Source organism: Salvia splendens, chromosome 5 (assembly GCF_004379255.2).
Source record: "Salvia splendens isolate huo1 chromosome 5, SspV2, whole genome shotgun sequence".
Classification (NCBI taxonomy): domain Eukaryota; kingdom Viridiplantae; phylum Streptophyta; class Magnoliopsida; order Lamiales; family Lamiaceae; genus Salvia; species Salvia splendens.
The window spans coordinates 18,186,358-18,258,446 of NC_056036.1; the positions used below are offsets into that span (position 1 = coordinate 18,186,358).

Sequence of the window (72,089 nt, forward strand, 5' to 3'; positions counted from 1 at the left end):
TGATGCATGTATAAACAAGCAAAGAAACAAGACCTACAAAGAAGCTGCTTTCACACACATAAGATGAGTGTCATTATGTACCTCATGTTTCTGTATTCTGCAGCCAAGTACATTCATACTCTTCTAGAGCCAATGAGTCATGAAGTGCAATTATCTAGGCAGTACTGCACTTACAGGAGCAAGGCTGTTGCAATAGGAAACAAAATATACATCAAGTCTCACAATTAAGTTCGGTTCTAATATGAAGCAAAAAAATTTTATATCCTTAAATAATAAAGCACATAGAAATCTAATAAAATGATTCCAAAAAGTGCAGTCACTGTAAGTACTAAACTTTAGCAATTCTACAAAATAAATACAAGCATCTTTTGCTGATTTATGGCCTTGGATTTTATACCCTGTTCTATTTTTGATAAGATTCCTTGTGAGCATTACAAAATTTCTAGCATCTAACATAAAATGAAGAGGCATAATTGTTAATTGTTAGACTAAACTCAACATTTAAGGTTGAATTGCTAAAGGTGTCCTCAAATTTGTTATGTAGAAACATCTCCTTCGCCGACTAAGAGTATATATATACTTATAAATTTATTGTTCAAAACTTCAAGTCTTTTTTGTAATTTGTAATTAGCTTCGTTGTAGACTAGTAGTCTCATTGTATTTAAAATTTTTGTTTAAGACTTCAAGACTTCAAGTTTTTTGTGATTTGTAGTTGTTGTAACTTGTAATCTCAATAAAATTGCAATTTTCATCGTGATTTTTTGAATTTTATATATGCACATTTCATAGATAAATAAATAAAAAAATGCAAAAAAAATTTACGAACCGCCGAACAGGCTTGGAACCGGCGGTTTTGAACCGCCGCCTGAACCGCCGGTTTTTTGAACCGGAACCGGAACCAGAACCGCCGGGGACCTTGGCAGGCCGGTTCAGAACCAGAACCGACGGTTTTCGAACCGTGTGCATGCCTAAGAGGCCCTTACCTTAAACTCATATACTGATAGAGTATTGGGTATCATCGCATTAGCTTCATCAAGAGTATCACCAACCTCAACTTTATACACACAACTGTGTATAGCATACACTTGGGAAGATTGAAGAATTGAAGATGTATATGTCCAACTAGAACTAGTTATGACCATAACATTGGCTACAAGCCTACACCAGAAAACAAATAATCCTTTACTGATCTCATAAAGACCAATGACAAGACAAAAGTATATTTTAGAATATTATATTTTACTCCAACTAGATATGAATCCATAGCTAACTCATTGCCAGTTATAAACAACACAACATTGTAACAATTGAGTAGAAGAGCACTGGCTAAATACAATTTTGCTAGCATTCTAAGTCTTGCACTCACTCTTTGCTTTGTATCTTGTTTAATTTGACTCCATTAATCATCAGAGAGTGTTTTCTCAAGAAGCTCAATCTCCATATTCTCCATTCTCGCAACATATTGCATCTTTCAAGCAACCTTCTAACTTTAAGGTTCTGTGGCACATATTACACCAAAGTTCAGCACAAGAACTCTGGCTATTAAGAGAAAGCTCATTATTAGAAACATGTAACTCAGATGATTAGACCTACCAAAAAATCATAAAACAGAATCAGGGAAATCGAGTAATTTGCGGTCAACGAACAAAGACGCCCAATCTTAAAGCAAATGCAAGCATGATTGTTATCAATTTTACACACCAATTTGCAATTCAACACAAAATAATTATAGAAAATACGATAAATCAGAAGAAATACCTACATAACATCCCTATTTCTCTCCAGTACCTCACTGCCAATTAGGAAATCCATGGAATAAGAAATGAGATATTTCCTTAATTACGTAAAAATCAAACCTCGAACTCCCGGGTAGCCGCGATCACTGAGAATCCATTCTCTAGAATGCTAAAGATGTTCTTTGCAACAAAATTCTGATATGAGAAGGAAATTTATATTCCGGTGGGATTGGGCAGGGCAAATTGAGGGAATGAAAAAACTATGATAGGAGAGGGACGTCAATGTTTGGGGGAAAAGTGAAATAGTTGTGGATTGTGGGAAAGCTAGCGGTTCTATGTTTAGTGCAACTGGTTTTTATATTTAATAAAATTATAATGAGGATTTTGATTTACAAATTTTAAGCCACATTGTATAAAAGTGTCAGTAAATGTGTGTCATTATGCCATTTATATATAATCGTGGTATTAGTATTTAACAAAAACGTAGTGAAAGGTTGATGTAGTGACTGATAATGTATAATGGGAGCTTTATAAAAGTGCCATAAGTAAGATGTAGTAATAGGCCATTTTTCTAGTACTGCATATTTTTATGGAACGAAAAGAGTATTATAAAGTCAAAGGAATGAGCGTAGACATACAATTTTTTTGGTCTAATCTGAAATTTCTTACATATTTACAAAGTCGGTGTTTGGTGAGTGTGTAGAATTTATTTTAAAATGGAAATACATTTTTTTCCATTTTACGACTAAATAAATAGTCTTTTCCTCTATAGAAGAAAAATAAGCTCCCATAGTACATTGTCAAATAGTAATATAAATATCAAGGCAATTTGCTTCCATTCCACATTTTCTACCTCTTTTATAATTTAACCAGAATAAACTAATGCATGTGATTATCCTATTCAAATATTAAAGGAATACTCCCTCCTGCCCACAATGTTTGTCTCATTTTACCATTTACGTTAGTCCCTCAAAATTTGTCCCACTTGGAATCTACTAAAAAATAAACTTTGTGGAACCGAGGGGGAGGGAGTATAATGAAATGCATGTCTATTTTAGTGGAAACCGATTTAAATATATGACTTATTACTAGTTACTACAACAACCATATCTGGTTTTGTTACTCGAAATTGTAAGGAAAAAAAGGGATGCTCAATATATTTAACCATATCTCGTTTTGTGAATCGAAATTGAAAGAAAAAAGGGGATGCTCAATATATTTTATCATTAAAAGAAAAATTAAATAATGAAATCACTATAAGAAAACATTGGTTGCTCCACCGTCAACATTTGGAAGGCTTTACGCCATCCCCGCGTTTTCTACCTCTGTCACGCATATTCTAACTTTATTTTCAAAAGTAATTTTAAAATTAGGATCTTTTTTCCTTTCTTCACCTTTAATTAAGGATATGGGGCCACTTTAATTTAATTATGTATGCCAAGTTTCCAACATAGAATCAGATTTGACTATTGATTTTTACTTTGAAATCGTTTAGAGTCGATATTGTCATATTCACTCATCCTTATGAAAGCTATATTTAATAAGACGCTTCTTATTATAAATGTAAAGGAAAATAAGATAATATAGATGCAATAAGGTATATAGAATAACATTAGAAGGTCTTTGTTCACACACATAATTCTTTTACTAATGCTCATGTCTATTATTGAATATTTTTGTAATATAGACTGGGGCATGATTAGTTGTTTAATTAATACTGGTATGAGAATATATCATTTTTAAAATTCTTATGACGATATTTATACACTTAGGTGCCGCTCAGTTGCTATGATTAATTGTCATATGATAATCCATATAAAATTAAATTATGAGATTATTTTAGTTTGAGGAAGATGATTATGACTAATTATCACATGATTATACATCTAAGATTAAGTTATGTTATTCAATCTTCTGAACTAAACATAATGAGTACATATTTAATCATAAGATATAATCTTGTAAATCGAACAATCCTTAGAATTTTGCATATATTTTAATTTCTTTTTTATTTCTTTAAATATTTGAATTATTTCTAAAAAAACATGCTCTTCAATCTTGAAAGGTTGGTTTTGCAACTTACCTTCAATATATATTCATTGACTTTAAAAAAAGAAAGGTTGATTTACATTTTTCCTTCTCCATATTTACATTTATTAGCTTCTTGAGCGTAGTTTAACAATTTTTGAAGTAATATCTGTAAGTATTCACAACATATATACTCCATATTCTAAAAAAAAAAGAGAAAACATTACTAGTATATAAGGGGTCCTGTTAGGTTAGGATTTTTTAGCTTAATTGAGAATTGAGATGCATTTTCAGCCACTTATCCACAACATTTTCGAAATATCAACTGCAAGTAGATTATGTCAACTCAGGGATATTATCGTCAATAGCCTGGACATCAAATGTCAATAGCCTGCACATCAAATGTCAACAACTTATAATTGACATTATATGTGTATACTTGACATGAATTGTATATGTAGTTGACATTATATGTGTAGTTAACATGAATTATATATGCAGATGACATGGATTGTACACATAGTTGACATTATATGTGTGTAGTTGACATAAATTGTATATGTAGTTGACAGTATATGTGTGCAGTTGAAAAAAAATTTAAATTTTTTTTAACAAAAATCAAAATTAAAAAAAGTATTTATTGAATAAAATGTACCATGAAATTACCATTATGCCCTTTCATAATTAATTAATCTAAAAATATTTTTCATGTGGCAAATTCTGGACAACTCATTTAATAAAAATGAGTGACTGATAATGCATCTCAATTCTCAATTAGACTAAAAAATTTCAATTGATCACAACCACCCTATATAAGGGTGTGTTATATTGCTAATTTTTTAAGTTGCTAACTCATTATAACGCAGTGTATTAAAAATATCATCACGATGGCATTAAAATATCAATACATAAATGTCAACAAAGTATACTGAAATGTCAATAAAATTATGTGAAATGATAAGTATGCTGCATATTGCGCATCTTATATTAGCATCATCCAATTTAATGCTTTGTTTGGCTTTATATATTTTGATTATAATATATTAACAATCTAACTTTGATTTGTTATCTTATTAGTTTATTTATGATTATAGAAAATTTGAGCTTTGTTTTTATGAATAAATTTTTAAATGTCAATAATATTTTTACTGTATTTGAATCAAACTATATGTATAAGACAAAACAAATAAGGCTACATATGCATCAAAGGTGAGTGACGCTCACATAAAATATAATTTTATATGGAATACCTATTACTCCCTCTGTCCCTTTGTAGCTGAGTCGTATTCTTTTTTTGGTTGTTTCACTGTAACTGAGTCATTTCCTATTTTTGGTCAAAAGCACCAACTTTTCTTCTCTCTTACTATATTCTCTCTTACTTTATTCTCTCTACCTTTTTCTTTTCCTACTTTATTCTCCATTACTTAACTCACTTTTAACACAATTTCTTAAATGCTGTGCCGAAAAGAAACGTCTCTACTACAGAGGGACAGAGGGAGTACAATTTTATAGATATTATTTTTATAATAAAATATAAATAAAATATGTTACTAGAATATATGACTTTCATTTTACTAAAAACTAGTACAATAGAACAAGCAAACCCAAGTTTCTTATGATTTTGTTCATTAATTGCATGATAAGAGGATCGACAGTCGGCAAATTTGAAAGAGCATTTCCAATTATGACAAAGTCAAAATCAATTTGCATTAGAGAAAAGCCAATATATAAGGCGACTAACACGAATTTCAAAAAATAATCCGTACATTGTCTTCTCACGTAAGAACAAAAAAGAGGTTTTAAGAGTCTCATGCGGCACGAGTTTTAAGAAATATGAAGAAAAGTGAGTGGAAAAAAATTAATGGAATATGGGTCTCACTTGTATATATTATTTATAAATAAAATGTGAATGGATTGAGTTAGTGGATTGAGTTCGCGGATGGACTAAAATGGAAAAACGAGACTCCTATTCATGGATGGAGGGAGTTAGAACAAAAAAGGCCGGTGATTCATTTTGTACACTAATTTAGTTGAAAACAAAATTATCTATTTGCTACACGGTTAGTGAATTTGCTTATTTTAATTTATATATGCTACAAATAATAGAATGCCTTATCTTATCTGCCTAATTTCAAATTTCAACGCAATAATATCTATATGATTAAGCATAAATGAAGTCTAACGTTGATTGATTCGACGTCGTAGCATCAAAATTTCCACAACGATGCTACTTGTAGGGTAATGTTTCCAAGGAATAAATATAATACTCCCTCATTTCCAGTCATTTTTTCATTTCTGAAAGTTCATTATAGTTAAGTCATTCTATATATAGTAACTTTTTTCTGTACTTACTTTTCTATCTTACTTTATTTTCTCTACTTAATTCACTTTATACTTTATTCTCTCTACCTTTTCATCTCTCTTGCTTTTTTATCTATTTATTTAACACACTCAACATTCCTTTTTAAAACTCTGTGCCGAAAAGTTTCGCCTCAACTATGAAGAAACAGAGGGAGTAGTAGATTAAATACGAGATCTCGTATTTTTTGTTATGAAATTGAGAGAAAAACACCGAAAAATAAATTGGTTATTTACTCAATTCGTTGTAGTGATATAAAATTCCATAACTAAACAACATATATAAAATTGACAGCTTACATATTTTAAAAAGACACGCTGGTATCCTTTTTTGTTGAAATCATCTAAATATCTTATTTACTAAATATATTCATAATTAGACTTTAAATTTATTTATGAGGACATTATTTAAACACCGCACCAAATTTCCTAAAAATTGACATGTACTATATGGATTTATAGCATATCACATATAGTACTATTTATATAAGTTAGGGTAACTTAATAAAAAGGTAATTGTCGTGTCATGATTTAATCCATGATGTCAGAAGTATTTGCCCGACGTAGTAGGATATACACCAGCAACAAAATCTCATTTTCAGCCACACTCTCATTACTTCTTTTGCACTTCCTGAAATCTTCATTTTTAATTATAACATCCAATAAATCTAGTCTCATTATATTCAAAGTTTAATTTCATTAATTTTATTATACTTAATTAGTATAGTTTTATTTGAACTAAAGAATTCAAAAACTAATAAAATTTCAACCTACGATGAAGATTTTGACATTTCAGAATATAAAACTATGTAAATGTTACTATAATATAATAATAATAATAATAAATAAATAAATAATACTAATAGATATGATTACTATTATACAAGTAGTTATTTATTATTAGCGATATTCATCTCTAAAATTGTAAACTTTGCATTTGTTTCGATATTTATTATGAGTTTAAATGTGGTACTAGTAATAGAATCCGAGAATCGGTTAAGAACTGACTAAATATGCCCCTTGATTAGTAGAGCAGCAGCTTAGCCTTCGTCAATAAAATTGCCATTTGTCCTTCGATCTTTAAGAGCATCCACAAGACCACAACCGTGCTCTTGTCAGCGGCACGGTTGTGGGCCCGGGCGGTACTATTCATGCCTGCTCTCTGGCAAGAGCACAACACCCACAACTGTGCTCTTCCGCAAGGACGATCACAATTAATTTAATATTCAATTAAACATAAACATTTCCATAATACTAAAATTCATTAAAAAATCACAATAAATATTACAAAATACAAATAAAATAAAAAGGACATAATTAAAATCCTAAAAATTAAAAATTATATAATTAAAATACTAAAAATTAAAAATTACATAATTATTGGCTAATATTACCCGAGGAAGACTACTCATCCGGCGGCAACAACCCCAATTGTTTTTGGAGACCCACTATCATGCCCTCGTGCGTTTGAAGTTGCGTGGGGGTCATAGTTGACCTATCGGCCATATTGAGTTGGGCCAAAAGGGCCCACAACGAGTTGTTCGGGGGTGGAGGTGAAACATAGGGTGCAGGTTCGGGGGCGGGAGCCGATGGAGTCGCGGAGCGCCGGCGCTCGGCCGCCACCTTCTTCCTTCCTTGCGATCGGCGTTGGGAACCGCTTGGTCCGGCGTCGGGGCTACCCAAGTTAGCTCCGGCGAGTTGGCTAGCCACTTCTTCGGAGCCGGAGTCGGATAGGGATACCGACCTTGACCGTTTGGAGGAGCCGCTAGAGGAGGATGTTACGCCTCCCAGATACCTCGGGTGGAACCGCGTTTCCTGCCAAACGTTGAGGTACTTGAACGACTTACCGTTCATGGATTGGTATGTGCTCAGCGCCGCAGTGATGATGTCGACCTCGCTCCGGCCGCTCCCGGCATTCCGCGACTGCTGGAGGAAATAGCCATTGAACTTGCCAATTTCGTCGTTGGCTCGGTCGATGCAGTTGCGCACCATACTCTCGTTGCGCTCGATCGTTCCCGGCGGCCGGTTTGCATTGTACAGGCGAGATACGCGCCACCAAAAGTGATCGCCCGATTGGTTCGTGCCAACCGCCGCATCTTCGGAGATTTCGAAGTACGCCTTGAACAATTTATCCATCTCCGCCGGCGTGTACGGTGTGCGGACACCGCTGCCGCGAGTAGGAGCTTGCGGAGGTTGGGAGGGGGCGGTCGGCCTAGGCTCCGGTGTCCACCCGTATCGTCCTTCGGAGACACCTTGGTCGTCGATTGGGTATGGAGTGTAGCCACCCGGAACGACCGAATCTTGGGTTTGAGGAGGGGCCGAATATTCCATTTCCGGACTAGGAAACGGTTGTGAACCGAACCATTCGGGGTTCCAACCGTGGGAGCCCGTAGGGTTATCGCCTTGGCCGGACATAGTGATGTTGTAGGGTATGAGAGAATGAAGATGAAAATGGATATGAGAGATTGAAGATGAGAATGGATATGAGAGAATGATGATGAGAATTGTGTAGTTTGATGTGAATTTTTGGGAGTGAAATTGGGGGTATTTATAGATGAAAGTGTGTATTTTTGGGGTAAAAAAAATTAAAAAGTGGGAAAAAACGGTTATAAACGGATAAAATTTTTTTGGGAAGTGATTTTTTTTATCGGTTTTTTTAATTAAAAACCGATTTTTTTTAAAAAAAATTTATTTAAACACCCAACGGCTATGCCGTTGACGAATTATGAGGGCGCGCCACGTCAGCTGCTCGCTGGCACGGCGCGAGCGCAGCGGCGGGTGGCGTCCGTGCCAGCGGCGCGGACGGCGGTGGCGAGCAGCGCCACCGTTGCGGATGCTCTAAGTACATCAAGTCACCATGTGATATCCTAATTTCCTCTTAAGCTAACTTAAATTCATTATTTTATTTGTTTATTTGAATTTAGAGATAAAATGAATAAATTGAGCTTTGATTATTATAAATATTGTAAAATTTAAAATGGCAATACAATTTTTATTGTTCTTCTATTAAAATCAAATTAAATGTTCTACTATAAAACAAAATAAAATAAAAAATATTAAATATGCATTAAACAAGCGTGGTACTCACAGAAATAGTTTACAAAAATTTGTTTAATTTGTGAATGATATATAGTATCATATACAATTAGTAAATTAAGAAATAGAAAAAGAAAAATTAATAAAATATAAGACTATATTTTGTGAATAATAGGTTTTTTTTTCAATGTTTGGTGTGTACGAAATGTCAAAGCATGTAATTTTATTTCATACGGAAAAGTAACTTTAATGCCATCAAATTGTTGAAAATGAAAAAAACATAACTTCAACGAGATATGAGAAAATATAAAGTTTAGCATATTTAAGATTATTTTAATAGATTTTAAATTATTATTCATATATGAATTATATGACCCTGATATAATATTGATTGAATAAAAGAAGCTAAATTTCTTTTGACAAATAAGTAATAGTTTAATCATATATATAAAAGTATTATTGAGGAATGAATTGATAGGCCCCACCATGTTCATAAATTATGATTCATTATCTATTTGTATAAAATAGTAGATGTGGGATATGAGATGATATCATACTAGGGGAGGGGAAATCAGGGTTTCATTTTTGGTTAAAGTAAATATAAAGTTATATTTTTTCTCGACCGACTAGAGCACTCGCGTTGAAGAGACGAGTATTGTAATACAACGAAGATTTATGTAAAATGAGATGATACATTAGATAGGCTCAACCATTGTGAATGTCATGAAATGTGCTGTCTGCGCTAGGTGCTCGCATCAACGTGCACATTGTGATACAAGGGAGACACTGGACACATTTTTTAAATTTCTATTTCTATAAGTTCTTTTGATTTTTCTTTTATTTTACGGATATTCTTTGGTTTTCTTTTATTCTTTTCTTTCGTTCTTTTTATTTCTTCTGTTACTTTTCTTTTATGGTTTGTCTTAATTTTTCTTTTACTCCTATTTCTTTATAGTTATGTGTAACTCTTTGATAAATATTGTGTGCTATAGTATATTAATAATATTATTTTCTATTTTCCATAATTTATTATTAGTTTTAGAAATAATTTATTACATAAATAATTTTATGTAAATAAAAATATTTACAAAAAAGGTAATTAAATGTATATAATGAATAATCGAATTATGATACTGGTGTTCATAGAATAATTAAAAGTGAGTTTAGTTTTAAAAATTACTAGTAATTAATGTGTGGCATGTATAAAAAGAAAATGAGATAATATAGCACAATCGAATAACCATATCTGCCGGTCCCAACTCTTACACATATTTCTAAAATTTAGAACATGTAAAACAAATCAGAGTTGACAGTCCAACAATACATTGAGTGCTGAATTTGTTATAGATTAAATCTCAGATCTTTTCTTCTCCTATTAGTATAGATTAATAAACCTAAAAAACACTCACACACAGAGAGAGTATATGTAATGTAATTATGTTTGTTACTAACAGAAAAGAGAAATTTGAAACTTCGTTTCCAATTTTGAATAATTCTTCCTCGCAAAAACGCGTATTCAGTGAATAGAGTTTCAAACAATCCCTTTCCCTTTCCCTTTCACTATAAGAATCCCTCAATCCCGCTTTCATCACACTCTCACTTGTTTCTCTCTCTAAAATCTAAATCTCTCCTTTTTTGGATCTGAATTTGGCAACGGGATGGCCAATTGATTGAAACTCAGATGGGGAAAACCGGTAGGGATTGGACTCAGATCTACACGATCTACGGCGTCGACGACTGGCAGACGCCGCTCTTCCTCCTCGTGAACGCGGTCGGCTTCGCAGCGCTCTCCGTCGTCTTCCTTCTCTACTTCGAGCCAATCTGCGTGCTCCTCCAGCACCAGCACTTCTTCCCGGGCCCCGCTGCCGCCCGATTCGCCGCCGGATTCACTGGCTCCGTCACGGCGCTCTCCGCCGTGTGCCTCCTCTTCGCTGCCGCCAACTTCCTCTACTCCGCCGTGGGCCTCCACTGGGAGATGTCGCAGCGCATCGTCTCCTCCGTCCCGGACTGGTCCTCCGTCCGCCACGCCCTCGACCTCGGCTGCGGCCGCGGCATCCTCCTCAACGCCGTCGCCCTCCAGCTCAAGAAATCCGGATCCTCCGGCCACGTTGTCGGCCTCAGCCCGGCCCGGTCGGAGGCCCGAAGCGGCGCTCTCATCCCCAACCACACCCTCCGGACCGCCGGCCTCGAGGGCGTCCAGGAATACGTCACTTGCCGGTGAGTTGGCCTAGCGATAATGTGATAATACTGATGTCATATTTAAAAGTTGCTTAGTATTAAGAGCATCTCTAACTATTTTTATTAAATTTAATTGTAAATTTTCTGTAATTTTATTTTAACTTTTTACATTAACTATTTTCTACTTATTATGTTTTTTTTCATTCATAAAATTATTTTTTTTTATTTTATATTAATATAAACTTAAAAATAGATAATTTTTTACTAAAAAAAATTAGTTTGATTTTAGAATATCATTGGAGCTAATTGTATACTAGTACCTTCGTCCCCATAAATATAGTACTTTCTACATTCTTGAAAAGTATGAACAATTGATTCGTTACGAGTTTTAATGCATAATTGGAAAAGTAAGAGAGATATAAAGAAAAAGTTTTTAAATATTGTTAGATGAGATGAGCCTCATTCGAGAGAAAGAAGTTTCCAAAATTAAAAAGTTCATATTTTTCAAGGATAAACTAAAAAGTAAGTAGTTCGTACTTTTTAGAAACAAAGGGAGTGAAACATTAGGTTTGCAGCACGAGATTTTATGCAGACGTTATTTTGTAAATTAATGAAGAGAAAAAAAGAGCAAAGATGGTTTTGTTTATACTATTTTTTAGGAAATCATAGATTTTTAATGGGATAGATGAAGTATATTTATATTTTAATATAATTTGAAAATGGTCTAACGGAATAAAAATGTGGTTGCAGGCCGGGAGATCCGCGGACGCTGCCGTTCAGCGACAGTTACTTCGACGTGGTGGTGTCAGCAGCGTTCGTGCACAAGGTGGGGAAGGAGTTCGGGCAGAAGACGGCAGCAGCAGCGGCGGAGAGGATGAGGGTGCTGGGGGAGTTGGTGAGGGTGTTGAAGCCAGGTGGAGTGGGAGTGGTGTGGGATCTAGTGCACGCAGAGGAGTACGTGCAGAGGCTGAGTGAGCTGAAGATGGACGAGATAAGGCTGTCGGAGGGCGTCACAGCGTTTATGGCCACTAGCCACATCGTCTCCTTCCGTAAGCCACCTCAGCATTTTGTGGGGTCCGCTGAAGTTAGGCTTGATTGGAGATTCAACAACCTCTCTTCTTGAAAATTGATAATTGAAAATTGAAAATTGAAATCAAATCATTTCACTTTTCAATTCCATTAATTACTACTCCACCATCATAATATACTACTACTACTACTAATTAGTCCACAATTATAGGTAACAGAAATATAGTCTTCTTCTCAACTTTACAATTTGGAAATTGTCTGGTGAAACTAAGTCGAACCAGACCACAGAGAAATTTCCCCTTACGAATTGTAAAATGTTGTTCCTTTTTAAAATGAAATAAATTGTTACTTTTATATCTTGGTGTGCTTAACTGTTGGTTTTAATGTTGTATATTTTGGGTAAAAACTTTAATTGAGTTACTGATATTGATGTCCATCAATCAACAAATAATACGGTTCTTGTTTATTTGCGTTTTCGTATGTAATGAATGTCTTTATTAATTTGGCATTTATTGCTATATTAATCTATTAGAAATGTTTGTGTTCTTAGAAATTTGGATGCACCTGTAATATATTACTAGTACTTGTTTTAAATCTAAGAGGATTTATTAATCTATTTTTTTTTCTATTTTAGGATATATGGATAAATTAAATCGAAATTTGTTTGTACATTACATTCAACTGGCTTACAAACAACTCAAAAGTATGGAATTGACATAGTATCATCAATATATGAGTTGCTCATACTATTTTTTGGATCATAATTAAAAAGCGGAAATATGCAATACTCCAAAAGTAAACTTGGATGAAATTTAATATTTCAATAGAAAATTTATTGAAAGCTAAATCGTAAATATTGAGAAAATGAAAATGATATAAATCACAAATATTTACGCATACGTTAAATATAGCTGTTTAATTAGTTGACTTTGTTAATATTAGTGGAGATAAAAGAAACGAAGAGGCTAAGTACACATATATTAATAGCCTATTAGGCATGGATTAGTGTGTAGGCCATGAGATATTAATAGAAAACACATGTAGTTAACTTAACCTATTTTCTTCCCTAAGCTATAAAGTGACAATGTTTGGATTAGAAATGGAGAAATTTTACAATTCAAATGATGAGTTTGTGTAGAATAGTCTAAAAAGGAATAAAATAAATAATAAATCTTAGAATGTCATTTGTTCTCCCAAAGGTTTAGTGGGTTTGAATTTTGGCTATAAAAATGTGGCTAACAAATAGAAGGTTAGAGCATTGATAATAGGGGCACCGGGCACCAATCGGTACGCTCGGGGTGCCGACTGGCCGCCCTTCGATCGACGCATATTGGAGGCGGACCGCCGAAGGGCGGCAGCCGGAGGAGCGGGCTCGGCCGAGCGAGATGGGCGCGAGATCTGCGTCTATTGCGTGCGCCGACTCCATTTTAATTTTTTAAAATCGTTTTTTAATTTTTTTTTCTATATTTTTTTCTTCAATTTATTTTATTTTTTAACCTAAGATTCAAGTTTACCGTGACATGTCTTTAAATTTTTTTTATTTATTTACTCATGAAAATGTGGGATAATTTAAAAGTTAATAATTTGAATAAGTTAGAATATACGGTGGGATCATGAGGGACATTTGTGTTGTTGTTTCAAAATAGCTAGAAAAGTCATGTTTTATCTTTGAAGATATAAAGCTTATACACTTACAAAATTGGTGATATATACATTTCACTAGTAATTAATATAGTTTAGAAATTTGTGAGGTTGAGAAAAGAAATTAAATGGGGTTTAAGAGATAATAATTGAGTAACATGTTATGGGGGTTGGTGGTGGGTCAACATCGTACGACTTTGAAAACGAAATAACGCCAATATATAGTTTGTTTTAAAATTAAATCCATTATCCATCATGCCATGTTGCACCATTATCGACATTTTTTCTGGTAAATACTGTAGACATTTTTTTACGTAAAAAGCAACAATAACTTAAAACCTTATAGGTTTTGATCATATTTTAATTTATACATGTCTTAAAATCTAGCTTAAGTTTGTAGTGAGCGATGATTTAGGTCCCCATACACATTTCGAATTTGATACGGATTTGAAAATTAAATAAATATTAGTAGTAATAAATTTTATAGTAACACAACATTTATGTCATTTGTTTGTATCACTCTGTGAAAAGGCAACCAACTTCATATAGCCTCTTGCATAGTAGTAATTCATAAAATAATAATTACTCAATTTTATAGTCTCATAGTCTGAGGATTTCATCTATATGTTATGTCAACAATCAATAGGTTTTGATATTATCGTAAATGATTCAAAATTAGGTACTATTAGTACTAATTTAAACTCTGTATGACTTATATTACATTGCCTTTTGAATATAATAAACTCTGCAGCAACTATTTCAACGGAAACAATTAATTAAACTTTTGGACTTATATGCAATACTTTCCTTGGTTTTGACTTATATTATGAAAAATAAATAATATGTTGAATAAAATATCTCCATGAGTCATTATCTAGTCACGGTCTGTTTCTATCTATGGATGATATAGTGGTACACATTGAAGAAAGACAATTCATTTTATGCCATTAGTGACTTTCTGAATTAATTGAATATTTACCAAATCTTTTGCAGCATATAAGCCAATACCAGAATTCTGGAGTGCCTTAGAGTATCACAATGATGGCCCTTGAAGGCCACCAAATGTGGCCGGCCACCATTCGTGGCTCTCATGTGGCCCTCCGTAATGGTAAAGTAACAAAATTAACAAGGACCATCAAATGTGGCCCTCTATAAAAAAAAATTAATTTGTTTTCTTTTTAATGTTATTTTTAATTTAACTATATTAAATTGTATTAGACTTTAAATTTATGATATTTATAAATTTAATTAAAATAAAATAATTTGGATTGTAAATAAAAAAATTCACAACCTAAAACCAAAATGTAACAAGAACTTCGTTGTATTATATTAAAATAGGAAAATTATACAACGAAAATTTTCTAATTTAAAATAGGAATCATCGTGGGATGTCTGCCTTTGAAACCAGAAGTGAACTGTCCCTTCCAAGCCACCGGACAGTTCCTCCACTCCCAGTGCATGCAATCGATGATCCCCAACATCCCTGGAAAATGATGTGCAGTCCCGTGCATATCAATCAATCTCTGGCAATCATCGGCCGATGGCTTCCGTAGATACTCCCCTTTGAAGATATCCTTAATGCCCCTGCAAAACTGCCTCAACGTCTGTAGGGCAGTCGTTTCGCCCATCTGTAGGTATTCGTCGAACATGTCAGCGGGCCCGGCATAGGCAAGCTGCCTAATTGCCATCGTACACTTCTGGTATGTCGACAAGCCGGGTCGACCGGTGGCATCATATCGCAAGTTGAAGCACTTGAACCGCTGCGCCAAACACGTCGCTATATGGAGAGATTTTGCGACATTTTGAATCGCCTATGGAAAACCTCTGGCGGATAACGGCGTTCTCGTTGAAGTAGTCTTCCATCAACCGGCGGTCAGCCCCGGCATGATCACGGTCGAAATACCGCCGATGATAGAATGGCCGAGGGACTGCCACCGCCGCCGCCGCCGCCTCTGCCGCATCTTCCGCCTCGTCGGCTTTACGTTGCACCGCTGCAACAAGGTTTTGGAACTCCAGATCTACCGTTTGTTGGAATTGTTCATCGTCGGAATCCATAGTTGCGATGTTGAATCGAAATTGGAAAGAAATATTGGAAAGATTGGAGGAAAATGGAAGTAAAATGGAGTTGGAAAAATGGAATGGAAGTGTAGTATTTTATACATAATTTTCGAAATTTAAAAAAAAATAAATTAAATTCCGCGGCCCAGCCGCGAATGGCGGCCCGCTGCAGTGGAGGGTCGCGGCTCACACGGCTCAGCCGCGTGAAGGCCGCGGCCGCGGCTCGCCCTCGGCTCTCGGCCCTGCGCCCCGCCCCCCGGCTCTCTGCAATGGGGGGCCGCGCACCGAGCCGCGGGTCGCGGCTCCCCCATTGTGGACACTCTTAAATCATGTTACTCTTTATATTTTCATTCATTACGTTGAAACGAATTAAGTCATATACAGATATAGAATTGTTCGTATTTTTGGAGCGAATTAGAAAATGAGTTGGACATATTTTTGAAATAGATTTTTGGTGAAATTTAAATAAGTTTGTAATTTCAGATTGTAAATAGCAATAGAGGTTTTAAATAAGAAACTTTATATTCTTATCTCGCGAGATTCTGTAAATTTCAATTTGAGTATATTAATATAAAAATTTTAGTGGATCATTGAATTAGTCTATTTTTTTTGGAAGAAGGTCTAATGATTATGTCTCAATCCCTTTTGACCAGTCGGCAAATTAGTAAATCTTAATTAAATCCTAATTACTCCAAATGAATGGTTGCCGAATGTTCAAATCTTATAATCCCGCTTATTTGACAGACTATATATTATCTACTCCCTCCGTCCGCAAATAGGAGTCTCATTTCCATTCGCCACGAGTTTTAAGAAATATTAAGAAAAGTGGGTGGAAGAAAGTTAGTGGAATATAAGTCTCACTTGTATATATTAGTTTTAAATGATATGTGAGTGGAATGAATGAGTTAGTGGAATGTGAGGACCTCTTACCATTTATAGTAATAATGAACCAGGACTCTTATTCGCGGACGGACTAAAATGGTAAAACAGGACTCCTATTTGCGGACAGATGTAGTATATACCTATATGCGAATGGGATAGGTATGTATTTTGGACGTGTTGTTTGATGGCTAAGATTTCTTATCTTGAAGACGGTGAAGATTAGTATTGCTATCGCATCCTTGTTTATCAGATAGGGTTGGATTAAATTAAATTAAATCAAATCAAATATAGAACTCAATTTTATTATGGAAATAATTAAAATGTAAAGATATGACTTACAGTTGAAATTAAAATTAATTAGATTTGTTTAATTCACAGTTATGTGTTTCATAATCGAAATCGAATGGCGTTGGATTTTCGAATTCTAAAAATCATGTTGATTAATTTCTTCCTCTTATTTTATTGTTTTGGCGTAAATTATTAATACAATATAGATAGATTATTTTATCCATTAAAAAATTCAATATATGAATTGTACTATATTACATGTTAGTCATCAAATTGATTTTGTTATATTATATTTAATAATTGAAAATAAAATAAGTATATTATTGATCATAGTTTTAGAAATGCTATAAATGACAAAAATATTTGACTGGTCAATTATTTTATCAACTATATTCTTGGGTGATACTCCATTGACATAAATATTTGACTGGTCAATTATTTTTTGACTATATTCTCGGAGTCACCCAAAAAGTGAAATGTTGGATATAGTTAATAATACAAAGGGGATTAATTAAAAATCTACGATACATTGTCTATAGAATATATCAATATATTCCAAAAGCCAAAATACTTACTCCTTCGGTCTAACTAAAACTGAAACATTTTTCATATTGGGATATCCAATTAAGAATGAAATGTTTCCTAAATGGAAACAACACTATCTCTAGTTTTTCCTTTCTCTTACTTTACTTTCTCTTTATTAACTTACAAAGTAACACTGCATAAAACCTCGTACCAAAAATTAAATGTTTCATATTTATTGGGACGACGAAAGTATTTGATAAGAGTTTATAATTTGATTCATTGTTAATGTGTGCATTTAGCATTGCTGAAAGTACTCGTGTTTAAATATTATTCAAATGTTACTTGAAATGCATATTATTGTGAAGTTTATTTTACTAAATATGAATCTGTATTAAATACTTTAAGCAATAATAGATAAGTGTGTATAAATATTGTTGCCTCAATAAATTTGCATGCATGTCATAAAGTTTAATTGACAAAATCATGTAGAATGGTCCGAACAAATTCAGTTTACACCAGGTATGATGACATTGGACCATGTCGTACTAACGGAAGATGATCCCTCGGCCATTACACATGATATCTCTAAAACTGAATTTTGGGAGAGATCTAAAAGTTGAGCTGAATCGTATAAGAATGACGATTACAGAAAATTTTGCAGTTCATGCTCAGGACAGGCTCAAGACAAAGTGGACGGAAATTAATACAAAAATTTAAAGAGTGTTCATGTACGGAATTGACTGATAAATCAATTGTAGGAAGCCCAATGAGTGCTAATTACAATTAAGTTTGATTGGTCTCAAGCTAATTCACGACCATATGACAGACATGTCTAACTTGACATCAAAATTAACGATATAGAGTATGTAGGTTCATGTACAATTCTAGTGTCCCAACTGTAGTACGATAATAATTGAGAAGAGAAATGCTAGGTTCACTGAAAATGATAAAATTGATGGGAGTGGTGAACCACAGAAGGTGGACATTCGATAGGTCAATGATAAGGTTTTCACATACTTCCATCGGAAAGATGTAATGGCTTCCCTCAACATCTCAATCTTCATGGGTGAGTTGTATTCCATGAGAAACTTTGACTTCAACTCTTTAAATGTTGCTATGTTGTAACCCGACAATGAGTCATACCATTCCCTTTCTTTATCCCTTAATTAAAAGGGAAATAAAGCTCTCTTGATTCGATCATGCTTCACATTTAGGGGTCTATGATTGATTGTTTATTCATAGAAGGCATTTAGATGACAAATCGGATCTTCATCATCACGGCCATGAAATAGATTTCCTTCATTAACCAAACTAATGTAGTGTGGTGGTTTGTTGACATTATCCATTGCGTATGCGAAATCTCCCGGGTGATCAACTCCTGATCTAAGAATATTGCCAAACCTCTCCACATGTGAGGCATCGTTTGGAATCCCTTCTTCATTTCCCTCCATAGATCCGGCTTTTGACAACTCACTATCCTACGAGCTTGAACTGAAAATTGGATTCTCTTGGACTGAGCTTTAATAACCCAGACAACTCTCTACTTCCAAACCCCTCGGTACTCTTCTATGATGGCGGTGTTCTCCTTGACCGAGTATGATGCATAAACAAGAGTTAACGCTTTACAATCACCTAGCTTGCAACCAAAAAATGAGATAAAACAAACCTACGAAACAAAATTAAACTAAAAAACAATATAAAACAAAAGCAATTAAACAACCAATTGGCCAACATAGGTACTCCGGTCACGAATATGTTTAATCATGGGTGAATATCCCTATAGGTCCTAGTTTGGATGCCAACAATTTTGAGTTGAGAGTGTCCCTAATCAATAGAGTTGAACACAATGTTTTCGCTAGAAGGGGCACTGAAGATGCTAACTGCCACCTAACCAAATTCCTTTAGATCGCAAAGACAGTTAAGCTGAATGGAGTAGACGACGATGACGTGAGGATAAGACTCTTTCCCTTGTCATTAATTGATGCTGCTAAAGATTGATATGAATGTTTGTTTGCACAAAAGGTAACCAAGTGGGACAATATAGTTGAGCTCTTTTTAGATAAATAGTACTCCCTTCATCCCATAATAGATGTCACACTTGAGGATTGATACAAGATTTTAGGAGGTGTTGTTTTATGTGTTAAGTGGAAAGAGAAAATAATATTATTTATGTTAATGTAAGAGATAACTTTTTCCAAAAAAAGAAATGTGACATCTTTTGTGGGACAAACTAAAATGGAAAGTGTGACATCTATTATGGGACGGAGGGAGTACTATTCTGGCACTATTCTGAAGTTGAAGGGTGAGATTTTCCAGTTCTTCCGATGACAAGACGAGCCCGGATCTTACATATAATTAAATTCATAATATGCACATGTATTGCTCGTACTATTCCACTAGTCCCACCTTTTTTTTATTAAAGATGATCAACAATGGTTCCCCATCTACTTTATAATGACTCATATCTTTGACTTATCGGTCGGAGGAAAAACGGCTTACCTACTAAGCTACTCTTATTTTTCGACTAGTCCCACTTCATTGCATGCAAATTCATATATACACGTATAACATACATACGTATTAAAGAGGTTTCCCAATTTTGCATTCTGTTCCTTTTCAAGAGGTACTTTTAAAAATGTAATTTGAATATCCAATGTCAAATCCATTTATATCTAGTCGGTGTACCGTGTATTAATTTAAAAGAGGGTACTATTAGTAAAATTTCAAAGTTCTAGACCTAATTAGATTGTAAATGCCATGATTAAGCATTAATTAATAGTGCACCTATTGTGGGAAAAGAAAAGGGAAAGCCTAAAAGTAGCAAAATTTAAAATAACTACTTTGCTAAAGCAAAAGTGATTCTAACCATGAAATAAAAATATAGTAATGCTAGCCAGTAGCCACTATTACATAAAATGTCATTTTACAAATGTATATTTTAATATTCCCAACAAAAATAAAAATTTGATAGTAGAATTTAAAAATCTAAAATTAGTGTTTACATAAAAATTAAATATGTTAACAGAAAAAAAATCTCGTCAAAGTAGCGAAAACTTGTTTGCAAGTAATGAGGAAAAAAGTTGGGAGATTTTGCACACTGAATTTCTTAGTTTTGTATTACAAATAGAATGAGATAGTTATGATTGACATGGAAGACGTAGAAGAATCTCCACTATTAACGAGTTCGTCGAGTTATTTTATTATGTAATTGACATGAAAGCTAAAGAGTTAAATCAATGTTTTGATGTAGTCAACACACTTACTTTAATGCGTGACAATTTCGAGTCCAGAGATTCATTTTTCGCATTTGATTCAGATAAGTTGTTTCACCTTGCTAGCTATTATCCACCTAGAATTTTCTAAAGTTTCTTTGAATGAGTTTGAAAGTCAACTTGAAAGCTTTATTTTTGATGTGCGGATAAATGAATTTTTTTGCTAGTGTCAAGAATAGGTGATCTTGCTCAAAAGATGGTTTTTACAAGAAAGCATAAAATTACCTTGGTTTATTTCTAATCAAGTTGTCATTGATCTTATTGGTTGCTATTGGCTTACTACCCTAAGTGGAAAGAGCTTTTTCAGCAAAAAAAAGTTTATCAAGAGATCTCTACGTAATAGCATGAGAGACCAATTTTTACGCTATTGCTTAGTTCGTATTTCACTTTTATATTTTAAATAGTGTAATTTAATTTATAGAAAAGTATTTTGTTTAATTTTAATTTTAAAATTGTTTTTGGATTCTATTCTACCAATATGTTGTTGTATTTTTCTCTCTATGTCAATGATTAACTTACCATCAAGGTATTTATGTTTTTATTGATGGCAAGCAAAACTATAATGAAGTTGTGAAACTGTATATCTAAATTTATGCATTTTCTTCCTATAAAATGTACAGCATCTCTAGAAATTAAGTATAATTTCCTAAGATATCAAAATTTTTTGGTCTACGAAAAATTCTTAGAAGTCAAAATTGTAGAAAATCAATAGTGACGTATGCTTATCCACATAAAACTAGGGAATAAGGTTGCATATAAACAAGCCGCTTGAACCATGCTTTTAGTATATACCATAATGTACATGAACCATGTTCAATACTACCATATATGTGTTGGATCAGTCCAACCTGATTGTAATACACCGAAAATCCGCTCAACGTTCATTCTTGTTGCCAACTACTTTGGAGAAAAACAATGCTCTCTTTGGATCCACTGAACACGTAATAGATTTGACGAACACCAGCTACCGTGAATAGATCTTATCCACCAAGTAGTAGCCTATAGTGTATATATAACACCTCACTTTTTGAACCCTAATTTTCGAACCGTAAAATTTTTACATTTAATGCTTTTAATGCATTGAAGTCCGTGGATTAAATGGCGAGTGAAATGATTAGTTGATATTCTTGTGACCTAATTGGATTTAGGGTTTTGACTGTGCGTTGACCGAGTCGACTTCGTTGATTACTTGACGTGGCTTTTGAACAACGGGTGCTTGGTGAATTTATTTGCTCGAATTGGTGATGGTGTAATCACAAATTAAAAACTTTAATAATTCCTTTCCGTGAGGAATATTTAATGGACTCAATTTCACAATGGATATGATAAAAATAAATAAACAATAAAGTCCGATCTCGTGAAACATAATTTATGGGCTACACAATTTAAATAAAATACAAAGGGATTAATGTAAGCCCAAATTTCCATCCTTCTTAATCCAGCGGTAGAAAAATAAATCTCCAAATCTGCTTTAATCTCTTCTACGCTCCTCCTCTTCAATCTGCAATCCATTGCAAATTTAAACCAGTCAATGAGTTGTTAATTCCTCAATCAATTTGACAATTATTTACCCCATTTAAGACACCACAAATTTGGGGTGTTTTCAATTCTTGAGAGATGCTGCAATTTCGGGGTTTCCTTGTTGTCCGACAGACTCAATTTTTGGGGAAGAAATGAGAGATAATTTAGTTAGTAATTTTCTCATTTTATTCAGCAAATTCATTTTGGGACTTTTCTTATGAAAGTACAGTAGAGAGAGGGAGTACAGTACACGATAGAAAAGGGATTAGGAGTATATGTTGAGTTTCCTTTTCTTTATTGCTCCACTATGTGTTACACAAATCCTTTTAGTAATTGATGATTGTTTTAAAATATTAGTGGGGGAGTATACATGTATTATTTTGTGAATGGAAGTACTACTTTTTATTGGGCAGATTTGTTTTTGAGTTGAATGGTCGTACCTAAGTTTCTAATGGGAAAAATTGTGATCTTACCGACAAAAATAATTCAAGCCTTCGGATGTATGCATCTTAATTATATTTTTGATTCCTTGTGTTGATATATGTGTTATTTTAATTTCAAAAGGTGATATCTCGCAAGTGAATCGTGATCGCAAGGGAAAGAATATAATTTCGGATTAAGCACTCGAGGTGGACTTTCTTTTAAATAAGGACAATGTCCTAACTATTTATCGATGAGAATGAAATGTGAAAATGTTTATCATGCCGTACTTTGGTTTTTAACGCGCCTATCTGAAATGGCATTGCCATTATTATTTAAATCAAATTCGGGTCCTTATAGGCCCGTAAACCCTACTTGGATTAGTATACACCTATGGTAGATCGTGTGCCAGCGTACGGGTTGGCCGGTCTAGTGACTTGGTTTGTGGCCACATTCCAAGTCATGTATGTGCAGATATGGTTGACGTCTATGGGAAAATGACTGCGCAGTCGTGATTTTGAACGATGAAATATTTTTGGTGCCTCAGGCCTTTCTAAAGCTTAAACCCCGATGGCTACTTTAAATTGGCATGATAAATATAATATTTTTGATAACTATTTTCGGCATAAGTCCACTGAGTATTTTATAGTACTCAGCCGTGCATGTGTTTTTCTTATATGCAGGTTGAGCGGCGACGAACTTGGGGGGGTGTTGAGTCGAACCTTAAATCATTGTTGGATTTATTTTGAACTCTGAGGGGCGTCGTGTCTTCATACATGGCGTCACTCTTACTCTTAGATGCTTCCGCTGAATTATGACACTTTTTCTCCATCATGTTTTTGAACCCCTTTTCACTCTTGGATTATAAATTATGATAATTGTTGACTTTGGTTTTAAAACCCAAGCATTTACTCTGATTTTCCCTCGTTATTTGAATATTAATTATCTTTGTCAGACTCTTTATTGAAACCCTAAAAAATTATCCTTTCTTAAAGTCTCATTAGTCGCGACCACCCACATTTATTAACCCTAAAAAGGACGGTCGTGACAGTATATTTGACGATTGGTAGTGAATTCCAAGGCCAATATTTTGTCGACGCTTACTTTGTTAACCAAAGGTGATTGGTTCAAGAAGTTGATATTTTTGTTCAACTTAGTCACAATAAAGTATGCATGCCAGATCCATAAACATTGGTGAACAACTACTTCAAGAATCAACTTCAGATGTGTGCCATTAGTGTAGGCACGTCTTCTGCCAACGAACAATTCTTCCATTTCAAATGCATGCAATCTATGCTACCGAGCATGCTGCTGGGGAAACCACGTACCATCTCATGCAAATTCATCAAGAATTAGACGTCATGCACGGTCAGCCTTCTCAAACAAGTGTCGCGAAAATCCTCGATGATTGCAATAAAATTTATTCACGCGCTAATGACTTGTGGACTTAGCAACTTGGAGACACTTGTTAAATAGGTCTTGAGAACTGTTGCATGCAAGCTGCTGAATCTATGTCGTGCACTTCTGCAATATCGAGAGTCCATCACTTCCAATTTCGTTGGGGCGTTACTGGAAATACTCCTCATGCTCTATCAAAGTGTTAGCAATGCGAAAAACAACGATCTGCACATGCAAAACCAACACTTATACCGTGAATAGATGTTATCCACCAAGTAGCCTATACTGTATATTTGACGATTGGTAGTGAATTCTAAGGCCAATATTTTGTCGACGCTTACTTTGTTAAACAAAGGTGATTGGTTCAAGAAGTTGATATTTTTGTTCAACTTAGTCAAAATAAAGTATGCATGTCAGATCCATAAACATTGGCGAGCTACTACTTCGAGAATCAACTTCAAATGTGTGTCACCAGTGTAGGCACGTCTTCTGCCAACGAACAATCTTCCATAAAAATGCATGCAATCTATGCTATCGGGCATGCTGCTAAGGAAACCACATACCATCTCATGCAAATTCATCAAGAATTAGACGTCATGCACGGTCGGCCTTCTCAAACAAGTGTCGCGAAAATCCTCGATGATTGCAATAAAATTTATTCACGCACTAATGACTTGTGGACTTAGCAACTTGGAGGCACTTGTTAAATAGGTCTTGAGAACTGTTGCATGCAAGCTGCCGATTTCATTGGGGCGTTACCGGAAATACTCCTCATACTCTGTCAAAGTGTTAGCAATGCGAAAAAACAACGATCTGCGCATGCAAAACTAACACCTAAACAAAGATGGACACCACTGGTGCTCGTAGGCAAAATAGTCCTGGACGAGGCATGCAACAACTTCTCCCGTTCTCGCGGTACATACGACCTAGGTCGCTAAGGCATTGAAACTACAGCCATCTGTTGCATCTGTCTTTCCACCATACAGTCGGGTGTGCCAATAATTGAACAACATCCTCGATATCAGAAGTATCATCTTTCCCCTGAGGATTCATCGAAATGTAGAGATGAAATTATAAATGACGATGAATTGCAATAGTTTAGTTTCATATTTATAGACAAAAATCGAATAAGAATGTAAAAAGTTATAATTTTAAATTAAAAAAATAGGTCAATGCAGTATTACGCCACGTATTGCCTCTGGTATGGCTCCAACGGTGCACCCCCACCCCACCAATCCGAGTGATGCAATGGAGTTCGGTGTGGTAACCAATCAAATGTTCATTTTACTATGTGACCTTAATTTTGTTATTTTTGTCAATATATGACCTTTAATTTAGTCTAGCATAAAAAATTACAACTTTCAAGTATCTAATTGGGCTCACCAATAATAAGCTACGGCGCGAGAAACACTATTCTAAGTGAGTCTATTACACATGTTTCACTCAAAGAAATAACAAAATTATCATTTTAGTTAAGTAGAACATCGTCATGCGTTGATGTCAAATACCAAGAACGCTATTATACATGAATGGCGAAAATCCTCAAACTATATAAAATCATGAAAATGATAGTGTTACCTGACTAGTGAAATCGTTACAATAATAAAAGAGGAAAAGAGAAAAAATCACTCCTACAAAAATGTCACATTCGAACAAAATCCGCAGCAAATTACTGTACGTTAAAACAGACGCAGCACGAGATCAGGCTGCTGGTACACAGTAAGACGAGCTGAAGGCCGGAGGTAAGACGCATACCAAATGCGGCCCCGGTGGGTTGCAACTTATATTTACCTTGTCGACATCCGGCAATCCGAGTTGAGGTGGCCGGACATATCCAGCAACAAGAGGAAGGCATAATATTGAGATCACTATTCTGGAACCTGTTAGAATATCATGAATTGTTAAGTGTCCATAGCTTAATAGGAGATGGCTACTGACAGTCAGACGGCGTTACTTACCTTGTTTTGTGGAGAGTGATGTATATCCTCTTTTTCTTCCAGCTACCATCCAGTTTTCTGAATTAACATTGACTTCATACAACACTTCATCCTGCCACACAGGAAAAATAATGATTTACGAGTATGAATGCAATGCGAATAGTACACAGTCAATGGTTCCTGACTGTGTAATAGATTCTTTGAATTAGTGGGAACATGATATTCCCCGACCATCTACATCATTATGGTCTATAATTAGCAATTCTTGTGTCAATTGTCCTAGAGACCGTGCCATTCAGCCACGGTGAATCTAACTTGGACAGCTCTAGTCATCATTCCAAACTTGAGAATACTCATTTTGAACTGATAGAATATTGAAACACAGAACAGAAAGTAAAATTACGTACAAGGTCATCAGAATCCACGTCCTTGCCCGAGTCCTTCAACCTTTCAACTCTCCAGTTCATGGTAACAAGTTGCCCAACTCGGAGACCATTTGAAGGAAGAGGAAGGAAACCAACTGCAAAGCAAGGGTCAAGTACTGGTCTTTGTAAAACAAGAGCGCTCCTAAAGGTCAAAGGGTCTGTTTCATTTTCAGGTCCAGTAAGTTCATTAGTTACGGGGCTATGAGCTCCAAGATTTCTGTTACCAGATATTGTATATCTGATATTTAATACACTGGTTGGATCCGATTCCTCTCCATCTGCGAAAGTAAGATTAACTAATTAGATACAAACACATAGCATTTCTCTGTTAAAGAATAAATTAAAAATGAATAGACGAGAATGCACCAGTTCATAATAGAAGTATAGCTACACTTATCTATGGATATTATGCATAGATTATATGCGAGCCTATTTCAGTTATCAGTAAGAAAATGCTTTAAAAGTGGCAGATATGAAAGAATGAAGCAAGAAATGAGAGAACTTAACCAGAAAGCTGGGCCTACCTTTGGCTGGTGTATCTACCACGCAGATGCTAAACAGAATTCCAGCTCTTGATTTAGAAGAAACAATAAGAGGAAAGAACTTAGACACCGGTCTCCCATCACCTTTTCCAGTATGAGCAAAGCCATCCTGAAGATCTAGCCAAGCATCAGAGACGGTCAGCGAAGCTTTCACCTGTGACTGCAAAATTACCTGAGAAAGATGGGAGGAGAAGGGAACCAACAATTAGAAGGTACTGACCGATTCCACTGATGGGATTGGTCGATATATCGTTAAGATTCAGAGTTTAGCTTCATGTGAACTTCAACATGTACATGATTTTTCACATTTTCTGGTTCTAGTAATTTTGTAGATCTTTTCTGTTCTGATTTATCTTCAGACAATTCCTTCCGTTTCTTATTCCCCGCCATCTGTTTCATTTTATTTATTTGTTTATTTTGTTAGGGGAAACCGGGGTTGGGGGTTATAAGGACAGGATATCAGATGATCAGGTGAAAACTTGTTAAAGCTGTAATATTATGCCAAAACTTAAACAACTATTTGTTACACTAAAAAATGAAAAGAAAAGAAAGAAAACTGTAGAGTAATTTGAAGAGTGTGCATTGTAAAGTTGCACAGTGAAATTGCAGCGTATATACCTGCAAGAGCAAAGTACCATCACTGCATTTGTCTGCAACGCGTGTAGTCACATGGAAAGGATCCGTAAAATGCACAGCTACTGTCCTGTGATGTAATCCTATTTATTTCAGTCTTGAGTTACTACTAAAAGTAGGATTCAGAAGAAAACTACAGTAAAAATAAAATAAAAAGGCTGGTACTTCTCAAATGTCTGGTTATGAGAAACTCCAAAATCAAGTCTCAGAGCAATCGTCCTCAATCCATCCACAATACTTTGTCTCTGAGGAACTGTACCTGGAAAGAACAAAAAAATGAAATAGTTACTCAAAGCATTAAACCATAAATCTTTTAAAGTTCGAGGTATCAAAACTTTTGTGATACCAACCTGCAGGAGTCCCCTCAGCTAAGCGATGACTGATGGCCTTTAATGGAATCCATAAGACTGAAGTTATATTGCTTGTCCAGTCAGGCAAATTGATCTTGCCATCTTCTAGGCTCAATTGTTTAACGTCAGCAGATACTGGAGAATGCTTGTCAGGTGGACTATCCGAGTGGTCAGTGTTATTTGCCCCAAATTCATGCTTCTCAATTTCGATTTCATGCTTCTCTGCAATGCTCAAGCCAGGGCCGGTGTCTATGTGCAGTACAGCACCATTAAGGGAATAGTTTATTGGTTTAACAATTATCCCAACCCACTGTGTTTCATTCATCAGTAAAGCGGATGAAACAGCAGCCGCAAGATCAACCAGAGACCTTGGTCTGGCCACCTATATAAATAATAAAGTTAGAAACCTCTATTCTTACTATGCACAACACACAGTATGATATGTAAATTAATGTGCCATCATCACATGTAAAATTCTATATCACCAGCTCAGCAGAATGTGTAGCTCAACTCATGAAAAAAGACCTACACAGTACACACATAATACCTTCAAGACAGGTCTTGTTGGCTTTTCAAAACTCATAAAATCATCAGTGTCTGCAGGCCCACCTTTCGAGAAACTATGTGATCTAAATCTTAATTGACCAATCTGTCCTGTGAGAGCCCCCAACACATAGGAACCTGGTTTCTGTGGGGGCAAAGAAACAGTAATATTGTTCCTGCCGGGCCTTAGCACAATAGCTTCGGAGCTCTTTATTGCCTGAATACATAAGAAGCTTGGGTTACCCTTTCTAAGCAAACGATGCAGGTGTGGAAACATGGCATGGAGGAAGTTTGATGATCACAAGGAAAGTGTACCTTAGCACCCTCATCAGTACTATTGGTAGCTGTAAGCATAACACTAAGTGATTCAAGAGTAATATCATCTGGAAACCCACTCCATAGAGCAACTGTGAGTGTGCCAGGGTCCCCATCACAAAGCTCTAGAGGAGGTCCCTGATTGCTTGAAAATGTTATTAAGGAGGAGACATCTAGTGGCACAGGATGCTCCATTTCACTATGAGCAAGACGGACAACTTCAGACTGAAATGCTTGTCGTTCCTTGGGTAAGAACAACCCTTGATCTAAGGACAACAATTTCACACAAGAAGATAAGTAGCCAGCTTGATCATTCAAGATCTTTTGACACTCGGCCAAATTTGGAAGAACTTCTGCCAGCAAGTTCTCCCATCCTTCACCCGCATAAAGAGCACAAACTTTCTCATACAAATTTGCTGCAAGATCATAATTTTCATGCTTATGGTGCACAGCTGCAATTTCACCATCAAGGACAACTCCATGTCTCTTCCACCAAGAACGATGATAACTGTCTGCAGCACCCTTGCACAGATCTAGATATTTTTTCTGGAAAATGAAAATCAAACAGATATTTGATGAAATGATAGTAACACATAGCTCTGGAGAAATTATAACACAGTAGAGGTAACTTAACATAGGTCAGTAAAGGAATAAACTTTAACAATTACGGACTACTATTAATTAAAGAAAAAAGTGTTCTCTAAGAAGAGTTACCAATCAAACAACCCCAGTTACTCTTGATAACAGTGCTTCTACTTCCAAAGTTCATTTAGAGATCATTTTCTTATGCTTTATAAAACAATAGTAAGCTCCAAAATCATACGTTCAGACTTCTTGCGAACAATCTATCAACCATTCAGATAAAACAGCTAAACGAGCTTATGATGTTTCTAAGAAGTAATTCAACAGCTCTATTCTTAGAAAGAGCTTAATAAGGTATAAAATCTCATTTTTCATAAGCTCCCTCATTAAATACTATAGGATACGGTACCATAGATGCCCTCTACAAGTCTTAAGTTCCAACCATAGATCCAATTACAATTTTGTTCAGATATCAAATCATAAGGTTATCAACCAGACCTGCAGATGAGGTTCACAATTGAGTCATTGACACGGAGTAATCCAATCTATCGAGATCAGATTTTAAGTGTAGACATCTATGCTATATATTGTACTAGTTAACCACTTGACGTTGACAATAATTTGAGAGAACTTCATTAGAATGTAGAGACATGAAAATCAATTACCTCAAATTCTTCAACAGAGGATAAACATTTCCACAACTCTGCATCAGAAATTGTATTCCTTAAAGCATGCTCAGAAGCAACAAATATCTCTGCAAGTTTCATAGGCCGGTCAATTGAACCATCAAAGTTTCCAGGTGAAGACAAGGTCCTTGACATGGAAACACTGCTCATTTTTTGCACCGCGGATGGAGTTCCTGAACTGTCTAACAGAGGTCTGAGAGGAATCAAGAAAATTTTCCATTTTAATGCAGTTATATGCATGCATATCCATACACAACTAAATAAAAGTAACAGTATATACAGCCCCTACTATTTTGTAGAAGTTCAGTTTACCAGACAGGACAACTGTAAGCAGAGAATAAGAACTCAGAAAGGTCTTTTGCTTATTCAATTAAAAAAATCTTTCCCTTATTATATTTATATTTACTGAAGTACATCCCATAACTAATGAATTCTACCATGTCATATTTACAAAATTGAGCAAGGTTGTCTCCATTAATTTGCATACAAGTGAGACTAAATGTCCCACCAGTGAGAAAGAAACCATTTAAAAGACCAACAAAAACCCAAGAGTATAAAGGCCCAACTCCCAAGTCGGTCTATCAAAACCTTTTTATAATGTATAACTCAAGTGTTCGGCATCTATCTATTCTACCCATGATTTTGTAGGCATGAATTATCTCCGTATCCTTCAAAACCTATAAACTTTCTCCAGTATTCTCAAGTGATAGCAGCATCATGAGTACTTCCAAACAGATAGTGTATGTATATTCAGAACAATTTTTTGTAACTGAATCAGGAATTTTTGGTGTTAAGCACTGTTTTGATTTTCCTTGGAAGAATCTCTATAGCTAGATACCCGAACCAAACAGAAATCTGGCTTAGCTTATAATCATTTTTTTTAATATCTGTTTAGGTCATTTTCTTGTTTGTAACGTAACTTGATCAGATCAAAATGGGTAGAAGTGGTATTTACTAGTATTTGATTGTTTTTAGTCTAGCTCAGACAAAGGTTATAAGGCAAGCTTTGTTTGCATTGCCTATGAAATGTGTATAGCTGAATCTATGCAAACCAGAAAGTTTCATTACCCATCACCAGAACTAGGACGGCCGTCAAACAAGTCAGACATATTTCCAGCTGAAAGAGATGCTCTACGACGATTTGCCTCGCGCAAAAGAACAGACGGTTCCAAAGGAAGGGGCTTCCTCTGAATGCCGAAGTGCTTAAGTCGTGGAGATTCTTGGAGAATCATCTGCACAACCAGTGTAGAATATAGCTATTACATGCATTTTCATGATTATATCAATAAATATGTACCAATAATATTAATGCATACATCTTGAAGATGGGTATGCAGGAAGTATCTCCAATTATGAAGCTAAGCAATTAGTGAAGAGGGAAAAAGTGAAGCTAAGACATTTTGCAATGAAAATTGTGAATTCGGTTCTGTTGGTAGTTTGAATGTTGACAAAAATAAAATCATATGATAAATCCTTATTAAAGCACAACCATTTAGCAACATGATTATCGTATCAGATAATGCCTCTTTAAAAACCCTCCGACTAAGCTAATTAAAAGATATACTGAAAGCATTTTGTTTAATAGTTTTCGCTATGCAACATTCCATTGTTATTGTTCAGACTTACCTTTTCTTTTGCAAGCACCTCAGATGAAGCATCAGGTGGAAGTGGTGGCCAAACTGCTGGCTTAGGCCAAGGCAACATGCTGAGTGAAGCACTACAAGGAAAATACAAGAGTTATAGCAGTGTGCAGGAAAATGTAGAATTCTTTATGGTGATTAACAGATTGACTAAGGTTCTCCAGGCAGAAAACTTTCCTTTTGCAGTTTTGCCAACATTACCAACTATATGATTTCTGTAAAAGTTCATATCAATAAGATCTTTCACAGAATAACAACTAAATACTGCTAGATCTAGTTTTTCTGGGGAAGGATACAAAGAACCAGTACAAGATTACAGTAAAATCGAGTGCTTACCTGTTAACAGGACTTCTTTCAATATCTGATCCATAACCAACTAAATGCCCTAGCCGCATAAACTGCCGCAAAAATAAATTATGTCAACTGAGAACTACCTTTACTCTGGTCAACAACTGGGAAAATAAATATGATACGTCCCTCTCCTGACAGGTGGGAGAAAGGGGTAATAATGTTCAAACCGAATTAAAACAGTATCTCAAAGCCTACTATCCTAACAAATATCAGCATTTCATGACCTATCTCCAGGAAAATATGCATTCTCTGCACTTGTATTGGCAAGGAAACAGGATGATGCTATACACTTTTCAGTAATCTAAAATTATTCTTGTGAAATTGTATTATGACCTTTGTATGGCATAAAGTATGTAACTCCCCTTGGACACGGTAAAACTCCTTTTCAACATCAGGTGTTGCTAGTCCATCTTTGTAGTTAGAAGTAGTTGCACCAATTAATGCCAAGCAAGCTGTGATCACCCAGACTTCACGCATACAAAATGGCAACATACTCTGAGAAAACCAAAAATACAAAAGATGAAAAATCCAACATAGTTTCTTAAGATAAAAAAAGCCATCAGAACTTAATGCTAATACCTCATGCAACGCCAATGCTCCTGAGAAGCTGATTATGAACGAATAACCCCTTGATGCAACCTCAAATGGGCGCTTTAATTTGAAGAGAAGCTGAAGTCGAGGAAACCATTTTAGAGCATATGTGAAGGTTCGAGCAAAATATAATTAAAGAAGCAAAATATTTCTCTGGAGAAACCGAGAAAAGCAAAATGTTCAACTCATATGGAACAGCCACTTCCCTTAGATTTCACCAACATAATTTTTTATCTTAAATATTGTAGAACAGTAGAAGAAAACAAAATAATTGAAAGGGAAGCCTGTATTATGACAGATCATCATGGCATACATGATACATATTGAAAACAGACTTAAGTACATATACAACAACGTCCATACCTTTGCTTGACAGGCAAATAAATACTGCCTGAACTCGAACTCCCTAAAAGAGTCATCTTGAACAATCTGTGCTAATGCTTTTTTCCCAGAGTCAAGCAGTGTAGCCTGATCATCTCCCTTCTCCACTCCTCCAAAGTCCCTCTGCTTTCCTGCCATGTTAACTGGAATGCAGGACAGTGAAATGAAATTTAAAAAAATACAGCAACCAGCATGTCAACAGCCTCCTTCCACCCACCAAAGCCCCTTTTTCCATGAAATAAATCAACAGTTTCATCTTTAATTTAAAAAATGAATTGTTTCATTCAGAAAAGCAAAAGAACAATGATGAGCACCAATTACACAAATACAATCTGAACTTTTTTTTGTTCTAATCATCTTGAATTCCAAAAACATTAAAAAGTAAGATAGGACATTTGTGAAGCACCTGTTTCCAAATAACAGAGTTCAAGCTCATCATATTCACGCAAAGCATCTTCATGGAGATGAGCAACTTCAAACATAAAAGCCAAACTTTCCTGTCATAGAGGGGAATATCATTAGTATTAATAGTATATGACAAGAGGCCTCACAAACTTTACAAGATTGAGTTAAGTTGATCTGAAAAGGGCCAAAGGAATCAGAAATTTGCACATAGCTTTAAAAAAATATCTATGTATAGTGGTCGTTGCAGAATCAAGAAACATTTTGGTGGTATTTTGTGGCACTTTATAACAGGATAAAAAAGGAAGTGATCAAATAAGGGCAATAATTAGTTCAGAAAAATCAACATTCCCTATTAAGGCTTCATGCCACACTTTTAGAAACTAAAGACTGGACCCAAAATCAGGCCCCTCTGTATCATTCACCTAGATATCAATTGTTTCTTACTTTAAGACTAGATGTCAGTAGTCCCACCCCACAGTGCTATAATCTTTTGCATGCTTTCCAATCCCATGTAACCAAAAGTTCCTCATATGTGCTATGTATACCTTTTACTTCTAGGAATGAGATATGGAAATTCTTTCTCTCCCAAAAATTAAGAAGCAATACTACTGGATATAATACATGTATCTTTGAGCTATTGTCAATTAGCAATTTATGCAGGACCTCATTTGTTTATATTCAGCAATTCAGTTATGCAGCTTCACACTTAACTATCTGTCTAGTATCATCATTAAAAGTATCCCTCAAGCAATCACAAGGCTTTCTCCAATGTAATTGCCCTGAATCAGTATCAGATCTTAGGTAAATTTCTAATCTTGTGAGTACTAGATGAGGGATTTTATTCTATTTTCTTTGTTCTTGGTCAAAGCCACAATTGCCTGGGAAAGGGGTTTGTCTGGGCCTGTCTCTGATGTTGTTAGCGCTTTGGAAAAGGAATATACAACTATATTTTCAAGAAAAAGTAAAAAAGTATAGATAGTTCCTAAGTAGCAAGGCAGTGAGCTTACACTATAATTTCTGAATGGGCTTTTAACTGAATACTGATTTACAAAAATAACTTTAAAAAATCAGTAACGAGAAAAGTACCTTCAGAATGAAAAAATTGAAGAAGTTCCAAACCGGCATGAATCTCTGTTCGCTGAGCTTTCGAATTTCTTCTTCATAAAACTGAATACGTCTATCAAGTGTATTTCTGATGCATTCCATAATTTTAGCCTCCAAATCATCCCAGAAACTTGGATCAGGTCCATGAATATCCAATTTGCAGCACCTATATGAAGCAATTGAGAGACTGTCAAATCAGGATTGCCTGTCTATGACTGTAAGAAATTTTGATTTGTATTCACTTGATCCTTTCTACTCACAAAATTGTAGCCAGCATGAGAAAACAGATACATTATGTTACAGTTCTAATTCCACTATCAGTTAAAATATAGAATTTCACAACATTTGCACCAGCATAAAGCTAAAGAAACAACATGATTCCAGTAGAAGTCTAACCTTTCCCTCTTTTTGGAACTGAAATCAACTTCAAGTTTCGCATGTACTTTTTTGGCCATCTTGGTGGCCTGATCGTTGTGAGCTGGTGCTTTAGACACATAAACAATAAACCATTCTCGTTCATCATTTTGAACTATTAATTTGACTCGTGGTTTAAGAATGTTCTTGAACTCGTCAAGATCCTACAAGTGCAGGAAAGATTTGCACATTGAAAAAAAAGCATACAAATGAATAAGGAGAAAGATGAAAACAGTTAGCCCACAGAGAATAGAAGTCCCAGCAAGTGGGGTGATAGAGTAATTAACTTCAACATATCTCGAGATGCCAAAATTCTTACCTCACAAGTAACAAGAACAATAGTTGCATACGGCTCCCGGAACCAAAACAACGACTGCTCTTGAGGAAACCTACTACGCAGTCTTGCATCCGTTGTCAGTATAAATTCAGCAGGTAGTTCATCAACAAGCACAGGATTGCGGGTCTTGTTGTTAAGAGATGCCCTTTTGAAAGGCAACCTCTCTTCAAAGCCCTTCTTGATGGTAGGCCACAAATCACTTACATCCTCAACTAAAACAAAATAAAACAATACTAGTAAACTACCATCAACAATTAGCAAAACGCTTCATAACAAGTACACAACTGATTACATGCGCAACATTGCTTTGTATAAACAAAAACTCACAATCTATGGCCTATACTGAAGAATCATGCCGACTTCAGCACATAGGCTGTTTGTTAGCTTTCTATATCCAAAACATTTGACATACAACATAATTCAAGGTATCAATCTGCAATAGCTAATTCTGATAGTTAATTCAAACTTATGCTGGTTTCTTCACTACTCAAATTAGAACATTTAACTATTCGAATTAAAATGATCCATCGTAACGGCAGAAACAGCGCCAGGAAAGAAAAACACAAAAATAGTCACCATACAAAGCAATTCTTCTTCAACTGGATCAAAATGCTATAATCTCGTACATAGATCAATGCAATCAATATATCTAACAATGAGCAGGCAATTAACTCTTAAAAAGGCGCAATTAAGCCCCAGAGACAATCAAAACCCCAACAAACAAACAAACAAACAAACAAAAACAAGGCGGCAGCGAGAAGATAGCAAAATTGAAAATGGAGTTACCGGAGAGAACGATGTGAGCAAATGATGATTTGATACTCTGAAACTGAGGCAAAAAGGTCGCCATATCTTCAGCGATCTGCGGAGAGCATGAGTGAGTGGAGATCGGAGAGCGAGAGAGCGTCAGTAGAGGAAACGTGAGCACGGTGAGAGATGGGGAAACTCTTTTGCAGCTGCCGATTTAATCGCGGTCAGCAGATTTGCTTGCAGCTCTGCTCCGATCCAACTTGGGATCCATGGATTTTCATTTTGGAGGAAAAACACGTTTTATTTTGTTATCAATCCAACTCGCTCTACCAAGAGCATCCGCAATGGCGGACTTCCACGCGGAATTTCCACGGACGTCCCGGAATTTCGTTGCTGACGTCCGCCGCTAGGCGTGCCCGCCACGGATACGGAATTGGGCTGAGGACGTCGCAGGTCCGGGCGTTAAGCGGAATCCGCGGGGACGTCCGCCATTGCGTCGACTCCCGCGAAATTCCGCGGGGACGTCCGCCATTGCGTCGACTCCCGCGGAATTCCGCTTTATTTCGTTTTTTTAATGTCTATATATACCGCTCGTTGAACTTCGTTTCATTTCGCACCACTTGTTTTAACAAGTTTCTCTCTCTAAATTTCTTTTATATAATAGTAATGGCTGGTAGTGGTAGTGGCTATCATGAAGATGTAATGGCTCCGATTTGGGCACGTGTGCGGGATGCCGCGGCGAGGAAGGAACAAGAGGCCTCGGCGCCGGCGGTGCCTCGACCCATCCACCGTCTCACTATAGTACCCCGCGACCACCTCGCTGCCCACCGTCGGTTGTACGAGAACTACTTTGCGCCGGAGCCACGGTTTGGGGAGACCCTATTCCAGCGACGGTTTAGGATGCAGCGGCCGCTGTTTATGCGTATCGTTGGCGCTTTGGAGCGTCGCTACGGGTATTTCAGGGTGCGGGAGGATGCAGCGGGTAAACCCGGCCACACACCGATTCAAAAGTGCACTGTCGCACTCAGGCAGTTGGCGTACGGAGGTGCGGCGGACATGTTCGACGAGTATTTTTGTCAGGGCGTTAGGGAGATATTCGGGGATAGGTATCTTCGGAAGCCTACCCCCGAAGATTGTCAGGCTCTGCTGGATATGCGCGGGGCTCAGCAAGGCTTCCCGGGGATGCTGGGCAGCATAGATTGTATGCACTGGGAATGGAAGAACTGCCCCGCTGCATGGAAAGGGATGTACACTACCGGTTTCAAGGCCAAGAATCCTACGATGATCCTTGAAGCGGTAGCTGACTACCGGTTGTGGATATGACATGCCTATTTTGGAGTAGCCGGGTCGAACAACGACATCAACGTCCTTCAGTCGTCGCCCCTTTTCAACGACCAGTGCATGGGCGTCGGTCCGGCCGCCAACTTCGTCGCCAACGACAACCAGCACAACATGGGCTATTATTTAGCGGATGGGATATACCCGATGTGGCCCGTCTTTGTGAATACGATCAGATGCCCAACGGATGCTAAGAAAGTATACTTTGCGCAACGTCAGGAGGCAGCGCGCAAGGATGTGGAGTGGGCATTTGGTGTGCTCCAGGCTCGATGGGCTGCAGTGAAGGGTCCATCACGGCTGTGGTACGTTGACAGCGTCGCCGACATCATGTACGCATGTATTATCATGCGTAACATGATCGTCGAAGATGAAAGTCCTACCCTGACGGATTGGGCCAATGATGATGCTGATGCTGATGCTGCGGGTCCAAGCCACGGCGTGGCCACTAGCAATGTACGCATGGGGATTCCCCATGATGACGTCGATCGAGTCCGTGCATTTGCCGACATGCGCCAAAAACAAGCCCACGTTCGACTCCAGAACGATATTATTGAAGAAGTGTGGCAGCGTAGGAGTCGTCGTTGATGTAGTTTTTAATTATTGAAATGTATTTTTTTTATTTTGTGAAATGTACTTTTCTTATTTTAATGGAATTTTTTCCTTATTTTCGTCAAAATTTTAATTACGTAAATTGCTTACTTCTGAAAAGTGTTTAATTTGTGAATTTGTGATTTTTTTAATGTGGGAATTCCGTCGGGAATTCCGCAGGGGAATTCCGCCATTGTGCAGTGGGAAGTCCGTATTACGTGACAGTGCAATGAGAAGTCCTTATGACGTGGCAGGAGGTGTTTTTGGAAATTCCGCAGAAAAGTCCGCCGGGACACAGGAGCGCTTTTTACTTTCACAAGTATGGTCACTCATCACACATTAACTTGAACACCATACAATTTGTAAAATACACGTTTACCAACTTGTAAAATACACGTGTACCAGTAAGATTGAATCTAATATATTTGAGTATTATGGTACATCAACTTAATAACTCGATTAATTGGTAGTTTATTAAAATTTAATGACTCATTCTCAATTGAAAATTTATGAGAGTTGTAAATTTATCAATCAATATTGAATTTTTTGTGTAAAGATGACGAATTTTGTATGTCAATGCTCATAAAATGTGGGTTTGAAGAATAAAAGAGGCTACCGTCTCGAAGTTAAGCTTATTGTTCTAGTGGAATGTGTTCCAACGACAGAATAAAAAGTTTGATCTAATGGTGCCTACATTAAAAAACAAAAAAAATATAAATTGCAACAAATTACACCCAAAAGTTGTATAGTATACGTAGTCACTACCATTAACAATTCCGTGAAACTCAAATAATTTCTAGTCCTTTCAAGGCATGCATCGAATGTTGGAAGTGCCGAACTAGCAACATGCAATGAATTTTGTGCTCCAACAACCTACGGTTATTGTAAAATAGTATGTAATTAGTTAACTCATTTTCAAATCTATAACCGTATAATAATTCTACTTACTTGTACTTTATGATTTGGTTTCCTTCATTTTGGTTGAAGTTCTACCAAACTCTTCAACCGTTTCGAACCTTTTGAACCAACTTTTTCTTGAATCCTTTTGATACCATATAGGAGAGACAACTGAGGAAATCTACGCATTGTTCCGATTTGGTCATCTTCTTTTGGACGCATTTCCATTACCTTTTCATAGAGACCAGACATTGTTTCATGCACCAAGGAGAAGGTTGATTGGTGAATAAAAACTTCATTAGCCAACCTTATAAGCATTTTAGAATTTTCTTCAACTTCATTGCTTACATAGTCGAGCACTCCCTTAGGATCACCTATAACACCCCCTACTATATACACACAAACATGAGTGATGGACCCACCATCACTTATCATGTTTGTGTGTGTAGTAGGGGATGTAGTAGGGAATGTTATAGGTGGTCCTTATTGGCGTGCACTACACCAGTTCTAGCTTCTATTGTCCATCATTTAAGGAAGCAACTTCACATCTAACACATCAAACACTTTCACAAAATGACAACATATTAATCCTATCATCTCAAACCTTCGGCAACTACAATGAATCATCTTTGTATTAGGATCATAGGTCACCCTTCATTCTCCATCATGATTGATTAGTCTGATGTCATATTCGAATAATGATCCTGACTCATCTTTATGCTCTATGTATGCAGCTGCAAACAAGATGAACTCATTCTTGAATAGATCAAATACAGATGGAGTATACTGAAAGTTGTTCTAGTTTGTGTATGGCTTGTACATGTTTACAAAATATCGCAGACTGATCAAGAAGACATCGACCAACTGATCAAGGTGACTCCTAAAACGATCTACGTGTCGTCGGGTGTGCGAACCAGAACAGGGAACCTTCAAACCCTTAACCCACAATACTATTAATTAGTAAAGGGAAGTAAGGGTCGAATCCCACAGAGATGAAGGTGCTTCGGCATGTGCCGTGGACATTTTGGAATGGTTGCTGCCACGCAAACTAAGTGGTTTAAGTTCTATCTACTTGGTCCAGAGCCTCTGTCCTCCTTCGTATAGGAGTTAATTTAAAAAAAAGTTCTATCTACTTGACTGAACGAACTGAAGATAAACTTATCTAACTGATCAACTAGATTTAATTACGAGAAAACATGACTGGACTACTAGCTCTAATGACTGATCAATCAGATCTGACAAAAGCGGAAAGTATACTGTGAACATCAGAAAAGTAACGGGACCACTTCCAAATAAATATGCTGCAAATAAAGCTGAAATGAAAAGCAACAAACGCTAAAGGTGACAGAGACCTGCTACACTAACTAACTACAGACGTCTTCTTCCCCAAACAAACAAGCTGAACTAACAAATCAACTATGGCAGATCGGAAACAGAGCATGTAGTGAAAAACAGGAAATCAACAAATTAACACTAGATCCAAGCAATTCAACCAAGAAAACAGCAGATCAAACAATAATTACTCTATTCCATGCAAAGCTGACATACACAAACTTATATCCAACGTAAATCAAACACCAAACAACTAAATCTAAGATATCAATGTTGATTAAGACACTACAAACCTAGATCTAAGCAATCGAACGACAATCAAACATAACTAACAACGAACAAAACAAAATCAAACTCTGAAACTTCAGATCTAAACAAACATCCAACAGAAAACTTCATTGCACCAAACATTTTCCAGAAATTCAGAATCAAAACAGCAAATCAAAACTCAGATTTAAAGATTCAACAACAAACAAACTTGCAACAGAGATTTAACTAAGAAAACTTGAAATTAACAGTAGATTCAAAACGTGTATCTCGAACGAAAACATAGATGAAATGATTGAAGCGGCTCCTCGGAGCTTAAGAACACATGAATGACTGTAACTTCTTCCTAAACTAAGCTCTCTTCCTCCAAGTGAGGAAGAAGAGAGTGTTGCTCCCGTAGAATGATGCTCCTCCATCTATCTAACTTCCTTTCTCCATGGCTGCTGTCTCTCCTCGGTGTAGAATCTTGAACTGAGTGTGAGTGTCGAGAATTTTAGGCTCGATGATCGATGATGATTTTTCTTCATGTTCCACCTCTTTTTATAGGACGACTTCTGCTCCAACCCCTAGGGCATACCCTCAATGATTTGGCATCAATACCCTTGCAGAAGAAGACAATTCCACATTCTCTCTCCTCTAACTCATCCTTTGCAGCTCCATCGTAACTAGGTTCTCTTGATCAATCCGCAAGGCTGTTTGACATAGTTGCTTCATCTTTCGCCCTCTTGATCAGCTTGCTCCACTTCCAGGTCATTTTTCCTTCTGTTTCCACTTGATCAAGGCACATCTGCCACTTAGCCGATTTTCGATCCTGCACACCAAAACTCCACTTTTTCCTGTATTGTCTCCCCAAATCAGTATATTAACCACCAATAAAACTATGCATGAAACGAGTCTTATCATATAGATCATAGAAAGTTGTTGTAACATGGGGGAACTGTCCAACCTCAACCAGGGCAATTTTTGGTGTGCCTCAAAATCACACTTTAGTTTGCTATACTGTTTATCCTCCACGACAATGCTCAAAATTCTTTAAAAATTGTGCAATGTTTAAGTTGGGCATCGTACAATTTTGATACTAGAATTGACACTTTCACTAAGTTGTGTGGTTCTCATACCAAGGGTGAAGGTTTTATATAGCAACATGCCCACTTCGCCTTCACACTGTACATATGTTTCAACCACATGCTGTCAAGGAGATTACACTGTGTCAATAAGTTACTCCAAGCCTCCTCAAACTTGGTCTCATCCTCAAAGCCATACATACACCTTTTAAAATATGTCAAAAAACACGATCCTTCGTTCATAAGATTTTCCAAGTGTTTGATTCCATTTTGCATTAAGTGTCATGTGCATAATCCATGAAATGTCTCTGGCATTACCTCGTGCAAAGCTTTTGCCATAGCTTGATCTAGGTCGGTAAAGACAGTTAGAGGCCTTTTGTGTTTGTGTGCATCCAAAAAAGTTTCAAGCAACCATTTCAATGACACTATTGTTTCATCTTACAAAAGTGATGCACCGAAGATCACAACTCTTCTATGATGATTGAAACCCGAGAACACGGAAATTGGCCTATTATCACGATTAGTACAATAAATGGTATCTAATGACACAACATCGCTGAGAACACGGCAAAGGACCTATTATCACGATTAATACAATAAGTGGTATCTAATGACACAACATAACTAAAGTACTTATAGTCAATCAACATTCTTCCATCCGCCCAGAAAACATTAGTTATCTGCTCTTCCTTATCCTTTTGATTCGCATGATAGAATGATGGATTATTGGATAGCTGATCTTGAAAGTATTTCATTAGATAATCAACTTCACCATTTACCATGCTTCTTTGTAACCAATGCCATCTCTTCCTCCAGCTTGTCTACTCATCAAATTAAAAGACGATTTCTGATTGAGCCCAACATCATCTACCAAATCTATCTCATGTGCTTGAACTTTTGTAATGAGACGTTGAGAAGATAACATATGTACTGTCTCAGGGAGATGAAGGGGATGATTATGCTCTTCAATAAACCTGTTTACTTTATACATACCATTTCTTACTTTACAATTTGTTCGAGTCTCAAGACGAGGATTTTTTCTCAATGAATATCTTTTGTCTTCTTGACGCACTCCTTACAACAAACATATTTATATGAAGTTGTTCGATCAGTTTTTTTGCATTTGTTAAAATAATACTCCCTCCGTCCGCAAAATGTTGTCCATGTTTGACTTGGTGCGGATTTTAAGAAATGTGAAGAAAAATGAGTGAAAAAAGTTAGTGGAACGTAGACCCTACATTTATATATTAGTTTTATAATAGAATGTGAGTGAAATGAGTTGGTGGAAAGTAGGGTCCATTTACCAAAAATGAAAAAAAAGCAAAGTGGACAACATTTCATGGATGGACTGAAATGGCAAAATTGGACAACATTTCACAGACGGAAGGAGTATTTCCTAACTCCGAATCCAGCTTTTCCTCCGTATTGAACCCACATAATCCAAGCATCATCTAAGTTATCAAATTCCATACCAATTCTAGGCTTAAAATCAGTATCTGGACTCATATTCATAGTGACAAATTATTGCAAAAGTCTGTAAAAGCCACAAAAAGAAAACGTATAAGGAAAACATGAAAAATGACCGTTGCGATGGGCCAAGATTGAATTGTCTCGAGCCAAGTCTCGGGGGAAAATGAAACCGAATAGCGGATTAAAGAGGAATGAGATGAGAAGTCGTGAGATATCTCTTGAACAGAACGACCACTTAGTGTATTGATAACGTTTGTCTGATCAAGCTAAGTTTATACGGTCGTGAAGAAAACCGAGGCTATCTCTTGTTTGGTCGATTAAGGCTGCGAAAATGAAGCCTCCATCTTGAATCGGTTGTTTCTGAACTCGATCGATGGTTTTAGCTAGAGATGTCTAGTGGGCCGAGCCGGCCCAGACCCGCCGAGGCCTGCCTATTTGAGGCCCAGTCCGGCCCAGGCCCATGTCTGAGGCGGGCTGGGCTGGGCTGGGATGGGCTTTTTCTAATTTTGCTAAGCTCGGCCCGGCCCAGGCCCACTTGCCACGTGGGCTCGAGCTGGGCTGGGCTTTGTTTAAATTTTTTGTTTAACTATTTTAAAGATATCCTAAATGTATTATATGCAAAAATAAAACATATAACTTGTATTTTTATATCACATTAACTAAATCTAAATTTAATAATGTGTTTAAATTTATTTATTGACTTTGTGTCAACAATATTTTTCATGTTCTTTATTCTATTTAAAAGTAAGTGTATAACTAAAGGAATAACCAATATTGTTTGTTTTGTTTTGTTAGTAGATGATGACATATGAGTTGATGTTGTATTTTTAAAGCTACAACTATATGAACTAACTAACAAATTTAAAGAATTCTATAATTATCATCATATATTAAGGTTTGAATACGTAATATTCTTAAAGTTAAACTTCAGAATCATCTTTTTTACATCATTGATAAAAAAAATAGATGTAATCAAGATTGAATATTAAACTATTACTGTTTGAGTCCATTCGGAGACATCCAAAATATTGGAATGATATAGACAAAATTAACATGTCTCGTGCACAAGATGACATACATAAATAGAGAAATATACTATTATTAGTGATTAATCACCTATTTACATTAAAAAACTAATTATAGAAGGTGTGTCTCTGATGGGCCCGGGCCTGGGCTGGTCTTGGGCTGGTCCTGGGCTTGGGATGGGCTTCGGATGGTCCTGGGCCTAGACTGGGCCTGGGTTTACAAAATGGCCAAATTGGAGCCCATCTCAACTGATGAGCCCAGCCCAAGTCCTATTCTTTTCACTGGTGGGCCGAGCTGGGCCGACCCAGTTGACAATAGTTTTAGCTTCGAAACACAGATAATTTTTCGACGCGATTCACTATGTTGTGTGTTGAAAACGATGAAATTGATTTTCATTCAGTGATTACATTATAACAGAGGAAGTTTCCTTTTTTTCATTTTAATTGTAAATTTGATTTCTACGAGATTGAGCCGTCGATTTGGTTGTCGATTTTTTCCAGAAAATGTAGGTGCTTCATAGTTGGATGTCGATTGCGTTTTCATACTATAAATTATTTCATTCGTCGTCGTCTTTATTGTGTTGGATGTACTTGTTTGGATTGGTTGTAGGTTCTGTGATTATATGTACAAAATTGAATCTGTAAACTGTAAATGTCGTGTACATTATTCACACAAATTGGTACATTTATTCGGTAATATACGATTATGGTTATTTAATGTACGATTATCAAACAACCATCGTGAATACTTATGTGAATTTAGTGTACGATTATGATTGTTTAATGTATATGTCACATTCTTATTAATATAGATTATAATGAGTTTGACGTGTTGGGAAAGTTAAATCCATCCCCCAAAGGGTTTAGCAATCCATATGGGCTAGGGTATAGTACCGACTCACTAACAAAACCTTGTTGTTCATTATTTGATATAAACTGCTACATTATACAATTCCGGATGTACATTATCTACCTCTGAACTTGTACATTATTATATGGATAGTTTTTTAGAAGTACATTGATGGAAAACATTAGATTAGTCCTTGATAGACTGCTACATTAATATGTGTTATGGTAGTTTGAGTTACATTGGTGAACATATTCTATACATTACGTACAATTTATTATCTATATTATTATCTGATGTAATTTTGTTTGATGTTGCTTATAGCGTAATCTCCTAATACTTTTGTCATACCCCAACCCTTCTGATATATTTATAATAAACAAATACATATTAAAGTAAAGAAAACACATATAAATCATTTCACCATTCAAAATACTATAATTGCAAAATCCATCATTTACTAAGCTTATTTACAAATATTCTAAACCCGCACATATAAATGACGTCAAATATCATAAGCAATTTCAGATCCATATGCATATGCCTCTCTGTCCAGTTTATTATTCTGTGACAAATCAAGCATGTATCTGCCCGGTATTTCCAATATGCCAATATGATTTGACCCGAATGTCCCAATATGATTCGACCCGGAGGTCCCACTGTGATTTGACCCGTAGGTCCCAATATGATTGACCCGAAGGTCCCAATATGATTGACCCGAAGGTCCCAATATGTCCATTGTGATTTCAGATCCAGGCAAGACCATCACAGATCCTCTTTAATCATATGATTAATGTACTTTCAATACCATATGTAAAACATATCCATTTTCTATCAACTACATTTCCATATTATATTCCATCAAATAATTCCAATACTATAGATAAACATATCCCTTATACAAATCACATATCCAAATCATTTTACACCATCAATATCAAATAACACATAATCATTTCAGTCTCACATTATATAATTCAAATTCACTTCAATTTAACACATAACAATCAACCACGTAAAATATATAAAATTAAATTTTGATTTATACACACAATTATAATTATAATAAGTAGTTTAACCCTAGTTCCACTGGATATAATAAGTAGTTTAACCCTAGTTTCACTGGCTACATCCTTAATCCTTTTATTTTTCTTCCGCTAAAATCTTTCTGCTGTAATATCTCCTTGTATTTCTTCAGACTTCCCCTTCTTTTGTTTTCTTCTTCTTTTTCTGTTTCTATTTGTGTTTATTCTCCCCAACTTGTGTATCTCTATTATCTGTAATCCTCCTTATTTCTTTTCCCCCCCTCCTCTCCTAATACGCAACATAACTATTATATATAAACTGATGTGATCCATTTTAACATAGATTCAAACAAAATGGCCGACTTATTTTATTTTTATTAATGAAAAGTGATGACTAAGGAATTTGGCCACGCATATACCTACTGTTGTAACACCTATCACTATTTTAATTATAAAATAATGTTCAATGCATACACACGTAACTATTCTTTCTTCATTTTCTTTTGCATGTATTTGCTTGTCTAAATTATGGAGTACTTTAATAGTTAAGATACATATATCTACTTGAACATAATATACATACATATTTATAATAGATATGAAGTATTCGATTACTTCACCAAATTTATAATTTATATACATATTTTATTCGGTACATATAAATACATAGTATTATATATATGCTAAAAATTATCATACTAGTCACCATTTATTAAAAATTATCATACTCGCTTAATATATCTATTTTACATAAATAATTTATATGCAAATATATAAAATGAAGCATAATTCGAGCCAAGGATGTTACAATTTTGGTTTGATATTGCTTGTAGTCTAATCTCCTCAATGTCAATATTTTTGAATAGGTACAAAGTGCCCAAAAAATCTTTGTGATGAAGACTTTGAGGACATGCAACCTTCCCCAACCCATGATACATTATACATGCACAATTGTACATGACTTTAAAATATCATTCATTGCAACAAGATGTAGCTATATATGTACATACATTATTCAGTAATTTATTTACATTAATGTCTGGGATTCATACATTCAAATACCATTTTCATACATTAACATCGACATTAAAATAATTCTTTCGTCCATTAAACTAAGTCTTTCGTACATTATAAAACCATATTCGTACATCAAGTTTTGTATGAAACCAAAACCAAAGGATAAAAACAGAAAATTATAGGAAAGTGTTGGTAATATGCCCTAGCCAAACGGATTGTTAAACCCTAGGGGAAAAGAGTTATCTCCCTGCACTTGTGATGTTTTCGTTAGTCTGTCGGTACTACAACCTAGCCCGATAGATTGCTAAACCCAAATGATATGGATGCAACGTGCTACAAGACATTAAACTAAGCCTTTTGTACATTAAACTAAGTCGTTCGTACATTACGAAGCCTCGTTCGTACATCATGTAGTCATTTACTGCCTAAACGAATGATGTACATAAAATACATAACTACTGTAGTCATTCACTAGTGGATTGTTAAACCCTAGGGGAATGACTATAACTCCCTTCCTTTGGTCAATGTTTTGTTAGTGAGTCGGTACTACACCCTAGCCCCATGGACTACGAAACTCTTGGGGATTGGAATTAACTTCCAGCCCCTAGCAAACAAATAAAAATCTACATTACTAGATAGTGAAATATACATTAAATCACTTTATTTGTACATTACAAACAATATGAATTCTACGAATATTAGCGATTAAGTAATCTACATCATGACATAAGTAAATCTACATTAAAGTACAAAATTCATACATTGTTTTATGTAATCTATTGAATTGACCATGACTCGGGTTATGTACATTACACAAACACAAGTTGTACATTATAAAAACGAACACATATTGTAAAAACTGAAAATTTCGTATCTATTCATGGAAACAAATTTTAGCTGACGAATCGCAATTGAATTGTAAGATGATTCATGGAAATCGATAGTAACTTCCGAAAATTGTAGCAGAGGAATTGCAGTTGAATTGTAAGACGATTCATGGAAATCGATATTAACTTCTCAAAATTATAGCAGGCGAATTGTAGTAGACGAATTGCAGTTGAATTGTAAGACGATTCATGGAAATCGATAGTAACTTCTGAAAATTGTAGCAGACGAATTGCAGTTGAATTTTGTGATTTGCAGCAATGTAAACAGTAAAGATGGAGGAGAGAAGAATTAATTATGGAGAATAAATCAGAAAATATAATTACCAAATTTAATGGAGATAATTGATGTGGTGAAATAACCGTTCAAAATAATCACTCCCAACAATGCCCTTTTTGATTAAATAAAATAAATAAATACAAGTCATGTGTCACAAATTTCAGCCATTAGATGACAAGAATCAATGGTTTAAGATTGGTTTTGGGTTTTAGCAATATTCAGTGTAAGGATATGAATACATCCCTTGTTGGATATGCGCTTTTATTTACTTCCTTGAAGCTAAATAAATTAATATTTTAATTGGACAAGGTCCATCGCAAGGAATTTAACTTTAAGAGAGTTAATATTATTTTACGGAGTTTGGAAGCATACGAGGTGAACTTTTCTATCCTACATACAAATATGGATAAAAATATGAAGTATATTTGAGATAATATTTATTTTTGCAAATGATGTTGTCTTGCCATAAATGATTTATTTTATGTGATGATGCCTATTTGTTTTGGTTATACCAAATGTGCTATGCCAAATTTATAAATCGAATTCGGGTCCAGCAAGGGAAGAGTACCCACTCAGACTAGTGTACACGTGGCCGGTCCTGTGACCGTGGAAACTGACCACTTTTCCGTCACAAGATGTTTCAGATATGATGAATTACTGAAAGAACTTAAATTGCGCAATCAAACTTTTACGTATGACAATTTGGTAAGCTCGGACTTTTATGAAAAACCCCTGAGTATTATTGTGATTGATGGCTTGACAATACTTTAAATGTAAAATTGTATCTTTTTGCAATGTGTTCATTGAGTACAAAGGTACTCAGTCTTGCATGTATTTCTAAATGTGTAGGTTGAGCTGTGATGGAGTGGAGGGTGCTGATCCAAGTGGGGCTTACTTTGTGTTTATACAGTACTCTCGGAGGTTCATATCTTCATATGTGGAACTGCGTTCAATTGTTTCCGATGTGCTATTCAAGCAAAATAAATTATGTTTTCCCTTGAGATTCTGACGGTGAATAAATCGTATTGTATAAACCTTTAACTCGAATCTTATTGATAGAGCGTATCCTATTCAAGTATTCCCTTTGAGATACTTCGTAATTACATGAATAGTCCATGTACCTTTTCTTTGAAATTTTCACCCCTAATCACGATTAATTGTGTTTTACTATCCTTAGTAAAATACAGTCGTGACACCCATCCCCAAAATCAGAGAGAAATGACGGCACACAAACAAGAATTGGTACTTACTCACAACATAGATATCACACACACGCACACATACACACAAAATCAGAGAGAATCAGCGCCACTGAGGGGTGGCGATGGAGTAATTGGGTGAAATCAGAGAGAAGATATCTGAGATAAATTTTGTCGTAGGGGTTGGGGTCAGTCGTGAGATAAGTGTAAAAAATGACCGTTGCGACGGGCCAAGATTGAATAGTCTCGGGCCGAGTTTCAGGGGGGAAATGGAACCGAACAGCGGATTAAAGAGGGGGGAGATGAGAAGTCGTGAGATATCTCTTGAACCGAACGATCACTTAGTGTATAGATAAAGTTTGTCTGATCAAACTAAGTTTTTCTGCAATCTGTTATATATGAACATTCATGTTCTAGTAAAAGTGGCCACCTTCTATGGACACTTAATCTGTCAACTTTAGGGAGGCCGTCGGTTGACTATGTGCACCTCATATGTGATATAGCTAAACAAATAGATATCATAAAATAAATCATTTATGTCAAGACAATAACTTGAAGCAAATTACAGTGCAAGTTTTAAAAGATTACTATGCAATCCGTAATCTTTAATAGTAATTTGGTTGTTATCCTCTCTTAACGTGTAGGATATAAAACCCACACTAGTGTGTTAGACTCGAAGCACAACTCGCATGCTTTCCAACATCATGGAATTGCCATCTGCCTTGAGTTTTCCTTCCTTTCGATTGCCCTTTTTGGAGAAAAGATAAATCAATTATTTTTAAATTCTCACATGTGCAAACTCAACAAATAATTCAAGATGCCCAAATTTTTAGCCTCATTAAACATATGCACCAGACTTTCCTTCGTACCTACATATGTAAATTCAACTAGGGGTGAGTAGGTACGGTATACCTTACCGAAACCATCATACCGTATACCTTACCAATAATTTGATATGAGAAAAAGTCATATCTTTACCTTACCAAAATTTTCGGTATACCAAACTTCGGTATACTTATTTTCGGTATGATAAATTTCAATATCGATACCGTACCTTATTTTCAGTATGTCATGTCTAAATTCGGTATACCGTACTTTTGCGATATACCAGAGTTTTACGGTATATCGGACTACAATACGACATACCAAAATATCATTATTTTGTAAATAATTCTAAATACAAACACAAATGAAAATAAAATTTCAAAAATACTTAGAAAACATGAAATATATTCAAACTCAAACATATTCAATAAAAAAACTGCAACAATTAAACTCCATGCAATCACATAACGTTCAACGATATTTGTTTGGAACTAATTTAACTAAAATCTTATATTTGTTTGAAACTAATTAATTCAACGATATCAAGTTTTCCTAATTGAGTTTATTTGATTTTATATTTACATGATTACCCGACAACTATAATGAGGCAAGATTTGATTTCTATATGTAAATATTTATTTGTTTGGTAAAAGTATGAATTTACTTGATATAATTTGGCATATATTGATATCGGTATATACCATATTTTCGGTATATACCTAAAATTACGGTATATACCGTATTTTCGGTATACCTCGGTATATGAAATTCATACCGTTACCGTACCGAAATAAATCGGTAAGGTATGTTACCTTACCGAGAATTGCGGTATACCGAAAATCCGGTATTTTCGGTATTTTTTCGATACGGTAAGGGCGGTATTTCGGTATTTTTACCCAGCCCTAAATTCAACACCAAAGACTATAATATGCCTTCATGTTATGTCAACCGTGTATTGATTCATATAAATTTAATCTTATCCCATATTTTTGCAACTAAATCGCAATATAAAATACACATATTCTATATAATAGACCCATTTACATAAGGTGAATCATGAGCAATACTCATACCTGGAATTTGGATAATTTTAACACCTTGTACACACTAACAAACATTGTCATAAATTTTGCAAGAAACGATAACATTAAAGATAAAATTTAGGTTTTCTACTTGCTACAAAATAAGTACTGGTTTAAACTCTTAACATAACAAATTAGATTTTCTCCTCTTCCAGTGTTGGTAAACTTAATAAAGGTGATCGGCTAGTCTTTCTTTTTACTTGTTTTCTTTATCATCAATGTCACTAAGCTAATATTTTGATAAGTGCTTTGCTTCAGATATACCTTAAGACATGATTATGAATGATGAGACAAAGAGGGAAGTGAAAGATCTTAATCCATGAACGCAGAGATTTTTTCTATGATTTTTTAAAATAATTCCTATCGAAATTTAGTTTCATGTCTATTTATTTGATCAGTATTGAATGAGCATATTCTGCTCGATTACGTGTGTCAAACATTTATGCTACCGAAAGATAAAAGGGGCTAGCTAGTGAACACTTGACCTCATGAACTCCAAAGGCACAACCCACAACAATCGATTGTCACTAACCTTATTATAATATGTTAATAAAATCCTATAACTCATTCGTAGTTGACCAGCTAGGGACATTTCTAAGATGGATAACTCAGAACATAACTCCAAGGATAAAGGAGTTTCCTATTCATTTATATTTTGTTTAAATCTAAAATGACACATCAACAATCTATGTTTTTTTTATTACACTGTTCACGAAAAGAACTTCCTCAAAGTATAACATTGTCAAATATTCTCATGCTATCAGTTAATTTTGGGTATATGTCAAGTCCATCAAAATGTGGAATTGTAACGTAATTTATGGAGTATCATATTGAACTTGGGAATTGATGCTACTTAAGTAAAATTTTTGAATTTTGCATTAGAATTGTCAAATGGGCCAAAATGAGGGAAAATTATTGCATTTTTTAATTTGGGCCTATAGTGGGACAGATGAACTTTCCATTGCTTTGAAGTTGGGCTCAATCTGATACTCCCTTTGCTCTCATCATAAAATACATGCTCTCACCATCTCATAAAAATAGATATTTTTGAAACAGTATTATTTTAATGCATAATTGATAAAAAAAATAAAAAATAATAATTAAAATATTATTAGTGGAAAATGAGATTCACCTCTTTAGAGAAAGAGAGAAAAAAAATTAGCGAATAAGAAGTGACTGCTTTTATGAGACGCAACAAAATGGAAAGAGTGTCTATTTTTATGAGACGGGTGGAAGTTTTATTTTTCAATTTTCGTTCGTCTATCAACATTATTTTCATCTATTTACATTAGGTTTTTCTCTCTAATGAGGCTTGTCTTCTTCTTATTTACAATACTTCATCAATTTTTATACTTGGTCTGTCTTTTACTTTATCAATTTTACATTAAAAATAGTATAAAGTAGAATATGTAGAAAAATTGTATGCTTTCAAATTCTCTTGACTTTAAATATAAATCAGATTTAAACGTGGACTTATATTATCTTAATTTTCCTGTTTTTGTTTTACAATTTTTTTCGAATTTCTCTTGACTTTAAATATAAATCAGATTTAAACGTGGACTTGTAAGTATTATCTTAATTTTCCTGTTTTTGTTTAACAATTTTTTTCGAAATTCTCTTAACTTTAAATATAAATCAGATTTAAACGTGGACTTATATTATCTTAATTTTCCTGTTTTTGTTTTACAATTTTTTTGAAATTATATTTGATTCATTTGAGCAAAAGTAAGTGAGAGAAAGAGAAAATTATGAATAAAGTAAAAGAGAGAAAGATTAAAATTAAGTAATAAATTATGAGTAACTTTTATTTTTAGTATGAGGCCAATTTCGATGGACAAATAAAAAACTTTATTCGAGACTGTTTTTTATGTGAATGAAATATTTTATTATGGCAGGTTGGATTAAAAACACCATCACAATTCACAACCACAGCAACCGAGCAATTGTATTTAGAGAGATCTAAGCCAAATTTTATTGAATTTATACTTCACATAAAAGTTGTGTATCTTATGTAATCATTAAGTTGAATAACATAGAAAAAAGCGAATGTATGGTTAAACTTTGGATATTTTTCTTGAGCAAAAAAAAAAACAAGATTTATTCTCATATAGCAATAATCAAAATAAACAAGCGTCACGTGTTGAATTGTAATATTGGACTTGATGAGTATGAGCCGCAAGTTTTTTCGATATTAGCGTTTGGACAAAAACTATAGTCGGCATACATGGACCATACTCATTTAGCATTTTGGCATTTTCCTCGTGCCTTTATTTTATTGTGTTCGACTTTTAACACATTCTTCTTGTTATAGTAATTCACTATAATAATAGTAGTATCTATTCCAACAAATTAATAATTAAAAAATTATATCTAATACATTGAATTTATGTCCGATCTAGCTAACTAAAGTCGACAATTAGGGTGTCAAATTGTTGACCTATGTTAGATTAAAAAAAAAACAAATTATTAAGGTATATTTTATAAATAGTGATCTGTTGCAATTATAAAATATTTGATAATAAATTATGAAATATTTGATTCTAACTAAATTTTAATGATATAAATCGAAATTACCGTAAGTTCGAAGATATCTAATGATCAATTGATAAATACAAAACTCGGTTTGAGTCTAAAATACTTTCTTAAGTCTTTTACTTATAATATAGTGTAACATTAATTAGTTTTCAATATAAATTATCGTGCTTCACAAAAACTATAGATAAGAAAGCACAATAAAATAAATTGTAAGTTGAAATTATGAAATTATTGTATATACAATCAGGTAATAATTAAAAAACTAAATTTAAATCAAAAGTACTATCATTACAAATCTTATTTGGAGATAAAATAATTATAATATATTATAACATAATCAATATTAATAAATAAAAAGTAATCAGTTTATTAAGCTACACTACTATAATTGAAACAAGTAATATTATTTGGCTGAATATGTATATTTGGTCTTCATATTTTAAATCAACCTCGTTTTCATTTACAAAAAAAGCTCTTCGTATTTATGACAGAATTTGAAAACACATCTCCAAGCAGCACTGCTTTTGATCATTAGAAAATTTTATTGTGTGTCTTGTTATGAATACATGCTACACAGCATTATTTGTGCTCTAGCTAATGAACAAAATAAAGCTTAATAAAATGAGATAAATTCCTGCCCTATACCAAAAAGTAGAAAAAAGGAAAAAAGAAATGAACAATAATGATGTTTCCCTTAAATCTACCCTAACACAAAATACAGCCCAAGGCATGACCCATTTCCCCTATTGCCTAAACCCGAACCCGCCAAACTGATTCGACCCGGTGAGGTCCATGAAATCAGCAGGGGCATACGTGTCATTTAGACTAGGGGGATGGGCCTGAAAGAGTTCGGGCCACGCCGGGTCTAGCCCGGCCAACGTGGCCCAATCGAAATTCCCTGAGCTCAAGCGCTGAAGATTCAGCTTTTGATCAGGCAGAGAATCCAGCACGTCGTCGTATTGCGACGAATCGTGGCTGTATTCCTTGTTTGAATTCTTCTTGTATATCCGACACAATACCCAGTCATCGAGCTGAAAGAGAAAAACGATTTAGAATAATCGATGAATTTAAGAAATTAATTTATTATAAAATGATCCAACCTTGGAGCTGCCTTTTTTTGTGGTAGATTCAGCGAGGCGGTATTCATGCATAATCCAATTTGTCTTGGTTCCTTTTGGAGCTTTTCCGATGTAGAAAACTAGGGCTTTTTTGATTCCGACTTTCCTTCCTTCAGTTGTGATGATTTTATCGGTGCCGGTGGCTTTCCAGTAGCCCGAACCGGCGACCCGATTCGGCCGCGAACCGTTGGGATATTTCCTGTCTCTTGGGCTGAAGAAATACCATTCTTTCTCCCCAAACAAAGCCTTACCTAAAATCACAAAACCACGTCGTTTAGATTTTACAAGGAAGCGTAATCAAGCACTTGCACATAATTACTTACTTGGAAGATCCCACGGATCGAATTTGTAGAGATCGACATCTCCGATAATCTGCAGCGGGAAGTGGTGGCCGGCGACTTTACGGCAGAGATACTGCGCGAGAAGCTCCTCGTCAGTCGGAAAAAACCGAAATCCCGGCGGAAGACTAAGCTGCGAGCGCGGGTCACTTTCTCCGACGCCCATTCAAATCAAACAGTGATGAAAAAAATTACTCCCTATTGTTTTATTTGTTTTTTTTTTTTGGTTTATGCTTTGAAGAAATGAGATTTCCTTTTTATTCCTCCGGAAATGAGAGGAGGCGGGTGTGTATATATAATATGGGGTGGTTTGGGGTTGTGATTTAGTGTTAGGTGGGGCCTACGGGAGCACCGTTTAAAACGTGCCACGTAAAAGGTGTTGGGCGGTATCAAATGGCCGACCTTATCCTATGGTAGTCCAGGTGCGTGAACGTGCAACTTAGAGTATATTCGAATCACCACGCCGTCATTTTTTGTGGCCGCAATTTTTTCAAAAAAAAAAAACACATGGAAAATATAATGTTGACTATATAATTTTAACGAATATCTGTTCAAGACAGATTTGTGGATTATCCCATACACTCCCTCTCCATTTCTAAAGTAGGAACTTTGAAAATTAAATGAGTTTTAATATAAAATTAATAAAATAAGAGTAATTAAAAAAATAGATCAAAATAAAAAAAGAAAAAATAAAATAAAATTAGTATTAACGGATCATAGGATTCATTTACTAAAAAGGAAAGGAAACAGAGGGAATAATATAAAGAGAGAGTTTTACATTATTTATAAGATTGTGTTTTTAGAGAAAAATATGAATATTGTTTAGAATAAACAGTAGAGTAAAAGTGATTGGTCAACATAATTGTCCATACAATACAAAGTCATTGGCTTCGCAAATAAGTTTTGAAAATAATAAAGTATTTACTATTTTTTCGTCCCACTCAAAATATTTATATTTTTAATTAGTACGAGATTTTAGGAGAAATTGTTAGTTGAAGTAAGTAGAGAGAAAAAATCAGTTGATATTTTAATGAGAAGAGATGGGAGAAGAATTTAATTCTAAATATAGAAAATGGATGTCTTGAATAAGACAAATTAAAAAAAATTGGACATCTTGAGGGATGGAGGAAGTATTTAAATTGATTTTAGAAAATTGCAATTTAAAAGTTTCAAACTAATTAGAAGAGAGGATAAAGTGTTTTAACTAACTTTAGACTATTTGAAAAGTAATACTCCGTACCACCTCTATAAAAAAAATAGACTAGTTTTATCACTTTGGATAGTCCACCAAAATTTGACTAATTCTAAATATGGAAAGTTTAAGACAACATATTAACCACACATTGTTTTATAATATGAACCCCACAATTTACTAACACATTCACAATATATTTTTTTCTATAAAAAATTTTCTATAAAAATAGAAAATGTACGTATTTTTATGGGACATAAAAATATTAAAATATTATAGTTACTTTCTATAATTCAGCCCTTTCTATATTCCAATCCTAGGTCCATCAATTACAGCATTGACACTTGATAATTTTTCTATTCATATAGTACTAGTATTTATCATTTTATCAAAAAAATCATTTTTTCGGTTTAGTCATCTGAATTTTTTAAACTTATACCGCCATAGCACATGTATCATTCATGAGACAAAATTACAAATGCGCATACTCACATCCCTGCATATTTGGAATTTGGAAATATATAGAGAAAAAAACGGATAACATCTAGAATATATATAATCCTAAAAATACAGATCAAATCTAGATTTGTTCCTAAATATTGTAGGTCACTGCATATGCTAGCGAATCGATAAAGAATTATAAAAAGAATATGCCAATATATGTCGGTGGGTTAATAATCACAGCAAAGTAATTCATAATCTAGGATATCATAGTCATTATGAATGTGGGAAATTAAATACATTTATCTTTTCCCATAAAGAGAGTGTAATGAGTTGCATTAATTCAATATATATAAGGAGACTTTTTATTGATGTCATTTTCCGAGTCTTTTTATACCCGTTATATCCTTTAGGCCATCCACAATAGGAATAGCCCAGCAATAGCCCAGCCATAGCCTAGCCACTGCCACATGATCAGCACTAACAATCCTCCTGCCACATCATCAAAACAAGCAAATAGCCCAGCAATAGCTCAGCCATAGCCTAGCCACATACTATCCACATCACTATTAACAAATATGTACAAAATGAAATAATTAACAATCACACAATATACAGAATTAAATTTACGACACAAAAACGAGAAAATTCACTAATATTAATAAAATTTAAAAAGTACATTAATTTAAAAAAATTACATAATTAAAAAAAAACTAACGTCGTGCAGTCCTCCGTGCCCATAACTCTTCAATTAAATCCTTTTGGAGTCGAATATGAGCCTCCGTTTGGCGCATGTCGGCATGTGCTTGGAGGCGGCCGTCTTCATCGTGGGGTACCCCACTCCGTACGTTAGGGGCGGCAACGCCGTGGCTTGGACCAGCTTCATTATCGTCGTTGGCCCAATCAGTCAGTTGTCCACCTTCATCTTCGACAATCATGTTGTGCATGATTATACATGCGTACATTATATCAGCAATGCAGTCGACGTGCCACAAACTCGTTGGCCCCTTAACTGCCGCCCATCGAGCCTGGAGCACACCAAATGCGCGTTCCACGTCCTTGCGCGCCGACTCCTGCCGTGCCGCAAAGTAGGCCTTCTTCTCATCTCCTGGGCATCGGATCGTCTTCACAAAGACGGGCCACCTAGGGTATATCCCATCCGCCAAGTAGTAGCCCATATCATGTCGGTTGTCGTTGGCGACAAAACTGATGGCCGGACCGACACCCTGACACTGCTCGTTGAAAAGTGGCGACGAGTTGAGGACGTTGAGGTCGTTGTTCGAACCAGCTATCCCAAAATACGCATGCCAAATCCACAGCCGGTAATCAGCTACGGCCTCGAGGATCATCGTTGAATTATTTCCCTTGTAGCCTGTAGTGTACATCCCCTTCCAGGCGGCGGGGCAGTTCTTCCACTCCCAATGCATACAATCTATGCTGCCTAACATCCCTGGGAACCCATGCTGTTCCCCGTGCATCCGCAGCAGATCCCGGCAGTCATCGGGGGTAGGGCTTCGAAGGTACTGATCACCGAATATTTCAATCACGCCCTGACTGAAATACTTCATACACTCCAGGGCAGTCGTCTCACCGATGTGGAGGTACTCGTCCCACATGTCTGCAGCGCCTCCGTAGGCCAACTGCCGGATTGCCGCAGTGCAATTTTGAATAGGAGTGTGGACGGGTCTGCCAGCCGCATCATGCCTAAAGCGGAAATACAGATATCGTTGCTCTAATCCGTTAACACTACGCATAAACAGGGACCTGCGCATCCTAAAACGGCACCTGAAAAGGTTGGCGTTGAACCGCGGCTCCTGTGCGAAGTAGTCTTCGTATAGGCGCTGATGTGCAGCTACGTGATCACGATCAATCACCGCTCGGCGGTGTACCACTGGTCGAGGTCGAGGTACCGCCGGCTGCAAGGCCCTCTGCATCCATTGATCAATCTCACGGTTCGTATAGGCATCTAGCGCTTCGTTCATTATACGCTCGTACTCCTCAGCATCCCCACCACTCCCACCACTACCACCGGCGTTACTCATTTCTAGGTGTTGATCTTGTACAGAAATTAAGATAGAGAGAGTACTCGTTAATACAAGTGGTGCGAATGAAAATGACGGGCAAGTCGCGTATATATAGTGTTTCAGAAACAAAAAAAAATTAAAAATTCGCGCTAGGCTGTGCACTAGGCGATCCGGACGCTGCAATAGCGCCTAGCGGACCGCCTAGCGCCACGGAACCGCCGAGCGCTAGGCGGTTTTTTTTCGCGAAATCCGCTAGGCGGCTGCAATAGATCGCCTAGCGCCGGTGCTCGGCTAGGCGGTGCGTTAGGCGTTATTGTGGATGCTCTTAGTTAAAAGATTCGACGTCGTATGAGTGTGTGAAAACCACGTGGGAATGGGTCGAGTCCACGTGGACATTCTGATAATTGATAAGCATCACTTTATGGCCGAATATTATTTTCCTTTTTATTTTTTCTGTATTTCCGGTAAAAAAAAAGTCACGAGGGCATGTCAGACACGTGTTCGTTTTGGAGTGTAGCGCTGTTTTGGACGTTTGTGAGCATTTTGTTTGGTGGTTTCTTTCACTCTACAACCTCCTTAACTTAGTGCTGAGCTGTCAAGATTTTGGTCAAAAGGTTGATTTCTTTTTCATTTTATTTTTATTTCAATTCATTTTTGAGAGCTTGTTTGGTGGATTGGCGATGATTGTGCTATTTTATCATGTTTTCTTTTGGATACGTGGTGGTCGGGGATATCACTAATTCGATGATGATAAATATTGTGGATTTCGTTACTTTCTTTTATAACTATACTCATAAGTCAAAAGTTAATTAAATTATGTTAACTTGTCATAGTAATCTAACTGCGTTATAGGTTGTTTGTATGAAAGCATTGAGAAGATTCTTGCAACGGATAGCCCTTAGTTAATTCTGTCTTCTTATGGATTGAGATAATTGGCCATCTCAGTTAAATGATAGGAAAAGTAAAAGATAAAGGTTTCTTTTATAATAAAAAAAATTAGACATCCATTAAAGTAATGCGATGTTTGAAGAAGCCACGAAAAATGCTTGTAATATAAAATCAAGTCATATTTTCAGCGCACAAATATTGAGCGCCAATATATATGTACCAAATTAAAACCCAAAAATTACCAATGAAGGTAAAATTTGAATACTCAAGTTAGTGCTTGATTTTATTGACAAATTACCACCGGACATCACACATGCTGAAAATCTCATCGGTAAATTATTTTGGATAGACTTTTGAACGTCTACTAAATTGATGCATAAATTATAAGTAGCTTATAAGTATTTTAATATTTTCTCCGTGCTAAGGAAGATGATCCCAATACGTAATTTTATGCAATTTTATTTTGTGTGTTAAGTGAAGAGAATAAAGTAAAAGAAATGAATAAAGTAGAGATCAATGAATTTCTATTTTTTAGTACTCCCCTCGTCCCATTCAAGATGACCACATTTCCTTATTTGTTTGTCCCAATCAAAGATGACCACTTTCCAATTTTGAAAATAACCCCCTATCTCCCTTCTCCTCATTAAAATATTCAAATACCTTTTTCCCCTCTACTTTATTCCACCTAATAACATTTCCTAAAATCCCGTGCCACTCAAGAATGTCGCCATCTTGAGTGAGACGGAGGGAGTAATAACTTTTACATAACCTTATATGAGTTAAAACTATGGAGGTTTAGATCAACATGAATTTTGCATGTTTTTAGGGGTTAGACTTGATATGAATTGATAGCTAAAAATGTCTATAGTTCTATAAATTGGTACTTTGATAATTCTATTAAGTTTTCATACTAAGGACATAAAATAGGTCGAGAATACAAGGTACTAAAATTGGAGTCAAAACGGTGAAGTAGTATAACCCAGTGATCCACTGGGTGAACCCGATCAAGGATGTACACTGGCCGCAAAAGAGAGCGATGACATGAAAATTACACCACTATATAAAATCTCGTGCCAAATTAAAAATGTTTCACTTAGAGTGGGACTGAGAGAATATATCTCAATTCTATCTATAAATACCCATTTTCTATCTATTTTTATACAAAAACTTATACACTCATTTCTCTATTTTTTTCAGGATTTAATTTAGATTTTACATAATATTTTATAATTTTTTATTGCATTTTATATAAGTATTTATTTTTCAATTTCAATTAATGTAGCTTTCAGTTAAGATTCAATTATTTAAATAATTAAAAATTATGTTAAATGTTGGGGCTGACTACATTATGGATTTTGAGGCCGGAATTTTAAAAGTTGGCGTGACACTTAAAAAAAAGGGGTTAGTGACTGGATTTTGAGACTAACATTGCTTATGTTCTAATAGAATATTTAGAATTCATAATTTATCATTAAAATAATTTTGGTAATTGGTTAAACTGTTGTATACCTTATTCATGCATTAAATTCCAGTATACACAATTTATATAATTTTTTGGGAAATCATAAAACTGGTACGCATTTATGGTCGTCCACAGATTTTTGTGCGTATCAAATTGTAAATATCAAGTTCAATGGATTACTTATTTTATTTACCCTCTATGTCCCAAATTATATGTCTCATTTTTTTTCTTATCCCTGATTCATTGTCTCACCTCATTTTTAATTCTATTTTTAGTAATAAATCTCATATTCCACTAATTCTATTTTACTTTAATTTGGTTATAAAACTAATAATAATATATAAAAAGAGAACTCACACACTAGTCATTTTTTTAAACTCATTTTCTTTTACATATATTTCTTAAAATCCGTGACAAGTCAAGGTGGGACACAAAAGTGTGAGCGAGTAGGAAAATTCCAATGCAATCTTATCTTCATTGATAAACGAACAGTTATTTTCGTCAATCTAAAATGGAAGTTGGACACAAAAGTTGGAGACATACGCTCTCCAGATTTAAGAATCGTATGTTTATTTCAAAAGCAAATTTTTAGCAAATTGGCATATACTACTTAGCATAAACACCAGTACACCATTAGAATAGGGCCTCACATTATCTTTCAGCACATCTGATCTTCTCCAAATTAAAGAAAAGGACTTCGTTAAAAGTTCACAACTTTGAGTGAAATAAAAGAGGCAAAATTTTCACTCTTCAATTCCACATCTAAACATATAAATCCGAGCCAATAAACATGCTACTAGACCTCAAAAATTGACAAAGAGGGTTACTTTATTTATTTAATCAAATCAGCTCTTCTAATAATGGTGCAAATGTGATGCATTTTTGAAAGGCCTAGTTCCTGGTGACACCAACTCTCATGAGAGCAACATAAGCTATAAGCCTATATAGCAAGAGCATCACAGCCATGGCTACCACCGACGCAACGCTCCCATTCCCGCCAATCCCTACCGCTTTTATGGCCGGAAAATCCCTAACAAGGCAAGTCTGATTCGGACCACAATGATACGTCTGATCATTCTCATACTGCGACCCGAGCAGGAGCTTGAAGGTGTACTGGCTGATGGATATGTATTTGATCCATGATATGAAGACGGGGACGTGCTGCACGTAATAGCCGCTGGCCAGTAGGAAGGTGAGCATGATTACGGATCCAAGTATGGTAGCGGACTTCTGGTCCATCACTGCTGCTCCTATGGCCAGCCCGAGCCCCTGAGAGCATAGCACGCTGTAGAGGAGCACAAACAAGCCCGAGAAGAAGGCCCAGGCTGTGTGCTTGAGCCCCGCCATCCAGTAGGTTATGGCATAGAAGACGGTCGGGAGGACTAGCTCCATGGGCAAGTCGCCTAGGGTTAAGGCCATGAAGTAGGACGAGAGACGGTACATGCCTGACGCTCGCTCTTTCGTTAGCATCATGCGTTCTTGAGGGAACGTGAAGATAGCCTGGAATAGCGGGTAGAACCCCCAAAAACCCGAGTAGAAGAAGAAGAGCCCGACCTACATTATCAATCAAATGAGGGTTAATCCAACACCAAAGCCTCCATCATCAAACCTAAAACCCAAAATCGAAAAAATCTAGCCCTCAATTGTTACCTGGTCTTGCAAATGATCGATGTCGGATTGCCACCAAAGGAGTCCAGCTAGAATAGCAACCACCAAAACTTGCACAATCTTGATTGTTGAGAAAGACTCATGCTTCCTTTCCTTGATTCCTCTCCGAAACAAGACTGAGAACTGATCCAACCATGTATTCGACCAACGCCTAAGCTTCCGATCATTCGTTGGAATGTGAAGACTACCATCCGCAGCAAGCTCCGACTTCACAGCTGCTGATAACTGCGATTGATAAGCATTCACAAGGCTCTGCTTAATCGCGGCTTGATCTTCATTCGTATCCGCAGTTGCAACTCCTATAAAGAAATGCAACATATTCAACGACTCAGACACTCGCTAATCCTATCGAAAAAAAACACTCACCATTTGCAAGATCCAGCAAGAAATCGGCCGGATTCATGGCAACACTCGGAGTAAAACCCACACTGGAAAAATAGTCCAAAACGCCGTCTCCTTTGCCGAAATACAAAGGGTTCCCTTCCGACAACAAGAGCACCTTATGAAACATGTAAAAAAGCCTACTCGAGGGCTGGTGAATAGTCATCACTACTGTCCGGCCCCCATTCGCGAGCTCCCACAGTGTGGAAACGATCTTCTGCGCAGTAGTTGAGTCCAAACCCGACGTTGGCTCATCCAGGAACAACAAGCTCGGGTTAATAAGCATCTCCTGCCCAATGCTGACACGTTTCCTCTCCCCGCCCGAGACCCCTCTCAGGAACGGCCCGCCAATGATGCTATTCCGACACCTCGACAGCCCAAGCTGCGCAATCACGCCCTCCGCGTGCTGGGCCTTGTCGGCCTTCGTCAGGGTCCCGGGCAGGCGGAGGAGGGCCGTGTAGACGAGCGTCTCGGTGACGGTGAGGTGAGGGTAGAGGACGTCGTCTTGGGTGACGAAACCGGTGTTGCGCTTCATCGCGTTGGAGAAGGGCTTCCCGTTGTAGTTGATGGTTCCGGCGAGATCTCCGCCTAGCCGGCCGCCGAGGGCAGTGAGGAGCGTGGTCTTGCCGCTGCCCGAGGGCCCCAGCATTGCCAGCATTTCCCCCGGAAATAGGCTGCCGGAGACTCCTTTCAGTATTAGTCTCTCCTCCGATTTCGCTTTCTTCTTCAACAGGCCTCCCGCCGCCTCGATTTTGATCCGGTAAACCACCTCATCGAACTGCATTTGAATCGAATCAACGAAATTCCGAATAATAATAAGTCCTAATTTAGTAAATTAAACTGAATTACGATTCCCCCAAATTCATAAAAACCAGAAAAAACCTAAATTGATAGAGATAATGAGATAGCAAAATTGAACGTGAGAATGCATGCATGATTGAAATCGGATACCTTGAGAGTGACGGGGATGAAGATGGCCGGAGAGATTGGATGCTGGGATTCGAGGTCCGCCATCTCCGGGTGTGCGAAGCCGAAAAGAGAGATCGGTAGGTTAAATGGGGAGAAGAGGAGGCATGAGAAGGGGTATAAATAGAGGGGGAATTGAATGAGAGTTGCGTAAGGGAGTAAGAAGGAGGAGGAGGAGGAGGAGTCATAAATTGGGGGGAAATTGAAATGGTGGAAGAGTGGGGAATTGCGTAGATGAATATGTCATGCAATTGGATAGCTGGGCGGTCGCTATCTCAATCTATTACTCCACTTTCTTCCTTCTCTCCGCAGCTTTTATTAACTCTCTCTCTCTCATCACCTGATTCATCTCCTGGTTTCCCTCTCTCAATGTATCTACATATAACAATATTTGGCTTCTTCCAAAATCAATCTATAACTTTCATTCCTACATTTACGAATTCACAGCTTGCCCTACTCGCAAGCCCATTCCATTTCCACCCATATCTTTGCTTCATTTTATTTTAAATTTTAAATCTATGTATAAATATTTTTACTCAACCAGATTGCACTTATATCTGCTCTCTATTCACTTTCTTGTATATTGATATAATATTATTCAAAATACTTTTGGGACTAAAATATCCTTCATGCTATAAAGATTATTTATGTTTTTTTGAGAAAGAATCGTTATTTTGATTCATTCATTTTCATTTACCATGAATATGTTAACAATTTCTTTTGGAAAAGTACAACAGAAATGAATGAATAAGTGCATTAAAAGTGGCAGTTTCACAATAAAAAAAGACAAAAATATGGATCATGTATGATATTATTGCAATGAATAGACTAAAAATATACTTTGATTCATTTTGGTTCCGGTGCAGATTTTAAGAAATGTAAAGGATAGTGGGTTGAAAAAATTAATGAAATATGAGTTTCACTTTTATATACTCCCTCCGTCCCATTAAATATGCAACATTTGCTTTTCGGCACGAGATTTTATGTAGTGTTGTTTTGTGAGTTAATGAAGAGAGAAGAAAAAGTAGATAGAATATTGTTTCCATTTTCAGAAACGTTTCATTTTTAATGGGATAAACCAAAAAAGGAACACGTTTCATTTCTAATTGAACAGAGGGAGTACTAGTTTTATAATAAAATGCGATGTAATGAGTTAGTGAAACATGAGGTTTATTTATTATTTATGGTAAAAAAAGTGAAAGTGAATAATTAATATGGGATGAACGAAAATGATAAAAGTGGACAATTAATACAGGACAATAGTTATATTGAGATTTTTATGTATGTGTATGTTTTTGTGTAGAGAAAATATTGTCATCGATTAATTCAAAGCCAAACACTAGTTAAGTTATAAATAAGTTATACCATATCACGAACTTACACCATTATTTCTGATATTTAAAAGAGATTTTAGTCATATATTGGAGTTTGACTTGCCAAATATATCATTCTTATACACTAGTTCGATGATCTAGATATGTCCCCTAATTACTCGATATTACAAAAGAAAAATTGTCATTGAACTATATTGCTAGAGTGTTTTATATGAATATGACATAGTGCGTGTGTAATAATTAGAGTAATTGGAATCCGATACAGTACAAAGTTCTCTATTAAAGTGAACACTTCGTGTCGTCTAAAGTGTGTTTTGTGTTAACTGGTCCCAAAATTAAAGAATCAATTAATTCAAACATTACTTTTTTTTCGTTAAGAAGCCGAGTGACACTATTTGCTTTTACTATATAAGTATATTGAAACATTAATATAGTAAGAGAGAGAGAAAATCATTCATTTTTCTATTAGAAATGCATATCCACTATTTCGAAGATTTTTGTTAGTGAATTGAATTTCACGATGAACTATTTACGTATGCTCACACGTATTTATCGAACAATCTTTGAATCGAAATTTGTGTCATATTTATGCTAGTATTAAATATAAAAACTTTTAGCAGTATTTGTTTCAAAATTATGTTTTTTTTTTTTTTTTATTACACTTCACAGCACGGCAAGAGGGATCAGATTGGTTTAGATGAGAGCGCCTAATTGTCGTAAAACAGGCGGAGCAGACACCCATCTCGCATTTTTGTATGCGAGCTTTGACCACTCATCATTTCCCCTTCAAAACTTGCCTGAAGGATCATGCTGTTTCAAAATTATGTTCTAGCATTAAATATTATATACTGCCGCGTGTAGAATGCATGCATATGAACATATACTAACCGAGTTGATCATTCACAAATGAGATTTTTAATTTGTTCTACAATCTTTTGCGTTACACAATTTTTCAGTAATAAGTTTACTAGTTTTAATATTACTACATAATACTTCAGATTAACACTTACGATAAAAATAAATTTTGCAAATATCATACGCCATATATTTAAAATATAGATAGTGATTAATATATAAAAATTGAAATTTGATGAAAATATCATACGCCATATTTTTAAAATATGTACTTTATATAGAAAGTGTTGTAATCATCAAATGAGAACCAAAATTAAAACAAAAACTAAAATCAATGTTATCTATTGAATTTAATGATCTAATGGCACCAAAGCATGATAATAATTTCATTTAATTTAAATATAACATGTATAATTGTCTATTTTAGCTAAGGTAGTTATGGTAGTATATCCTGAAGTTATGGAAGGAAACCTTTTATATTAAAATTATCGTGACATACTATCTATCTATACTATATATAAAAGCTAAATGTTGGAAAATTTTAAAATATTAAATGATTGATATGTGAAGACTACTATAGTCTAATTGCATTTCCAAATTAAAAAAAAAGTGGATTGTAATCACATTAATGATGATATGGTGCATTCCATTTCTCAATAAAAAAAAAGTAAATTGAATTTTCTTAAATACTAATGGTCAATAGTTTAAAAGGGTAAAACAAATATTTAGTTTAGAGCCAATTCTTTAAAGTCTAATTATTTTATATTGATTGGTATGACATATTTAGCTTAACTTTATGTCGTTTTTTAATAGTAAATGAAACCATGTATTATGTCTAAAATTACAAAAATATATCAATTAAAATCCATCTATTTGTTGGTACTTGTAGGGATGTCAATCCAACCCGAAACACGTGGGTTGGCTCGAATAGCCCGGTAATATTAATGGGTTAGGGCTGTTATTTTATAACCTGAATACAAAACGGGCTAAGCGGGTTGGCCCGAATGGGTTGACGGGTTAAACGGGTTGGTCCGGACGGGTTGCAACTTTTAATTAAAAAATATTAAGTTTTAGGGGTTTTTTATATTTTTAAGATATGATTTTTATTTTTCATAAAGAATTAATTATGAACAATGCCAAAATAATGATACGAACACAAGCTTTAATTCAAATTGATTGATTTAGTTTTAATTTATCTTTGTTTATGTTGTAATTGATCGAGATGAAAGGCTCTTCTACTACTATTGAAGAAAACTATGACACTTTGAAGATCTTATATGATTCTAAAACTAAGAAAAATTAATTAGAATTTAAAATCATTTTATAGAGGAAAATTTTAATTACATTTTTGAAAGTTTTAGGCCAAAATAGCCCGATGGGTTAACCCAAAACCGGCGGGTTAGGATTAGGGTTGAAAATTTATGACCCGAATTTTTTTACACTTGAAATTACATATATAAAAGAGGAGTTTAAAAAAAATAACAAAAATATCATTAAAAATATTATAAAATTATATTAAAACTTAAATAAAGTAATAGATAAATTGCAGCCGTTTCCAATTTATTAGTAATGTTCATTAGGTTTGTTCATAAGGTAGACAATTAAATAGCAATATTCCGTTTTCAATTTTAAAAGTTATTATACCATTAATAATAGAATTTATTAGTATTTGGATTTATTAATTTTTATGCAGGTTATAAATTAGGAGAAGTTAAAAGTTTATTTTATACTTATGATAAGTGCATAAAGTAAAAAGTTTTTAAAAATGATAAGTGAAAATGTTTTGGAATTTAAACTGCATGCTTTATTTTCCAATTATGTCGCCAGATATTTGCTCGCCGTGTTTTTTGGACCGGATAGACATAGAAATATTTTATAATCAGGGCTATTCCATTGTTATATAGCTGGGATAAAATTAAGCCGCGTTCCGAAAAAAGTCGGCGGCATATCCATGCCCGCGTGAACATTTTCACTATTTATTTACTGTTTGAGGTGGATTTCTCTCCATTTTTTCCAAACTCTCTCTCTCCGTTGTACAATTTCTGAACATAAACCCTTCTCATCTACATCGACGATCACTCACTATGCCATGCCCGCCGCCATCCACGAGCCGGCGATAGTGGCGACACTCTCTCTCGGGCACCACTCTCTATTCTCGGGCACCATCCAAAGAGAAAATCGGGTTTCTAGGCGAGTTTGCCTTTAAAATAACGAAAATGTACCCATTTTGTTATCTATTCCATGTATGGGAAAAACGCCAATGAAACTGGCGTGTCTATAACTAAAAACGCCAATGGTACTGACGTGTCTATACGTAAAGACGCCAACACAGTTGGCGTTTTACAATGCCTTCGTATTTTGCGCGTATTTTCTCCTAATACAGTTAAGTTAAAACACACCAACTAGGTTAGCGTATTACGTGATAAAACGCCAACAACGTTGGCGTGTTTAATAGTTATAGACGCCTATGGAATTGGCGTGTTTAAGTTAAAAAACGTTAAGGTCATTGGCGTGTTTAACATAAACACGCCAACTAGACAGAATGTTGCATTCCGTCGTGGGAAAAAAGACCAAAAATTCTACCAAGGTATACACGCCATTGCGATTGGCGTGTTTTCCTAAAAAACCCCAACCATGTTGGCGTGTTTTATAAAACGCCAACTCCGTCGGCGAGTCTATACAGAATGTTGCCTTCCGTCCTGGAAAAAAAGAACAAGAATTCTCCAAGTTATACACGTCATTGAGATTGGCGTTTTTGGTCACACTATATAACACGCCAAATTTGACGGCGTCTTTGGTCAGACTGGTTGAATGAAATTGCAAGTTTCCGTTTTTCATCCCGATAAATAAGTATAACAAGAGGATGTATCAAATTATCAACATAAATAAGTTTAAAAAGAGGATGTATCAAATTACTAATATAAAGAGTTCAACTCAATGAAAAAACACGAATATCAATTGCATCATCAAATACAAATAGTTGGGGTTTAGTTTAATCATCTCGCCGTTTCCGCATAAACAAGCACGTATCCCCTTCCCAATTCTGGATGTAGATCTTGGGATCCTAGAGGGAGGAGTATCTTGAACAACATCGTTCTCTAGATCCACCCCAAAAAAATCATCTCGCACAGACGACCGCGGTGGAGAAGCGTGGACATCACTGAGGCCAATATCTTCTCCTGTACCACCGGTGTGGCTGACAGAATGTCAGCCTCGAACTGCAGATCTAGGTGGAGGTGGATCCACAAAATCGTCATCGGAGTCATGTACTAACTGAGATGACGACTCTTCGCAGGCAGTTTTCTTCTTGGTTCGTCATTTTCCCTTTTGCCTCACGGGGACGTCCATGTCCATTGCAGAGCGCTGTGAAGGAAGGTAGTCCATAAGCTCAGCCTCACCGGATATCCGCAGTCCATCTTCAACCATCATCGAAATAGTTTCCAAAGCCGGATGTTCTGACATATCTCGGCCACTTAGAAAGTGGCGTATGTTGTGAAGCGTCTCCACCTACAATTTTCAAAGTTAATTACATATCATAATATGAATTGAAATAATTAATAGTTTTTGCAACTTACCGCGAAGTTATGAGAAGATGTCGTTTCGTGGAAGCCCTCTTCAGCATGCACGCCAGGTTTGGTTAAATACACCTGATAAGGCTAATTTCATGCATAGGTCTAGGGGATAAATCCGTGAATTTGCTGGGTCTAACACATGTTTTAAGCCAGGTGTATAGAAGAAATTCGCCAGGTCCAGGAAAAGAAGGAGACAATCACACGTCCGAGGAAACTGGCGAATAAGTGAACGTTGTGAAAGAAATTGCAAGACGGAGTAAATCTCAGAACTGAAGGGTAGAATGGAGATTTTTACGAAGGTTCTAGAAGATTATGTCCGTGTCTATAAAAGGAAGGATGCATGCATTCTGGAGGGACCTTCTCGGTGGAGGCCTCACTAACAGTCCGCAGCTAGTTCACTTTTCTATACACTTGGGTTCTTAGAGAAAAATTCAGGGGTTTCGCACTTGGGTTCACCTTTAGCTTCCATACATTTGTTGCTGGGTTGTAACACCGTCCTGTTGAGGGCGAAGAAACAAGCTCCACTTTACTGCTTTCGTATTTCGTATTTCACCGAGCTTCGTTGTTCGAAGCTCAGCCTTCCGATTTCGCCGAATATTTCTGTGTTTAATGCAAGTTTCATTTTCTATTATGACGTTGGTGTTGATTTCTGATTTGGTTGTCGAGATTTTCTAGAGTTTACGTTAGTTTGCCTGTGTTGGATGCGTTTCGCAATTGTTTTCTGAACTTATGCACGTTAATGGTTGAATCTGGGTGATCGGAGTTTGCTGGTTGTTGAATCGGAGATTTAAGTTTGGTGTTGTTGCTAAGTTGTGTGCGAATGCTGGAAATTGGAGTTGATCGGAGTAGATCTGTTAGATCGGAAGTTATGGAGTGGAATCTAGTTGTTGTTGGTTTCGGATTGCTTAGATCCGAAGTGGATTAAGCATTCGACGTGAGATCTGAGCAGAGTTAGTTTATTTTGATGACTAGTCTTCGTGTTTTCATTTCGCTTCGTCTAGTATATGTAGATCTGCGTTATTTCCGGTTTGTCGTAAGTTTCCGACGACCAAACTTTTACATTCTGTTCGAATCTGGGAATGTGCTCTGTTTCCTTCATCTTCGTGTTTAAATCTATTGAAGAAAAGCATGCCGTAGTTAGTTATTTTCTCAGTCAGTTATTTGCAGCTTTTCTGCCGTACTTGCTATTTCTGGGTCATGGTCCCCACTGTTGGTTGATCTCTGTCTGGCTAAATTAGGTAGTCGTTTACACGGTCTTGGAAGTAAGCTTAATATACCGAAGTCTTGATGATGTTTGATCTCAGCATGTTTACAGCTTCCTAGGTCTAGAGTTTATATTTCCTGCCTAGGTCTAGTAGTAGTTATACCTCAACACTGTTTGCGTGGCAACAACCGCTTAGTGGAGAGTCTCTAAATGCTTTCTTACGTATCCATCTTCGTGGGATCGACCCCTGCTTCTCTATACTAATTTATAGTATTCGGGTTGAGGGATCTTTGAAGGGGAGTTTGTGTGTACAACGACAGAGTATTCCTTGTTACATTGAGTTCATAGACCAAGTGATCTAGTGGATTCATAGGACTTGGTGTCTCGACCTAGCATCGCATTTTCACAACAAACAAAAAAACACATAACATACTCTGCGACACTTCAAATGGCGCTGTTGCCGGAGATGGATGACGTATTTTGTGATTGTTTTTAGAGGTTTTTGGCGTACATAGTTTTGATTTATTTTTCTTTTCTTTTCAGTTTATGAGCAGAGGCTCGCGGACTGGATTCTGGAGTAACTCATCTGGGTGGAGGGACGATAGATTTATTTGG

General features: G+C 35.8%; 4 protein-coding genes, 1 long non-coding RNA gene and 2 other non-coding genes across 9 annotated transcripts; 2 read left to right on the top strand and 5 right to left on the bottom strand.

Moving 5' to 3' along the window:
- Nucleotides 1-1,159: 1,159 nt before the first annotated feature.
- LOC121804936 lies at nucleotides 1,160-2,039 on the bottom strand. The gene is made up of 2 exons (XR_006051228.1): nucleotides 1,857-2,039; nucleotides 1,160-1,497 (listed from the first exon to the last, which is right to left on the bottom strand). It is a non-coding gene; the product is annotated as an uncharacterized LOC121804936 (long non-coding RNA).
- An 8,535-nt stretch (nucleotides 2,040-10,574) lies between these two features.
- LOC121804934 lies at nucleotides 10,575-12,721 on the top strand. The gene is made up of 2 exons (XM_042204655.1): nucleotides 10,575-11,375; nucleotides 12,087-12,721. The coding sequence occupies exons 1-2, from the start codon at nucleotides 10,840-10,842 to the stop codon at nucleotides 12,457-12,459; spliced, it is 909 nt and encodes a 302-aa protein (XP_042060589.1). The 5' UTR covers nucleotides 10,575-10,839; the 3' UTR covers nucleotides 12,460-12,721.
- Nucleotides 12,722-25,807: 13,086 nt separating this feature from the next.
- LOC121804931 (trafficking protein particle complex II-specific subunit 130 homolog) lies at nucleotides 25,808-36,637 on the bottom strand. 3 transcript variants are annotated; one of them, XM_042204652.1, is made up of 21 exons: nucleotides 36,393-36,635; nucleotides 35,589-35,818; nucleotides 35,252-35,433; nucleotides 34,838-35,021; nucleotides 33,753-33,843; nucleotides 33,329-33,489; nucleotides 32,954-33,043; nucleotides 32,708-32,869; nucleotides 32,360-32,421; nucleotides 32,010-32,100; nucleotides 31,452-31,615; nucleotides 30,363-30,561; nucleotides 29,116-29,661; nucleotides 28,805-29,017; nucleotides 28,258-28,639; nucleotides 28,073-28,166; nucleotides 27,893-27,977; nucleotides 27,257-27,446; nucleotides 26,715-27,010; nucleotides 26,329-26,419; nucleotides 25,808-26,250 (listed from the first exon to the last, which is right to left on the bottom strand). In XM_042204652.1, exons 1-21 carry the CDS (start codon nucleotides 36,454-36,456, stop codon nucleotides 26,072-26,074), a joined length of 3,756 nt encoding a protein of 1,251 aa, XP_042060586.1. In that variant the 5' UTR covers nucleotides 36,457-36,635; the 3' UTR covers nucleotides 25,808-26,071. The 3 variants fall into 3 exon arrangements, with proteins under 3 accessions (XP_042060586.1, XP_042060585.1, XP_042060587.1); XM_042204651.1 differs by having other exon boundaries at nucleotides 30,363-30,576; XM_042204653.1 differs by lacking the exons at nucleotides 25,808-26,250; nucleotides 26,329-26,419; nucleotides 26,715-27,010 and having other exon boundaries at nucleotides 27,309-27,446; nucleotides 27,893-27,990; nucleotides 30,363-30,576; nucleotides 36,393-36,637.
- Nucleotides 36,638-44,316: 7,679 nt separating this feature from the next.
- LOC121806088 lies at nucleotides 44,317-44,417 on the top strand. Its single transcript, XR_006051622.1, has one exon. It is a non-coding gene; the product is annotated as a U6 spliceosomal RNA (small nuclear RNA).
- A 10,136-nt stretch (nucleotides 44,418-54,553) lies between these two features.
- Nucleotides 54,554-55,736, bottom strand: LOC121804935 (NAC domain-containing protein JA2L-like). The gene is made up of 3 exons (XM_042204656.1): nucleotides 55,473-55,736; nucleotides 55,132-55,400; nucleotides 54,554-55,062 (listed from the first exon to the last, which is right to left on the bottom strand). The coding sequence occupies exons 1-3, from the start codon at nucleotides 55,651-55,653 to the stop codon at nucleotides 54,775-54,777; spliced, it is 738 nt and encodes a 245-aa protein (XP_042060590.1). The 5' UTR covers nucleotides 55,654-55,736; the 3' UTR covers nucleotides 54,554-54,774.
- Nucleotides 55,737-62,330: 6,594 nt separating this feature from the next.
- Nucleotides 62,331-64,822, bottom strand: LOC121802930 (ABC transporter G family member 9-like). Its single transcript, XM_042202627.1, has 4 exons — nucleotides 64,495-64,822; nucleotides 63,529-64,321; nucleotides 63,145-63,461; nucleotides 62,331-63,048 (listed from the first exon to the last, which is right to left on the bottom strand). The coding sequence occupies exons 1-4, from the start codon at nucleotides 64,555-64,557 to the stop codon at nucleotides 62,386-62,388; spliced, it is 1,836 nt and encodes a 611-aa protein (XP_042058561.1). The 5' UTR covers nucleotides 64,558-64,822; the 3' UTR covers nucleotides 62,331-62,385.
- A 1,700-nt stretch (nucleotides 64,823-66,522) lies between these two features.
- LOC121806039 lies at nucleotides 66,523-66,627 on the bottom strand. Its single transcript, XR_006051579.1, has one exon. It is a non-coding gene; the product is annotated as a small nucleolar RNA Z279/snoR105/snoR108 (small nucleolar RNA).
- Between the last annotated feature and the right edge of the window lie 5,462 nt (nucleotides 66,628-72,089).

Excerpts from the sequence above, each read along its gene's own strand:
- LOC121804934 (XM_042204655.1), top strand. The coding sequence starts at position 10,840 with ATGGGGAAAACCGGTAGGGATTGGACTCAGATCTACACGATCTACGGC. Across the intron at positions 11,376-12,086 it reads CAGGAATACGTCACTTGCCG|GCCGGGAGATCCGCGGACGC; the intron begins GTGAGTTGGCCT and ends ATGTGGTTGCAG.
- LOC121804931 (XM_042204651.1), bottom strand. The coding sequence starts at position 36,456 with ATGGCGACCTTTTTGCCTCAGTTTCAGAGTATCAAATCATCATTTGCT. Across the intron at positions 33,490-33,752 it reads ACTCTGTTATTTGGAAACAG|TTAACATGGCAGGAAAGCAG; the intron begins GTGCTTCACAAA and ends CCTGCATTCCAG. Across the intron at positions 29,018-29,115 it reads GTACTGATGAGGGTGCTAAG|GCAATAAAGAGCTCCGAAGC; the intron begins GTACACTTTCCT and ends TTATGTATTCAG.
- LOC121804935 (XM_042204656.1), bottom strand. The coding sequence starts at position 55,653 with ATGGGCGTCGGAGAAAGTGACCCGCGCTCGCAGCTTAGTCTTCCGCCG. Across the intron at positions 55,401-55,472 it reads CGATCCGTGGGATCTTCCAA|GTAAGGCTTTGTTTGGGGAG; the intron begins GTAAGTAATTAT and ends TTGTGATTTTAG. Across the intron at positions 55,063-55,131 it reads CAAAAAAAGGCAGCTCCAAG|CTCGATGACTGGGTATTGTG; the intron begins GTTGGATCATTT and ends TTTCTCTTTCAG.
- LOC121802930 (XM_042202627.1), bottom strand. The coding sequence starts at position 64,557 with ATGGCGGACCTCGAATCCCAGCATCCAATCTCTCCGGCCATCTTCATC. Across the intron at positions 64,322-64,494 it reads TCATCCCCGTCACTCTCAAG|TTCGATGAGGTGGTTTACCG; the intron begins GTATCCGATTTC and ends ATTCAAATGCAG. Across the intron at positions 63,462-63,528 it reads CTTGCTGGATCTTGCAAATG|GAGTTGCAACTGCGGATACG; the intron begins GTGAGTGTTTTT and ends ATTTCTTTATAG.